The sequence below is a fragment of the Salarias fasciatus genome, chromosome 2 (assembly GCF_902148845.1).
Source record: "Salarias fasciatus chromosome 2, fSalaFa1.1, whole genome shotgun sequence".
NCBI classification, from domain to species: domain Eukaryota; kingdom Metazoa; phylum Chordata; class Actinopteri; order Blenniiformes; family Blenniidae; genus Salarias; species Salarias fasciatus.
In genome coordinates this window covers 8,426,557-8,498,645 of record NC_043746.1, presented here as the reverse complement: position 1 = coordinate 8,498,645, position 72,089 = coordinate 8,426,557, and the positions used below count along the sequence as shown (strand labels likewise).

Below are 72,089 nucleotides of genomic sequence, written 5' to 3'. Positions count from 1 at the left end.
AAACGCACCAGCAGCGACCGTGCTGCAGTGATGACATGACAGCAGTGGGAATAATGACCGTGCGGGGCTGCGCCGTGGATCGGCTCTCACGGCATCGCGAACATGCATTCATAACTGAGCGTGCTGCTGATGGCTTGTTAAACTATTCTGCATGTTTTCACATGGAATTGCGCCACATATGTAAAGCCTTAGTGTCTTATTCAACACAACCAGCATTGTTTACAATGTTTTCCCTTAATAGATTGAAGCCAGTGGAGACCTGCAGGTGTATTTAGAGGAGGGCTGGGGTGTCCTGGTCCTGGAGGGCCGCAGTCCTGCACGGTTTCAGTGCGTCCTCACGTCAACACACCTGATAGTAACGATTGGCTCGTTTTCAGGCTTCCTGCAGAGTTCCATCGAGATCCATTCATTAGATTCAGATGTGTTGGAGTCGGGGAATATTGAAAACATGCCAAGGACCAGAATTCCCGAACCCCTAATGCTGGTCGTCCAAGATCCAAATGCCCCCAGACTGTTCCTGCTGTAGCAATCGTTTCTGTTTATCCAAACAAAACAAGATCTCTCCTTTGTGCAGCTTGTTGTTCCTGGATATAACTGTGCTCAGTTTCACCTCAATTTGACATTTTTATGTTCCTATTTTAATTCCCGAGAGAAAGAGATTATCTGGTTTCATGCCCATCCCTTTGAAGATCTTCAAATTGTCGAGGTTTCTCTCACTGCTGTGATCCTCATTTGACTGAAATAATCTCTCGAGGCAGAAAACCTCACTGCGTTCTGCATGAGATCAGATTGCACCTCGGTGTTTTATCAGAATCTCTCTAAATGCGATCGCACAGGATGTTCTGCTCAACTTCCTGCTGATCTGAAGCTGAAGTTGATGAAATTGTGAATTTTCAGGCCATCATGAATGCTGACAACATGTTGAGCTGCTTCAATAATTAAGGCTAACGTGTACGGTATGTTAACCGAGAGGATATCTGCCTGCTCTTGTCTTCTTTTGTCCACATTCAGCTTCTTTATATTTACGGGGTTTTTGTCGCTTCTGCTTCTCCACACTGTCAGAATCACCTGATTCTTAGCAGAATCCCGAGAGAAGCTAAATACAGTACGTATGCTGTGATACACAGTCATGTCTCCAACCTGTTTCTAGTTTAGGTTTTCTGACATAATCTCCCTCCATCTAATTTTTTTCCCTTTACAATCACTCCCTCCTTCAGCCTTATGTTTTCCTTTCCCATCTTTTATATATTGTTGCCACCAAATTAAAAGTGAGCCCGTTGTAAAATGTTTTGCATCACCATTTGACATGTTTTTAAAATAAAATTGAGTTCATGAGATCATTTGAATTGGGGCTGTGGGAAAACAGAACGCGCTCGGGAGAAACGGAGGGCTGATATGTCCAAACGTGTCAGTTCGTGGAGGACTGAGGCTGAACTGGAGTCGATTAAATTCTATAAGGAATTCCACACTGCCAAATAAATTAGTGTGTATCAGTGGTTTCCAATGGGAGGATGAGTTCCCCCTTCACAGCACCGCGGTGCAACAAGAAATATAGCTCTAACACTTGTTTAAGCTCTCTGGCATCCCACAGGGGAGACCCCACCCTGTTGATTCAACTCTTGCTTCTAACGTCTCTCATGCGACATGAACATCTGGAAATGTCTTAAAGTCCTGCGTTAGGGAAATGTCTGACAAAAGCCTCCCCATTAATAGATCTCGTGTCATTGTCTGTTCTTAGTTTTGTATTTTTCATGTTTCCTGATGTGTGTTTTTTAACTTCCTTGATTGCCCCTGATCGTTGTCTGGTGTGTATCGTCATCTGCTCCCAGGAGTGTATTTCAGCCCTCAGCCTGTCCCCATGTCCTGTTGGTCCATCTGTCAGTGTCTGTCCCGTTACTCTGCTTCTCGTCTGAGATTTCTTGTGCATGTTTGTGCAAAATGATTAATCTCGCTTCAGTTTGAAGCTTGGATCAATTGACACATTTTTGACACACTTTAAGACACATCCACAAAATGTATCAGCTTAACAGAAAAGCTGTTCGACTGTTTTGTCGACTGCAGTACAACTTACATTTTGAGTTGTTGGTATCTTTGACTCCATCCATCAGCTTTTACTGAGAGCCACAGGAACATCTGCTCATTTTGACTTGTTACAGCAGACACTGATCGAGGGCGAAAGGTTCAGACGCTATTAATCTTAACATATTATTGACAGGCTGCTTCCTGCATTACTGTGAATCTCCATGCTGTGACATTTGCCGTGGAACCGGTGAAAAGGTTAACAGTGCGGGAAACAAATTGTACTGTATTCGAGGAGGCGAGGCCATTTGATCTGTTGTTTTTCTGAGCTCTAAAGACAATTAGGGATTTGGATTCACGGAACATCTCAGGAGAAGATCCGGATGACTCACATAAACACAGGAAAACAGTTAAATGCGAGTCTCTGTCACAGGCAAAATATGGTGGAAAAACTTCAGAAGAGACAAAGAAACTTTGTTCATCGTAACATTTATAGTTTTCTGCACACGGTGGATAAAAAGCTGTTATTGTGCACTTAAAAGAAGACATTTTGTTTATGGTTTAGCTTTTTTTTCCAATACTGTCTTCTCTGAATGTTTTCTCTGAAGCATGAAATTGTAGCAATATCTTTTCATATGTGATGCATACATGCAGGTTATTATCTTATATCTTATTAGATAATTAATTTCAGATGACCTGGTCAGTGTTCATGTATTTTGAACTTCTAGCCAGTTAAGGCCTGTGCAAGAAAATTGCTGCAAATAATCCATACAGTTTGGTTTGTGGGAAGTAAAGCAAAAACAAAACAACAACAACAAAAAAGATGAATAGTGAAAGGAATGATTTACTGGATGGGTTTCCTCATCAATCCTGAACTCAGTTTGTCTGACAGCATCATTAAATGTGCGTATCATCAACATTACCATATATCTGCAGAACATGTAATGTTTTCATGATTTCCGTCACTGGGATCTGTCTGCTGCGGTCTACATGTTGCCAGTTTATCTCAGCTGTTTAGCTGTTGCTCCTCATCATAAATCTGTTTTATTCCAGGAACAGACGTTGTGCCACATTGCAGCGCACCCCCCTCTCGGAGGGGCGCGCAGTTAAACGCTGCTGCTGCTGACTGCATGAGATCCCAGACTTCAATATTGACTGACAAACCAAGGAAGTGTGTGTGAACCAATGCTTGATTTACAATTAACTTCAGCTGAAGTTAATGAGCAAATCAGTCATTAACCCACACTCTGCTGACAACTCTGCAGCAACACAACTAATTTATGTGCACAATAATAAGGCTCCCTAATTGAGTGGGACAATAAATTCATGCATAAGTTACTTTCTCAGGTAACTAGTTAAGAATCAAAACAACCAAATGGAGTGAACACTTTTTTTTTTAAAATCTGCATCTATATTTGCATAATATTTATTTACCTACAGTTTGACTGAGAAGAAACTCCAACAAGAGAAGAGGGTGAAAGGGGTTGAAATTTCTACAGTTTCTATATTTCTAAATCATATCAAAGCTGAAATATATATCACACAAAATTAGGCAAATATTGTCACAACCAGGTCATGCAGATCTACATATTCAAAGAATCAACAAAATTTCGAGTTCGACCTGCTTTTCAAGGTTTATTGCGAATAGATAAACATGACACGTGCAGAGTACAGCTTTAGTTTAATTCAAACTGCATGTGCCGTTACACGTTATTCAAAAACAAGTGAAATTCTTGCCGATACAGAAGAAGCTGTGCGCAGGAACCGCAGCTTCAGGCTTTTCTTTAGACATGTTAAACATGAGCCTGACTGAATACCAGCGGCTGTGAAACCATTATGGTCCGTGACAGCTCAATTTGCTCTCAGGTTGAGGGACCAAAGAAAAGTACCGGCTGCTTACAGTGGTCCCATGAGGTGTTTCAGTTCACTCTCCACGCACACAGGCATTTTCAGCACTAATCCAACATATGGATGAAGTGCAGGTCACACAGCTTTAATGACCTATACTTGTCGACTGGACTCTTTAAAAGAACAATGCGGTGCGTCGGGCTAAATGTAGGCGTAGGTGCTTTTACGGTGACATTTTCACAAGGCGGGTACTCACAAAAGGCCCATAAAACCTTAGACAGACTCAAAGCAGCACGAAAATTCCTCAACTGCACACAGTTCAGATATACGCCTGAAGGGGACAATGGCTCTGAGACCCGTCACGTACTGTGTTTGGTTCATTTAGAATGTCAGAATTCAAACCTGAATTTGGATGAAAAGAAGCCTGATATCAGCCTCTTTATAAGGCCCTAGTGATTAACTGTTCAGACTTTTTTAAATGTGAAAACAGAATAAATATGAAGTTTCAATAAGATTAGACCAATTTTAAAATAAAAAATGTGTAGGACTGGTTAAATTGAAAATGACACAGAGGAAAATTAACAAACTGCATCACAAAAACAAGTTGTCAATTTACATTCAAGTTGTCAATCAATTGAGCCTTTATGTTGAAGTATAAAAATGTGTCAACTTGACACAGTTTCACATCATTTTGCCTTTCGGTGCATAAATAAACAAGGACTGTGTTAGTGAATGTGCAAACTTGTACGACAGAGCTTAAACTTACAGTTCTCTGTTTGCAAAGCCTTCCAGGTCACTCCTAAATATATACATGCCTGCCAAACAGTGTTTGCATGACCTATATGAACAAAGCAAAGTATGTCTAGAAGTAAAGCTCATCACGGTTTCAAATTCCACAGATTCGCAGCTGTCATCCCGTCATTTGCAGCGTAACAATTAGGTGCAAGATGGCATGCTCGGATAGTATGTTCTTCTGTGAGAAACATGCACCTGACGAACCTGCTTCAATGAGCCGCTCATCTCCCCAAAACTGCTGATAAGCTCCGCAGCAACCGCGCCTCAGTATCTGTTGTGAAGGTTTTCATACATAAACCAAACTTCCTGCCGGTTTTGCTTAACATTGTGCTGTTGCATAAGGTTGTGATAAACCACATTTGTTGTAGCCTAAACAGACAGCATTGTTTTCCAACCGTCGTCTTGGGAAACTGTGGCACTGCACGGTTCAGACGTCTTCCTGCTCTCACAAAAAAAACAAAAAACAAACAACAAATGGCTAAAGCTTGATATCAACCTATTCATCTCAGTAAAGTGCCATGCTGCTGGAGAGACGTCTAAAAGATGCAGAGCACCGGCCCCAGGTTTGAACAGCACTGCTCAACAGTAAATACAATCCGTTAATACGAACCGCCACCTGCCTGTTATGACTCATAAATCTCAAAGAATACTGGCTGCTCATTTGTACAACAGCTCTTACGGTCATTAGTGATTAAGATCAATGCATTAATCGATATCTGAGAAGGCCCAGCTCATGCAGGCAGCGCTTAATGAGGAGAAATGAGTTTAGTCATAGAAAAAAAGGGGATAAAAGGCCAAGGTATCTCATGCATGGTTAAGGTTTGTATTAAAGCTGTGCCTCATATTGATTATGCCAGCGTCGTGTAGCTGCAGGGGTTCAGTGTTCTCCGCAAGACGAGGCCTCATCCTGTGCACATCAAGGTCACATGGATGAAACACAGCGCTGAGGTCACAGCAGGGTTTTGTGTAATTTCAATCTTTGGTGAACCACTTGTCTTTGTGCAGAACTTCTCTCTTACTGAAATCTCAGAGAACAAAAACGTCATCTTGTTTTTCATAGGATGTTTGGAGAAGAAGCTCAGTTTAAGAATATACTTTCTAGAAACATACAGTCTGAATTACGCAAAACTCTGAGGGAGACGTTTAATTCCTCCGACAGAAGTGCTTCCTAATGAATTGACGTGTGAGAAAATCTCTCTGAAAGCCCTCCTACACCAGAACATCATCTTGTTAATGTCCAGAATACTGACCGACTCATAATCGATATGCACATATTACACAGCCGCTGACTTCGATGATGATGTTGATCAATGCGTTTCGACTGCTTTCTTCTTTGGTCAAGGTTTTAAAACCTGAGCAGTTTGGAGGTAAGAGCTGACATGACTCAGCATTGGGCTCCGATATTCCTGAGTTTAAGGCAGAGAAAGGCTCACTTGTTTCCATTTGTTGTATTTGATAACAAAAATGCCCAGAAGACTGGCTGCAGGAATGAGCCAGTGTCATCATGGCTTATTTTATCTGGGACAAATGCTTTGCAGCCTTGCTTTTGGGGTTAGCCAGTAACAAATGTGTCACTGAGCATAATGCACCACATTATTTCAAGAATATGTCTTAAATTATGCCAGTTGGACTGAATATTTCTGTTGCATTACTATGTCAAGAAAAAGAATTACGATATCCCAATATTTGACAATCCAAAAGACTATTTGTGAGTTAGTCTTGATAAAAATACTATACAACACATAGATGTAAATTCCCTGAAGTTAAATCATTTCAAGACATGATGGACCACGTGGTTAAAACAAAAAAACAGCTGGTAAAAACTAAGATTATTGATCACATCAGCTGTTCAGTCTCAGTTTGTGCAGATCGCTGTAAGAAGTCACAGCAGTCAAGTTGATGTCCAGCTTTTATCCTTTGCACACTGCAGTGACACGAGCCCCGTTTATGTCGTTTCTTCACGACTGTCAACTTTTCACCTGCCTGCCAATGACTTGAACACTGGGTGTTAGTATGTGGGACTGAAGTGGGCAGGGAATGAGCTGCTGACGTTTTAGAGGCTTAGTATAACATGCAGTTCCAGAACGCTCACTTTTCATGAATGGAATGATTGCACGGTGCAGTTTGTCCACTGGATCTGCGAAGTGCTTTGTATTTCCTGCCATTAAAGGAGGCTATCAAACTCTGGACGGCTCGCTCTCCACTGCCTGCATTGACACAGCTGTTACTGCTTGTTATAGGTGCAAAGTATGGGACTCAGACTTGGACTGACTGTGGGATTGTAACAGCTTGTTTGGGACTTTGGCCGCTCTCCTCCGCAGAGCTGACATTAGTAGCTTACTGTGATCCACGGGGGAGGGTTTACAACTGCCTGTGTCGTTGTGGGGAGAAGCATTGCCACGTGTGAATATTCTCTGACCGCATGCACGTCAGTGTTTGCTCTGTTGTGCGTCGCTTCCCTGCAAAATGAGGTTTCCAGTTACCCAGCCTGTAGAGCGTCGGCCTCTGTCAGGTGATGTAATGCTTGCGGCAGCCGCAGTGCATTGTGGGTCGAATCGCCATCTTGGATGGTCACTCATTGTCAACAAGTCAACAGTGAGCTTTGGCTTTGTTTGAAGCCCTTCCTGTGATAAAATCGGACACTTGTGTTGTGTGAAAAGCTGCCATACTAAGCAACATGAAAGAAATAGAAAATTTGACTACAGTGTACAATTTTTTCAGTTTCCCACATCACATGTGACTGACAAAGACCGATTGGCTGCTTTGGCTCTTCACAAAGTCTCTCCAAGGACTATTCTGTGTCCTCGGAATACTATATATGTGAAACCAACCCCTGATGGTAACCATTTAGTCACCAAGAAAAACAGTCGGCATAAGAATGAGTTGAACATCTTCTCCGTCATTTGAGATTCCTGCTTGGCCCTGAGGAAATAAATCTTCACTAAGGAACTTCTGTAATTTCTTCCCCAGAAATTTACAGAATCTTATAATGAAGCCACAAGTGGGTGATTACTGGGTCTGGTCAACAAACTAAAAATGTGCATACAATGTCCATTCCAGTGTGCGAGAAGCCATCCTCAAGAAACTCAACATTCCATCAACCAAGTCCTCGCTGCCCATGTCGGTGTTGTACTCAGGAATTGCCAGTTGCCTTCACTCCTAGACAAACTGTTTGACTTTCTTGGATTATTTTGTGCTTGTTTCATGAGGTTCGGTGCCATCGGCAGAGGATGCCCTAACAGCTGGCTTGTTGTCTAACAACTTTATGACAGCAAGTTCAGGAGTTCTTCATCTGATCTGACTTATTTTTTTTACTTCTTAACCCCGATGATCTCAGACTCTTTTGGAACCACGTTATTCATTCGGGTTCCAGTCCCTGTCAGTCCTTTTGTCATCAGCATGTTGAGGACGTTGTTTGTTCTCAAGGACCTGTCAAAGAACAGGCGGGTTTCTTTGGGAACAGACTTTGGCAAATGAAGAACAACTACTTATCCAATGCTTCTTTCTTCCTGTTACTCTGAAGTGTGTCTTGCTTTGGTAAACTACAAAGTCTAAGATCAGATCAGTTGGTGTAGCCAAGACAGAGTCCGTCAGTCCAGCTGGGTTTGGTTTGCCCGGTACATTCTGACACACTGGGCATCAATGTACAGCTGAAATAATCCACATGGGTCCAGTTTTGACTTTCATGGATTTCATCCACAGAGCTCTGTGAATCATCTTCCTCTGCTTCTTTCTCAAACATTGCATCCTGATTTTCTTCATCTCAGAACTCAAGATCTTAATTCCTATCAGCAATTGGTGGTAAAATTGTCTCTTCTTCTGAGAATGACTCCTCTCTTGTCATTCAAAAAAAAAAAAAAAAAAAAAACAGAGAATAAATATTGAGAACATTTTTCAAAACCTTAGGCACTATACTGGAATAAATTTTAAATAAATCAATGTTTTCAAGTGTTGTTAAGAGCCTGATATAAAATATGTCAACATTTCAAGCCAAAATTTGCTCAATAAAAAGTATTATGCACTTTTCCTCTTCGCATAAAGGGTGCTTGATGGACGCCATTTTCCTCAATGAGAAAGACAAAGATGACGAAGCCCAACGACTTCATATTTGATAACATTAAGCCCTAAATTTTCTCTGCAGATAGCAAAATGAGTTAATTCAGTCGTGTGCACTGGGTGAGAGATTTTTAAGTTTGTAGATCTCCTCAACAGAGGACAAATTTGAGCTACTGGTAGTCCGGAGACTTCAAGGAATTAAGAACAATTATCACATGCCAACACCTCTGTCATCTGAAACCTGAAATCCTTCTTCTTTTGTCTTTCGTTCTCCCCATCTTTCTTTGTATTCTTCACATGAAGCAAGTGAGACTCCACCCCAGCAAGTATTTCCAAGCGTCTTACGTCCATGTCTAATGTCAGAGACTATTGTTGAGGTAGGTCGATCTGACGACAGGAAAAATAATCGCAAAAGAATGTGGACATGATGGTACAGAGTGTGAGGAACAGGAACCAAATGACTCAGCTTGTTAGTCTTCATGTACGGTGGCAAATTAGTGAATTTTCCAACTGCCTAGTTTTCTGTAAAAAAAAAAAAAAACTAAAAAAGTTCTTGGACCTCTCAACCAAACTGTCCTTGGAGCTGCTGATCAGATTTGAACATTGTTTGAACATTTTTTTTTCCCCTACAGGAGAGTTTCAGCTCAGTTATTTGTCCTGATGCTTTCTGTGAACATCCATCATAAGACCTTTCAGCAGCACTGGGTTCCAGCATGTACGAGACTCAGGGTTAAGCTCTGACTGAGCCTTCATACAAGGCGGATTTTCTTTTCATTCTCTATTATTTGAAGCCATTCTGTAGATTTGCCTCCATGTTCAGGGTCATTTTCCTGCTGAGTCAGCTGACTTCAAAAGAGCTTCTGCTGGTCGGCAGCCGCTCCGACGTGATCCTGTTAGATAACTCAATAAATTGTGAATTCATTTCCCTCCATGATAAACCCTTAGGCATCGCGAACTGTGGTGAAACCTGCAATGGGCTCTGCTGTGCAGATGGTGCTTTGTTTTTACACAGCATGAAGAGCTGCTTCAGCTTCCCCAAAGATTTTTATCCTCATTGTCAACAATGAACTGAATCTGATCCTCACAAGAGAAAATCACTATATTATCTTTGTCTATAATGTTAACTGGTGGGTAATTGACATTGTTGAGATTACCTTTCTGCACCTTTTAGTCTTTGACAAAGAGACAGTTCTCTTCAAAGGTTTTCTGAGGGATTTTCAGTGTAAACTTAGCGTGATGAGTCAGACTGGATTTCTTAAGTCATAGTTTCTAGTTTCTCGAATCATATTTCACTGATTGTTTTTCTGACTTCTGACTCCAATCAGTTGTTGTTAGTCTTCACTTCCTACTTTTTAATAGCATTTTACGTGTTTTTCATGTTAGACAAAGATTTTAAAAGCTCTTAATTGTTTGTGTTGAGGCAGGTGGAGCACACTGCCTCAACACAAACCTAATTTTAAAGTTTTCCTGTACAATATCGCACAGGTTTCAGATTGTAAAACCAGGGAGAAAAAAATGCTACAAAGGCAAAACGTATTGTTGCGCCAACTGTGCAGACGTCAGAGTTTAGCCAGAAGTTGACTTTTATTAGGAACTCAAACGCATCATTTAACAGAGCGTCCCCAGGAAACCACACCATTCTCACCCCCGGTGACACACAAAACCCCACTAAGCAACACAATGAAAACGGAACAAAAACTTTTTATGACGAAACAACCACAACTGCAGAACAATAACACAATCACGCCAAAACCCAGAGACAAGCAAATAATCATATCATACATAACATATATCATATGATTATATAAGAATCAAATCATAAGTGGAAAGCATGTACACATGTGATCCGTTGCAGCTTGGCAGAATCACCCTGCAGTGATGTTCTGCTTTTGGAAGAAGCTGAGGAAGTGAAATGTTTGTCATTGTTTCAATACAGCCAGTCTGTGGGAACAATACTTTGCCTTTGGCCTCATAAATGTGTGTCATTCAGACACACATTATCTTCGAGGATGGCGTTGCCCTTGTGACTGTGTGCATAAATTTCACTTGGCTCAAGTGTTCTTGAGCAGCATTTTAATCTTCATCAGCTCTGTTGTTTGTAACCGCCATTTCACACTGAGTGGTTGAGCCAACACTTCTCACAATCTGCACCAGTAAGAACCAGTTTACGATCATTAAAATCGTTCTATAAATGGAGAACTGAGATCATTTTGCCTCATTACAATCACCTTTGATGGGACCGTGTTTCCAAATATAGGCCTCGTACAATCCGTGCTTTGCAGGTGAGGTAAGTGTGTCGGTGTAGGTTCTCTTTACCGAGACCTGCCAGTCAACTGACATGTTTATTTTTGGGAGAGCAGCACATACTCTAGAGCGGGGGTCTAGAAGCCACAGCTCTTTAACCCCTCTTTCGTGGCTGCCTTTAGCCATTGCAGAAATTATTGGTAAATAAGCATGTCTATTTGGTTTTTAATGTCACTCTTATTCCTTAATCCCTTCTTTTGATGTGACAAATATGACTCCAATTAAAATATGGTTCAATTGCATCAAGGTAATGGAGAGAGCGCTATAAGGCTAAATCAGATTTTTTTTTTAAAAAAAGCTGCTCAAATCATTAATCAATTATGAAATGTTTTCATCTTCGTACATCTTAGTTTTTAATGTTCATAGATCTTCATAAGTTTGTAATCTGTGCTGCATGAGTTAATAAAGGTTCACACATTTGATGGCTTCAGGCAAGTTTAATTGGTTAAAAACTGGAAAACAGCAAAAGCGTCTAGGGATATTCAGGCACCTCTACATGGTCACAGTGGATCATGAGGCCATTTGATTTGGCTCATTTTCATGCAGGATTCTTCTTTTGGCTGCCCGGCTGCTTCCTTCACCTCCAGAATTATGTAACTGTGTAACGCTGCTGTTTTCAAAAGTTTCCTTTCTAACCTTTTGAATACACTTTTAGTGATGCTCAACAACAGGAATGTCATGGATTGCACCCAAATGAAGAATAAACAAATAAATCTAACAAGACCATGAGAAAAGTTTGCTCTCTGGCACAGTTCTGTCCCAGCTCTGTCGCTGAATACACACTGGAGTAGTGTGATGGGAGTCAACACAGCAACAAGAATTTCTCCGTTATTGATTTGACTCGATTAGCTGATGCACAGCAGCTTGTGCGTGCCAGTGGTTACACTTCCAGAACTGAGCATGGATAACACAGCAATCATTATAATCTTTGTTTCAACAGAGATAAATGTGTCTAAAGTAAATCCAGGCTCATGTGGCTGATCACACCAAGTCAAACAAGTGCAGCTCACTGACCTCATTGCTGGGTCCTAATTTCTTATGCAATTTTGCTTCTTCCTCTGATAACTGCTGAACATTGTGTCTTGTGGCAGGAGACAAGAGGAAGTAGAAGTGAAGGCGAAGCATAAAAAATGAAGTGCACCGCCCCAGTGGCACTCTGAACACTTCCGTTCTCTGCCTGGGCAGGAAAAAGCTCACTTTATCCTTACTAGAGGAGATCAATAACAGATTCTACCTTATCAGATGCACACAAGACAAGAACGTATGAAATGGGTTCAGAGCAAACAGCAATTTATGCAAATTACTCCAAATTTATGTAAATTACTCCTCAATTTAAACTAATGAATTCATGAATTAGGTCACACTAGAATAGTGCGAATAATAGTGAATTTGACTTTTTGACCCTGTTCAGATAACAGAAACCAGAGTGCGGAAGGAAAACGTGTACTTCTTGGCATCTCCAGACTGAGTTTGCGTTCATTTCTTTGTTTGAAGAATTATTGAGACGGATAGGAACCACATATGGAACCAGTATATCTTCTCAAAAGCATCTCGCTGTGATAGTTTTGCTCCGACACTGAGAGCTTCGCTGATGTGACTTTTTCAAACACTTTCACAATCCGACACACGCTGTTCTGCTTTTCCCACACACAAGTGCACACACACGCACACATGCATGCACACACACACACACACACACACACACACACACGTTCTGTTTTTCAGATGTTAATAAGTCAGACTTGCACGATGGCAGAAGCATTGGTGTTGTTTTCTACTGTTGTAGTTTTCTACTTTACTACAACCTACAATGAATGCATATGATTATTTAATGTAAGTATAACAGATCATAATTTTCACTGATTATTTTTACATATTATCTTAAAATTGATCTGATTTCTGCTTCCGAAGCATCACATTTTCTTATTAAATGGTAATTAAAAGAACCTTTACTTCATAGATGAACAAAAGGAAAGTAAAAATCTTAATGGCCCCAGCTCACTTTCTGTTTACTTCTAATTCAGTGTCAAACTATTACAGCCTTTATGGTTAATGCTTTGTTAATTCTGTGAACGTTACACTGGTGACACTGTAGTCCAATTATAGGCAAGTCTGACCTTTTGGTGTTATTATAGGTGTGTGTTCATATGAGCTAAAAGTCAGTAAAGATCACATACATGGTGAATATGCACCACATGTGGTTTCAAGTGATTATGGCATGAATAAAGTGAAAAGTCAGGTTTTATATTATGATTATTTGATTAAACCCAACTGTTACAAAGGGGTTTTAAAAGATAAACTGTTATAAACCCATTTTTTTTATAAATCTCACCTCGCGTTAACATGAGAAATTGAAATTGTTTCTGATCTGGTGGGCTGACATGGTAGAATAAATGTGCACTTGCTACCGGTGCAGAGCTGAGCCTTCGATCAGAGAAAGTGTAGATTTGCTGTTATTTGCTGTTCTGTTTATCATGAGAGGAGTCTGAGAAGATTTTTCTCAAGAATGTTATATTTGCCTGGATTGTTCATGGCACACTTTCATTTAAGGCAACAACCTCATATTGCTCTCTAGGATCTCTACAAGATCTCATGTCAACATGTCTGATATTAGGAATAATGGATATAATGCTTACAATAACAATGTTTGATTACTTTATTATTAGTTTTTATAATGTTATTGATTTGTGTGATTTGGAATTTTGGCAGAAACTGTAACCGATCATCACTTGATGCTTTTTTCTTGTTTCCACTTTCATGTTGAGAGCATCACTTATGTTTTGAAGTGGTCAGTCACTAAGTGGGTAACCATGGGCCCTTTTTTTCCAGATCTCTATGAAGAAAAATGCATTGAACATCTATTCATAATTTACCTTTATTCAATAAGAGTGCAGTGTCCAAACAAGACAGGGTTAGTTGAAGCTAAGATAGCACAGATTTCCTTTTGGATGGATGTCAGCATGATGCTTGTCAGACTGATTTTCTGTTGGTCTTTCAATGAAAATGTGTTTTGATGCGGTGGTTTTATAAGTTTTAGTCTCCTGGTGTTTGGTTTGATGTCTCGACAGAAGAAGTCTTTCATGAGTTCCAACATTAATGTGGAAATAATCAGTGCTAAGTGAGAATGAACAGGAGTGTTTGTATGATGACCATCGGCAGTAGAAAGCCTTTTTAATCCATCCAGGAACCCGTAGAGCGAGTATGTCATATGTGAGGAACCGTTTTTTTATACAGTTTGTGTTTCCTCTATATACATTTTATTGCACTCTGGGTCAAACAGTCATTTTTGTTTTGGCTAGAGCAACGAAGAGGTCATTCAGTGGCTTTCTCTGCATCTCTGTGTTTACGTGTGTGTGTATGTGCGCGTGCACGTTGACTCCCGATGTGGTCGTCGGAGATTAATTGATGGCTCCTGTGATGGGAAGAGGACAAGCTGCTCTCTTGTTCTGTGAAGTAACACGACAAGGAAATGAAACAGCCGAGCCTTGTTTTGAAACAGGAAATATTTACATAAATTTAGCAGAGGAGTGGCTGCGCTGGAAAAAAAAAAGAAGGAAAAGAAAACAGCCTGTGTTTGATAAAGTTGGAAAACAAACATATGGATGGACGGAGGGGAAGAAACAGATTCTCCCTTCAGGTTGTCAACCTGTGATTCTGCGTGATGGCGAGCCGGTGTCACTGTGCCGTGAAGCCATTACTGTGATAATGAGCTCTAATGAGCCTCATCCTGCTGGCTTCTCCCATCCCTCTCCGACCGAGATTACAGATTACACCCAGAAAACAGCTCAGTTGCAGTTATCCCCATTGAATCTGCTGTATGGAGTTTAAGTGAGATGGGTTTTATTGCAGCACATTGGGGGGTGCTGACCTGTGAAGTCGGGGTCACGCTGTTTACTCGTGCATGCTTTACTCTCCCTCACGGCGGTTTGCTGCTGATCAGCGTCTCATCTGTTCAAGTCAGCGCTGCGGAGAGAATACCAAGATGTCATTCTCATTCTAATCAGCAGAACAAACACAGTGAGAAGCACAAACGGCGACAGCAGATGGTTCGCCACGCCGTCTCAGTGTGAGAATGCATCTTTATGAATGATCAAACATCTGGTCACTCAGCTGGTTTTACATTCTTGATGTGATCCTTTAAATGACATCTGTACCCAGCGGAAACAGTGCTCAGAAGAATAAAGCCGACTCGTCGACAGGCTGCACGGCTTTCACTGTGTATAGAAAAACCTGGGGGAGTCATGTTAGTTTCACACTTTGTTGCTGGCGTCGACCTCTGCTGACCCTCCATGCAGCACAGGGGACTGCCGGGTCGTGTGAATATCTCCTGTCAATAGCTGGATTTGAATATGTATCACGGACATCGATCGAGGGTCACACTGCAAAACTGAGCAGTAATGGAAGGGAAATTAATTTCCTGGAAAAGATGACGTTCCTGATTGATACAAGTGGAAATGTATTGATGATCTCAGTTGTTATCTGCAGCCCTCAACACTTCTTTTTAATAAAAGTCTCATTTACAGGATTAATGCCAAATAAACGGCTTGTGCTCTAATCATCTGCGCCCCACCGTCAAAAGATTACATGAAAATAAATTCTGGAGATGGGGGAATACATGAAGTTGAACTGGATTACAGTGAGTGGTGGTTATGGTTTATTTATTGGCTGACAGCTACAAGGAAATTACCAGCAAATATATAAATATATATTCTTATTGAATGTGTGACCTCCTCTCCTCATCCAAGGTTCAGGGTATGTTGGATCCAAATCAATTTCTGAGTTCCTCAAATATCATTCCTGTCATTATTGCATAACATACAACATCACATAAAATATATCACAACTACAAAAACCATCATCTATAAATTCGCCTGCATGCATACATACTGCGTACATACATAAATTACTCTACGAGAGCTTCACAAAACCGTTCTGGCATTGCACCACCCTCTAAATCCAGCAATAAAAATTAAAATGCAGACCAAGCTCTGCCAAATTCTTTGAGAAAAGATATTGCTTCAGTGAAAGTTTGAACCAAATCTGGCTCCCAGCTGCTCATGTACATCACCTGCAGTGCAGCAACCAACGCTTTTCCCTTTTAATGTCACCAACAAAGTCCTTTTTATTCCAGTTTATGTAAAGGCCAGACAGTAGAGTAACTCACAAGATTAGATGATACAACCTCAGAGGACTCAGTGCTGTTCCCTCTGTTGTAAGTGAAAGTTTTTTTTTTCTTTTTAAACCTAAATAAAAGTTTCTTGTTTGTCATATGCTGTACATCAATTATATAATTGTCCAGCTTGGTGACGGCTGGACGCTGCGTAATGATCTTTCATGCTGAACGAGGTTTGTGCTGAATAGCTTTCATTATCACAGACAGGCAGCTCTTCTTCTGAAATGTCAACCCTTTGAGTTGAGAACATTCAACTAGAAACACTGAGAAATGGCGAATCTCCAGCAAGCTCTCAGAGGAAATATAATATTTTATCCAGGAGGACATTTAAGAGTGTGCGCACAGTATGTCTGCATGTCCACCTTATATGCAATTCTTGGCAATCGTATGCGAGTATGTTTATCAGATTGTGTCAGTGCTCAGATAGAGTTTAAACAATTTATTCTCAAAGGCGAGCAGGGCCTCATTATACAGTGAGTGAGTCCTTGAAGGCAACCAGACATGAAACCCAGACAAGATCAGACAGAAAGACTTGACAGAAATGGACTGTGAAAGGCTGAAAGAGACAGAAATTATGGCTCATTAATGCTCAATATATGCAAGTAAACAGATATATCTGTGCTGTGCAGCGGAGTGAATGCCGCTGCTTTCATACTTCTATATTGTTTCGGATATACTGCAACAACTGAGGGCAACTTTGATGAGTTAGATTTGATCTAACGTGTCTTATTGTAGGTCTTCCCCATAAAACCCTGACTGATAAGTTTCACAAAGCACTGTTTATTTTATTAGCAGGCAAAACTGTTCCGCTGTCCTTTAAAAAACACCAGCAAGAAAGAAAAATGGCCACAAAATGATGCATGTCAACAGAGCTCCTCACATGTGACCCTCGTCACTCGCATGTTTATTAAACGCTGACCTGTAATGGATATTTAATCTGCGTATATTTTCTTGTATAATTCATTTCTCTGTCCAAATATTTGAGGCGTTCTGGGATTGATCCTCCAAGCAGCAGAGTTGCTGAGCCAGGGATGAACTGCACGGCCTTAAGAGCACATAAAATAAGTGAATCTTTATTTAGAACATGTGAGAAATGAAAACAATCAAGCAAAAAAAGAAAAAAGAGACAGCTGAAAGAACATCCTAATGAGTAAACAAACATAGAAGAGACAACAGTCTGTCCTTAATATGTGCCGGTCTGGTTATATGTGTTACAAAGGGAAGAAGTGAAAACTGATTTAATCCTACCCCTTTGCATCTTTGTCATCTTCCTCATTTTTTCAGCCAAACAATGTTTTCCTCAGTTTTTTTTCATCAGTTTCCTCCAGCAGCTATCACACATCCATCACTCGATGCAGCGCCACCAACAAACCAGCCTCCCGTCATCAGCAAACCCTGCAGCTCGCCAGAATCAACTCCATCTCTCTGTTTTTAGACTGAAATAAATCTGACAATTGTCTATTCTCCACACATAATTTGTTCCATAATTTTGCTCCACATATGGTGACACAAACACTTTTCAAGATGGTGCAGACTTTATGAGTTTTGAACTGAAACTTTCCTTTTAGATCATAACCTTTCTCTTTTCCACAGAACCATTTTTAAACATTAGTGAATTATTCTTTACTTTATAGATTATTTGAATGGTTTAAAATTCCAGAAAATGCAGGGATTCTAAAGTTTTTGATTGTAAGAATACTGGACTAGTGTTTTCATGAACCTGGTGTACAACTCCTATTTCCCCTTTTTGCAGAACAACAAAGTGAATTTGCGCAAGTGTTTCCCTCTGCTTCCACTCAGTGAGTTAAATAAGGTAACGTCAGTGAATTGATCCCACATGCAGCTTCACCTGGAAACCCTTCCATGAGATTAATGAAGCCTGCTGCATTTCTTTAGAAAGAGAAACACCAAACGCTGCTTGTTGAAGTCTGATCAGGAAGAGACGAGCACACACTCCCTGCATGATGTTTCAGTGTCGTCTCAGGTTGATTTGCAGGTGCTACTTCTCCCAAAACACTCTGCAGGCAAAGCCACGTGGTGAACTGCGTATTAGAAATGCTTTCAGAGTGTTTTCAAAGCTCCAGCAGTGGGAAGCAACTCAGTTTACCATTTTACATGGACTCTGATCACATCATAAACGGTGTTGGAATTTCAATCAGATACGAGTCCATAGATTTGTTTTTATAGTACAAGTGTGATCAGTTCACAAACAAAAGGACAACACCAGAGGAATTAGCACTCATGTTGGCATTTGAATAAAAATTCTTACTTGTTAACACCATGAAGAAATGAGGGGTCGGACGTTGGGAAGTCTTTGTGTCTGTACGGTGTTGGTACATTATGTTTCGAGCAGAGGGTCTCTGTAGGTTTTGCTTCTTGTGTGGAATGTATTTGCATGATTTTTCTGGTGCCTTTTCCAACTGTTGTTCAATCACAGTCGGTGCCTCCCTGCAGCAGTAAAACACCAGAGGAGAGAAATACTCCCTTGTCACACGGCTAACCTCTGCGACTGCAAAATATTGCCTGCATCCTGCAAGATTTACAGAGTGAAGCAAAAGTCACGCCATGAACATCAATCTAATGACATTCAAATAATTGGAGAACAGACTGTAACTATTTAGACTGGAAAAACAATATATATACAGTTGTATTTCTTCACAGTGTATAGAATTTAAACAGACTCATGTTTTGCATTCTATTTGATATATTACTAAACAATGCCTGAGGGTAAAGCAATATTTTATGGCAGTCCTTTGTTTCTTTACATTGAAAGAATTAAATCATCCGTTCTTTTACGCAACAGTTGAACATGTGATCAGTAAATTAACGGTGGATTGACGTGTGGTCCGTCCAGACGCTGCGACGCTGCCGACCCGCAGCAGCTGCGTTCATATGTACAAAGCCGCCGCTGCATTAATCTGATTAGAGGGTATCGGATGAGAGCAGCTGGGCAGCAGCAGTGGCTCGGTGTTTTAGCACCTCAAAGCAGGAAGAGTCTGGATTGAAACCTGCTGTGTGCTCCAGATTCCTCGCCCGGTTCAAAGACGTGCACGTCGGGTCACCTGGCTCCTCTTTAAATGGCTTTAAGGTGTGAATGGCTGCTTCTCAACCCGCCTCCTGTGCTCTGCGGGCTTCAGGGATAAGAAGGGACGATAGATTAACAGGTGGTAATTCTCAGACCAATCAATTCAAATTTCTATTTTCTCTTTTGCATACATGCAGCATTGAATGGATTATAGAAGAATATATTAAATGTCCACAAGCCAATGGTTCAAAGCAATGTAGAATACAGTTTGATCAATCACTCAATTACTCTCATTATGTGTTTCTTTCATTATAGAATTTCCCGTTTAATTCTATTACTGTCCACTTTGTAATGCATTCCGTGTGCTTTTTGACACATTAATCTTCATCTGAATGAAATGAGTGTGGTACCTGCCGTCTGTGGCCAATTTCACGCTTCACTGTAAAGCATTGAGAAAAACTTATATACCGTAACTGCAAAGAATTTACATTCAGATGCTTCTGGAAATGCATGCAATGTGTTATTTTTCATCACCACGCTGTGCAGGGAAAACCCTGTCTCTCCTCATGAGCCTGTGAATCCAGAACTGCAAAAATAGTTTACAGGCACATTCTCACTTTTTTTTTTTTTTTTTCATGCATTACTTCAATCCAGTCTCCATCTGGTCTTTGTGTTAGAGCAAAAATGTACTTCCACCATGCTGTAATTGTTTCCAGATAAGTAGAACACACCAATAAAAAAAAAAGAGGCCTACTGTGGATCACATTTTAAAAATGTTGGCAAAGACTAATCAGTTTGATAACTGAATGTCTTCATAGGGTTTTAGTTTTAAAGCCCAAAGAGTGGTTTGGTGCATAGCGTTCAAGGTTTCCAACTTTTCAGCTCCCAGAATGTTCTGAACTTCATTTTGGTTATCGCACGCTGCAAAATGGCCTCTCCCCGGCCCCAGATTCCCTTTAGCTTACGACTGTGATTACGACTTGGCATCAGATGGCCTTTAATTATCGCATGGTTAGAATGAATGTAAAAAAGTGAAATAGTGGTGTTCATCTGTGTAAAGTGTTCACATCGACAATAGAGACGTACAGCCCTTGTACTTGCCAGAAACATCAGCACATTTTAATGTTGTAATTTTGGTGCAGTTGCAGGGAAAAACTTATGCAAACTGGACTGCTGAACTCCAGCTTTGTCAAGGAAACAGCATGAAACTGACGATGGGCGAAAAGTCGTCCAAGATTACCTGATTATCTGATGCCTACTTGGAGAAATAACACAGAAACATATATAAACATATGTAGCATTACATTGTTAAAGTTTGTGGTGAACTTTATTAGATTAAATTTAGAATCATAGGTAGAATTTGGTCGTCAGGCTCAGAGTACAGCTGAGTGAGCGGGCCAGAATGAATTATGTCTCATAGAAACTAAAACAAAGCCAACAAACGTCCAAACCAATCTAAAAGGGAATAAAGCACCTGTGAAAAGTTGCAGCACCCAATATCACAATAGTTTTGGTTATTTTAAACATAAAAAAGTGAGTAATGTAACAAAGTTTTAAAACTACATTTCCGTCTTTAAGAGAGTGGTGCATATATGTCTCTTCAATGAAAGAACATTAAATGAAAGTAGAAACTTTGCTATTCAGTGCACCAATTGTTCATAAGCAAGCTGCACAAAAACTGCATTGCATTATGGGTAATTAAAAGAGTTTTTGCCACTGGCAGACAATGCTCTGTTGTATTTATAATTTCTCAGCTGAGCCCAGAGCCGATCCTGATGGTCCTGCCTGCTCGAGTCCCAGATGACACACTGAATCAGCTTCAGTCCAACGTCAACTGTCAAACAAGCTGTATATTACAGCCGGTCTCCGTTGTTCATATTACATCCACGACCTTGAAAAGCAGCTGCGGCCGAGATGTCTTGCAGTCCCATACAGTGGAACCTCTCCAGGACAACAACTCTGACATATATGGAAGATATTCAACATTTAACAATGCATGGACTCTTTAAAATAACTGGACTGGGAGAAGCTTCTGCTGTTCAGTACATCATAATGTCACAAAACTGTCTTTTTTTTTATCATTCTGCACATTTTTCTCACTTGAGCAGTCTCAGAGGGTTTTACACGATCCGTTACATTCACACATTCACACATGACCTCTGCCATGTCAGGTGCTAACACACCGGGAAGGGTCAGCGTTTTTCCCAAGGACATTTTTACACTTTGACAGAACTCATTATGCGAATTTAATTCGCTCTGTCACTGTGATCCAGTTTTGATAAACACAAGAAATAAAAGAATGGCACGGTAGGAATGGTTGATGATGGCGTCTCGGCTCATTAGCAAATAAGAAGATTTCAGACGTGTGGGTGTTTGCCGTAGTCCGACAGATGGACGGTATGTTCTAACAGAGTGATTAATTAGTGACAAATCTTTATGCTTGTGTCATTTCCTTCAAGTTTGAGCATTTTCCACATTGCCAAAGGGATGAAAAATGCTCGTTTTCGTTAATATTATCAACGACACATAAAGATATCACCCCAGCTGGTGTTTTTTTCATCCATTTTTGTGTCGCGGTACAGACGTCTTGAGCTCTCCCATCTCAGGGGCTTCAGCGGGGAGAAACCTCAGACACCGTGGCTATTTTTACAAGTTGGACATCTTCCAAATTTACAGTGAGAAACAAAGCCAGAGATATGGTAGTGTGTCACGTGGCTTTCTCTCTTGGCCGGGAACAGGTCAAAAGTTGACTGTTTTCTCCTGTTAATGAGGGCAACAAAGTTTGGTGGTGGCGAAGAATAGGCAGGGAGCCATTAGAGGATGGAGCTGCTTCCTTAAGCGGCGAGGGGAAATAAACTTGCCTGCAGCTTGTTATTTGCACAATTATTCAATGCAGATGCCAGAAAAGCAAAAGACTAATTCCTTGGGTCAGCCCGACTTTTTCCAGTTGTCTCTGTTTTATATATCTTGCAGGTTGTGATCAAGGGGTTTTAAAGGAGTGAAAATGTGCAAGTGGAAGCTCATATGAGAATTCCAATTTTTTCAATATCATGCAAAATGGAGAAATGAAGAAAAACAGAGGGAATGTGGAAGACAGCTGTAGTCCAAGGCCTTAAACGTGAGGGGAAAATAGCTTGCATCCCTATTTCACTTCTATGAATACTAACTCGCATCAACATTCACTTGGAAAGTCAATATTGTCTGCAGCCCCAACCTCATATGGGGCCAGCGCTTCCGCTCAATACGTCCAGGAAGCAGAATTGTTGCTCTTCATTTATTTATGTGTCTATTTACCGTCATGACTCAAATGCCACCAAAACCTGAGAGTATAGGGACCTTTTTACTGAAGCTGTGGGAGAACAGAGGATTAGGATTGCTTTAGTTCCTTTATAATAATGGTCAGGATCTCAGTGTATCATCGAGCAAAACCACTTTTGGGAATAACACGTTACACAGCAGCGTGTTCCTGTGGAGAAATTATTTTTTTGAAAGAATGCATAAATAACTCAGTTTTGTTTAGCTTTTATTTATTTATTTATTTTGTTTTGTTTTTTAACTTGATTGCATATTCATCAGTAACCTTTCACTTTTTATTCCTAAACACATTTCTGGTGTTTCCACTCATCCAAATTCTTACTGAAGCAGTAAAAAAATGATCAAGACAAATGTGATCAGTTATTTTGATAGTGAAATCCTTTAAAATAAAACTGAAAAGGAACTGATAGTGTTTCATATCAAGTGCATTTTCCCATGAGTGTTTTTCTCAGTAGAGAAAAATCATGTTTCTAACTCGTGGTAAACGTTTAATCTTGATCTGTGTCGCTCACTGCTAATGGTTAAGCTGCTGTATCCACAGTGACAATGTTGCAATAACAAACCAGTGTGTGAACATGTGCATGCATGTAGTATGTGCACATGATTCCCCACCACCACCATCAGCAAGGCTGTGAGGATATCAGTAGAATTTGGCTATTTTGCACTAGAATCCATTTGATCATCTGTATTACATGATGAAGTGAATAATGATATAATTGAAAACATTGCTGCTGTCACTCTGCTGTCACTCAGTTCCTAAGCTTTTTTTTTCTCAACATTTCAAACCTCCTGTTTATTGGATCAGTGCCTTATTACTCCTGAACGAGCTCAGAGCTCCTGACAGCAGCGTGGAAGGCGTGCCGCTGGAAGTAGAATCATGTCACCTATGGAGAAAACACACCAATAAACTTCAGTCATAAAGACACTTGTAGTCCATTACAGTCGGCAAAAAAATCCAAAACACAAAGCCCATTACGTCAAAGTTGCTTATAATTTACTTTTTGTCAGCAGCAAGTAGTTAATATTTTGCCTCTGTTGAAAGCTCTGCCTTTCAGGAACCTGTCCTACAGAACTAGAAACAGCAGGCTTGTTTGTTTCTGAAAAACCAGCTGTGTTTTTCATATTTGAGGACGTTGCTCGTAGAGCAGCTCAGAGCAGGTAAATCTGACTCCTTGCTTGTGCAGCCTTTCACAGAAATAGTTCTGAGGTCGAGTTATTCTCATGGTCGCTACCTGTCCCTCTCACTGTTACTCTTAAAGCCTCTCAGACAACATTTTAGCAATTGGACCATCATGAGGTCTGCACAAAACCTCTCTTCTTGGGACTCCAGTAATAATTCTCTTCAGCCTTGGGAGCTTAATTTGCTCTCCAGATCTTGCTGTAAGTCCAGTGGCAGGATTCCTGTCATGCGAGAGGACACTCTGCTAACCCAATAGGTCATTTGATATTTCCCAGCAGTCAGCCTTTAACCTACTGTTGCTCCGTGCACGCCCCGATCAATAAGAAAGAAAGGAAAAAAAAAAAAAAAGTGACTCCCATGAGACAGGCCGTTTCTCTGGCAAGCAGGGGAAGGATGACTCTGTCCTCTGTCAGCGTAAACTGTGCCTTGGCAGGGATCTTATTTTCACCAGCATCAGTCTCCCATGCAGGAAAGTATTTTTTAATGTATCTGTCCTGTTTGGGAAAAGTCCAAATGATTGAATGAAACTGAGCTGTCACACAGTCGCAGGATTTCCAACGGAGCAGTTCGTTCAGCACGCACACTAAAGCAGAGACGACGTCCTGTAAAATACAGACTGTTACATTGATCAGACCCCCATTGGGACATTTTTATTTATGTTTCGGATATGCGCAGCTTTTTCTGGAAGGCGCAGGCCAAACCTTGTTGAATAGTACATTAAAGTGTTTTTACAACCTCTTCCTCCATCTGAACTTTATCAGAGTGAAACCGGGTGAACAATGACTTGTATACGCAGTCAGTAGCTGCTTGCTCCATATAAGGTCTGAGACATTCAAAATATACTCAGTAGTTTTGTCTTGGTGTTTCTGTTTATCCGAACCAAACGTAACACGAGTTTGGACGCCTTCCGCACCGTGTGACTGCGTTTGCATGGAAGTGCAAACGGTGTTGAACTTCTGGTCTTTGATGGTTGCACACCCATTTGTTGTTGGGAGGAACTGGACCGCAGGCCCCCGGGGGCCTTTACCACACAACCAATTAGCGGTCTACGCTTTGGATTAATCCCAGGGGGAATGTCTTTGTTCCGCTGAATTAAGTCGGGACATGATTCTCAGAATCTGACAGAGATTGAAAGGATTACATGTGACAGAACCGTCTGAGAATCTTTTTTTTTTTTCTTTCATATGATCACAACGATGTAGAAAATCTTTTTTATTATTATTATTATTTTTAAATTACTCCCTGCTGACTAGTTCTCAACAAAATACAAATACGAAAACAAATTGAAATCAGATAAGCATCGCATCAACCCGCTCCCTTAATTTTTATTATTTGCAATGTGTCCCATGTAGTAGCAGTAAAGTCATTTGGCATTCAAGAGAACAAGCGAATAGGAGAATTTCGGTTCCCTCATTTCCTCCTATACTCATGAAATCTTTTCCCAGAGGACCAATGTCTCCAGGTATTGTTCCTCACAGATTACAGGGGAAAATGTCGTGGAAGGAGGTGGGAGAGGCTGCTCAGGTCGTCGGGTCAACATCACAAGTTTCTGTGAAGAAAGAAAAAGCCCAAGAGGAGTCGGGCCTTAGATTTATTATTACAGTGTTTGACTAAACAGAGCAATGTGTAAGAGCTGAGTGTTGACAGTATCTGAGACAGTAAAGAAAGGGTTATCCACATGTGAAACAGCAATGACTGGGATGGACAGGATACAGGAAGACAGATGTCACCGACTGAGGAAACTGGAAATGATTAATTGAACGTACAGATTTGCACTTTCCAAAACAGGACACTGGACAGAAAGTATACATTCGAATAACTCTTGTCTAATGCATCTGTTAAAAAAAACAGTAAATCAAGCTGAAAAGGAGCATGTGTCGCAGCTGGGCAATATTTCTAGACAACACTGACATGATTAATCATACGAACCATATGTTAGGATCAAAGTGCTATTTTTTAATTTGCCATTTCATGAAATACAAACACATGCAAAAGTTTCTTCAGATGCCAACAGACAGACAACAAAGACGGCATTCAAGGTCCGTGGAGTTGAATATACCCACAGTGTTACTGTAAGCTCTGTAAGATGCTGATAACTCGCTGATAACATACTGATTTATCAGCAGTGAAGCTGAAAATGCTGGGTTTGTCCTGTATGTTGTCTGTCAGATAAGACCACGAACATGAATACATTCAACTGAGGCATTCACTTTCTCAGGTTAGTTCATGACATTATTTTTATTTATTTTAATTTTTTTCCTGATTGACGCAAGATGGACGGTTACAGTGAGGGTTTAAAATAGAAAAGGACTGGGAGAGCCCTTAGTGCAATACTGCTGTTTCAGAGCAATATATTGTGGAATGCATAGCTTTTGAGCTTACCTGGATACAAGTGGCAATATCAGCAAAATAGGACAGGTCAAAAGGTGATCATGAATATTTATGTTCACAGAAACCTGCCAATAGATGTTGACACTGAACAATGCATAAAACAAGATGAAAGGTCACCTAAATCGATAGAAATCCTCATACCTGCAGCACATTTGATGGTAATCTCTACAGCAGCTGAAGACTGTAGCCACAGTCACGGAGAGACGGCCACTCTCCCTATCAGACAATATCATCACTAGAGGTCCAAAAGGTTCAGACACGTGAAAGCAAGGCATTTCATTCATTGAGGCAAATCTGCAACATCTGTATTGATACCGAGGACTGAGATTATATGGGTTTACCGGTTGAATTTGTTCCTGCGTCACTGGTCATATGGACTTTGTGAGAGCTCATTGTAGTAAACACGGATGAGGCGCAGCGCCTGTGGCGTCTGCATTCGTCGAAGGTCAGTGCTCTGGAAACCATCACCACTTCCCTCAGTGAGCTTAGCAGAGATCTGCACACACAAGCACTCCTGCAAGCGCCCACAGAGGACTGAAACCCACCTGCCTGAAGGGCCTGTTCAGAACCCATTGGCCATCATAATGGGTGTGTTACTCTGAAAGCCTTGGCGCTTTATTCCACTGAAACAGCCGTAACAAAGCGGCTACAGAATGACTACACATTGAGGCATGGATGAAAACGTGGTCATTCACTCAAGATCAAAGACTGATGTCTCTTCATTGATTATTTTTATGTAATAAAACAAAATGGACGTAACATGGGCAAGAAGAAAATTGTGTTAAATAGATGATTAACAACATATCTGCAACAAGTACATTTTGGCTTTTGTTGAATCGTGCAAATCATGAAATATGCAATAAGCATTTTCACAACAGGTTATCTCGATAATGACCTGTAGATGTGACTGTGAGTGTGTTACTGTTTAGAAAGTACCCTGAATGGGATCAACCCCCCATGGAGTTGGATGAAGCAGCATAACGCAAAGTATTCAGATGGGATAAATCCTCATGACAAGCAGGGCTGTGGCAAAATCTGCTACAGAAAAACAAACTTCCCACAATGGTTTATTTGTTCCTGTTTTTCTGCCTTTGTCATCTTTCAGTGGCTCGACCTTGGTTCTTCCCCAGAGCTTTCGCTCATTTGTCAGAGATTAGGAGGATCGTGTGCAATAAACACGTACCTTGATGAATGTAAAAGAATAAAATATGTAAGGCTACTTTCATGTATTCGGTCGTGCAGCTCGCAAGGTAAATTATGTCCTGAATCCTCAAAGATGCTTCTATTGTTTGATTCCGTTTGAGGATATTATTAAACTTTAATACATCGTCATGTCCTGATGTGCAGCAACTATTGAAACCTTGTGCATACAAATTTTAAAGTATATACAATGACTCAGGCACTCTTGCTTTTCGCGTCCACTCTGGACATTTTTATCATTTTTATGTAAAGCAAGTCAAACTTTATCACGCCTACCTCCTAGGTTCTGTCAGGACAAAGGAGGAGTGGTAAGAATCAAACCTCACGATGAATTATACAACACCGACGCTGGTTTTTAACTAGGCAGTTGTAATAAATTCAGAATAGAATCTTGCCAGTAAACAAACAAAGAAAATCTTTATTTGTTTTTAATGTGATCCAGAATCAGAATGTCTTTATTGTCATTGTATTGAAGTGCAATCCTTAAAGTGCATTATAAATAGAACAAATTGTAACTCAGCATGCAAAACTAAAACATCCAGACTAGGAGCTGTGAATTGTTCCTCCTCTCAGCCTGGGCTGAACTACTTGGAGGACTTTTTCAACTTCAGTTACAATGCAATAAAGTGCATAAAGTTAAAAAGCGAGCTGAATGAGAAGCCTCTCCTTGGGTTTGCAGCGGGAGTTTCTCGCAGCCCTGCAGCAGCGACTGCAGGGACAGTGTGTTCAAACTCCGGAGAGCTCTCAGCACCCTGCGCAGGCTGGCCGTCTGATTGGCTGAGCGCCGGCCGTGATGTCAGCGCTGCTGCTATAAGGGCTCTGACAAATAGCCTGGGAGACACATTAGAAGAAACAGCTCAGCTGAGGGGCTGAGTGAATGAGACACGCAGACGTCCAGGGAAACGCCAAGTAGACGAGAGGATATGTGAGACTCAACACTTTGTGGGGATTATCTCAACACTGACATTTTTTTTTTTTTTTTTAACTTTGTATGGGAGGCAGGAAACGGGAGGACTACCTGTTGGAGGTTTGTACTTTAATTCTTTGAAGTCTGGCAGGTTTTATGGTTTTTAATGCTGGTTTGGAATCTATCAGAATGCAATGAATTACTTTTGAGCTTGATGACAGGAATGATTTAGTTTTCCTGTATTTCACTGCATGTTTTAACAGCATTTTATTTCCAAAATACTTGAAGTATTGAAAGGAAAAAAAACACTGAAGACAGTTTTTACATTTAAGTTTTAATATTCCTTTTTGTGTGTGTGCCAACATGCGTTCCTTTCAGATGGGAAGTACAACCCCCCTTACGTACCTCAACGTGAGCGCGGAGATAATCAACTCGTCATCCCACCCACCTAAGAATGGGGACGGCTACAGCGAGGTGACGATGATCCTGCTGGGCATGATCATGTCCCTGCTGGTCCTCTGCATCGTGTTCGGCAACATCCTGGTCATCACGGCGATCGCTCGATTTCAGCGTCTCCAGAACGTCACCAACTGCTTCATCATATCCCTGGCCTGCGCCGACCTGGTCATGGGCCTCATCGTGGTTCCCTTCGGTGCCTGTTACATTATCTTCAAGACGTGGCACTTTGGCAGTTTCTGGTGCGAGTTTTGGACGGCGACCGATGTCCTCTGCGTGACGGCGAGTATCGAGACGCTCTGCGTCATCGCCATTGACCGCTATTTGGCCATCACCTCTCCGTTTCGCTACCAGTCCATGTTGACCAAGTGCAAAGCCCGCATTGTGGTGGTACTGGTGTGGGTGATCGCCGGCTTGATATCCTACCTGCCCATCCACATGAAGTGGTGGATATCCGACGACAAAAACGCTATAGAGTGCATCAACAACAGCAGCTGCTGCGAGTTTTACACCAACATGGCCTATGCCATCACCTCCTCCATCATCTCCTTCTACATCCCGCTGATTATCATGGTTTTCGTCTATAGCCGTGTTTTCCAGGAGGCCAAGCGCCAGCTGAAGAAGATCGATCAGAGCGTTGGACGTTTTCACAACAGCGAGAACAGCAACTTAAAATCTCTGGAAGCTAACAATGGGCGCGGCCAGAAAAAGGCAAAGTTTTGCTTGCGGGAGCACAAAGCTCTGAAGACTTTGGGTATCATCATGGGCATCTTCACGCTGTGCTGGCTGCCGTTCTTCCTGCTCAATGTGGTGGTGGCTATATGGAAGGTGGAGGGCATCGACCTCACCTTCAGGATACTCAACTGGATAGGTTACGCAAACTCCGCCTTCAACCCGCTCATTTACTGCCGAAGTCCTGAGTTCAGGTATGCCTTCAAGGAGATTCTCTGCAAGAAGAGGAGCCGTCTCAGCAACTCAGGACCGGTGAACGGATACGTGTACAGCAGGCACAGCTGGCAGAGCGAGCAGCAGGGGAGGAGTAAAGGCAGCACAGAAGACAGCGACGCCAACGACGGGTGTCCGGGAAAGGGGCCCGGGGTGTGTGCTGTTGAGGACAGAGCGGTGGACCCCAATGGGAACTGCCGGAAAGGCCTATCGACCGTCACCACCGCCCTGTAAACCTGGAGCTGGGAGACTCAGATGTGTTTACGCTGCTTTCATAAACTCTTTTTTTTTTCCAATTGACTGATGAAGGTAAGGCCAGTCAGAGTCACTGGCAGCAGTCTCTGGAGACTGCTTTAAAGAAACTTCAATATGCTCGTCTGGGGCAAGTATTTTTTCCTCCTCAAACCCAGTGGTTGAAACACTCCAGGCAATGTGCTTTTACTTTTGTTAGATTTGATCACAATGATTTTATATCTACCTCATTGTATTTTTTTTTTTCAACATCTGTATCTTACATGACTGTCTTTCATATTAACTGTTACCAGAGTTAAAACTCAGGCAGCATCTCTGCTGTTCATTTTAGTGGTCTGTGGATTATATGGTCATCTAGTGACCACTGGATTGTTGAGATGTTGTTTATCTCCTGATTCTTGGAGAAAGATCACACTTTTTTTTTTTATTAGTATAAAGACATTGTTGAATTTCAAAGTAAGTGTTGGAGGTTGTCAGTTCCATTTTAGCGTGCCAATTTGGCTTGAATAGCGAGTTATTTCCATCAGTGAAGGTGCAGGGAGGGGAGGAGTGGCGTATTTGTTTCGGTGCTTCATTTGAAGAAATGCATTCCAAATCAACCAAGATTACCGTCTGACATTTGCTCGTTTGTGTTTCCTTGGCTGTCTGGGGCTGACGATAAGCAACAGGTGTGACAAAACCTGCCTTTTCTCTTTTACTCTCTTGCACACTCATTGCTCAGCAGTGTGGTGGGGCCCCGCTCCCGGCTGCAACGCTTTGCAGAACTTCTGTTGCGAGCAGATAGCGGCAGAGATATGAACGTTCTCGGTAAACGTCATCTGTGGTGCGAGCTGAGAAATGCTTGGGGCCATCCTCACGTGAGGAAACTCGCACATCTGTATACAAATCAAATACCATTGACAGCCCTGGAGCTATTTTCTATCCTTCATATGCTAAAATGATTAATTGAGTATTGACCTGTAAAGCTGTGATATGCATAATTTCCATTGCATCAAATACTAGAGATTCTGGTACATTTACAGTCATTACACAAGTGTTATGAAGACTTTCAGTGCTTTCGATTTGTCCCTCTACCGGACAGTCGCCTCCTTTGTTGCACAAGCCTTGTTTGTTTATGAAATTCTGTGGCTGCTGTGTTTCAGCTTGTGCAGTGTTTACTGAAACCCGATCAGCAGCTTCCTTAGTTATGGCACCAGGGTACAAACCACACGTAATAATAATAAACACTGCATCAAAATAGCCAAGTGATAACAAAGTTCCAAAACCCAGACGTGGTGGTGGCAGTGGCTGCGCAGGTCAATAAACACAGATAAGGAAAAAAAAAAAAAAGTCCATAGTTCTGGATGGTGCACCTTTGTTGCCGCTCCCTGACATTTCCCAGAGTCTCATCTGAGTGCGTGGATGTCTGCGTTTCAGCAGGAATTAAAAAAAACTGTCCCCGCACTGTTTCACTCAGATGTGTAGAAAACACCCCCACCTCCTGAAAACAGAAGAGCTCCTGTTAATGGGAAAATCTGAAAATGGTGCCAAAACAGTAATTACCAAGTATAAATTTTCCAACTTGCAGGGTGGAGCACGCCCTTCTTTCAGGTCACAGCTTATTTCTTGTCCGATGCAAAGGTTAATTGAAGACGAGTGCTGAGCGTGTGGGACTCTGATTGGTGAAATCCTCCGGTCTTCCTGCACTCCGTGAGTGTAGCGAGCGCCAGAGGAACAGAATGTGTTGAGAGATATGACCTCTTGCTTGGCCCTGTCAGATTGGCAGGTTCGCTGTGATCAAAGTGGCAGCCTGCTAAATGTGGCTGCTGGAGACCGGAAAGGGGGTGAGGGGACCAGAGATCTGCAGCCAGTCTAAATCGGTGTGTGACCTGTGTTTTAGTGCATGTTGCACTGCCTTTACGTGGAAGGGGAGGTCGGCTGACACCGTCTCAACTGTGAACTTTGCTCCTTGAGAGGAGTCTCTACGCACTGCGCGACTCCGCCGGGTCGTCACAGACCATAGGAATAGACGTAAATATGTTGTCATCATACGTCACAGTTTGCCATGTGAAAAACAAGCTTTCCACTATGTTGTTCTTCTTGTGTTTTTCTTTCTTCCTTTTTTTTTTTTTTTAATAGATTTACAGCAAAGTAAATGCAGGGGTTCAATGTCATAATATTTTCCAGTATTTTCTTTTTGACTTTGCATCATTTTCACTGTACAGTACGCACAAAGCACAAAACAGATCAAGTTTTTGATATGTTGTATTTATTCGCTCACAGTTACCTGAAGCATTGGCACTTAATTTATAAGCCCGAGGGTTTGCAAAAGAAGAAACAATGTCTGTCTATAGAACCTGTTGTTTTTCAAAGCACTGTGCAATTGATCGTTTGCATGTCTACTTTGTTTGTGTGGTGTCGTGTCGGTGGACTTTTGTGCCATTTCCTCTTTCAAAGTGATCGGTTTTGTTTCAGCCCGTGTGGAGTCGGTTGTGAACCGCATATCCACACTGCTCCCTCCTGGCAGTGGCTTATCCTTGCACCTCAGCTGTCTCGAGGAGTTATTGAGGGTTACTGTTCCATCGATACGGCTGTATAATGAGGAATGCGGCTCACGCCTTCACCTCCCTTTGTGCTGGAGGACACAGCGCCGTTCCGTGCGGCGGGCCCTGAATGATTAGCCGACACACTATGACATTCCGCGCACAGCTGATGGATTGAAAGCATACACGGCGCTTACTGATGCATACAATGAACATTCAGTCCTCGCACCAAGTGCCGCCGCCAATTTTTACTCAATTTGTCCATCGCTGTGGTTTCACACACGCAGCTACAACAAACGCCTGTTTAAAAGTAGATTCTGGGTTACAAGTCTTAGAGCGGTGGGTTTTAAAGTGTTGGGTAGGAATCTCCCGTAGGCCATCAGAGAGCAACAGGTTGTTTTTTTTTTTTTCCATGTAAAATTAAACAAGTCCAAGTTTAATGGAGAAAACTTCCAATTACAAAATCACCTTCTGTAACTTGTGGATCAGGTTCTGTGAATGAGATCCTCCCACACTTTGAAAACCCAGTCTTAGAGGATTCCTAACAGTTTGGAGTGCATATAACGATTTGTGTTTAAAGGATACGATGTACGCTGTGGTGGACTCTTCTTAATACTGTTGCTCACTGATCCACCGGCGCTGAGCGGACCTTGCTTCACGGGAGCAGCTCTGACTTATGGTTTTAATACGGTCGTTTGCTCACTAAAGCAGCACTGGTATGGCACTTTTATGAAAAATTCGTAGAGATTTGAAAAAAAAAAAAAAAAGCTTTGACTTCACGGGCTAGAAACACTTCTGCCTCCTCGTCTGTGCCAAATCTGAGGAACAAGTGTGAGCTAATGTGAATTTTCTATGAAATTCAAACATTGCTTCTGCGGCTGTATGAAACTTAAGCCTGTCACATGTGAACTTTTCCTTTTTTTTTCCTGTGGCCTGAGTGAGAAAAAGAAAAAATCACTCAGTATGAATGTTTACTAAATGTTCACAAGCTAGTTTCGCACAACTTATTGAAAGTAATGAAACCTGTTGCGACATGTGGTGTCCTGTGGTATTTATTTAATAAATGAAAAAAAAAAGGTGTACTTGATGTAACGTTTATATTGGAATAAATTATGTACGTGTTGCATGTTTTCATTGACGTCTCCTTTGTGATAAAAGAAGTAAGAAGAGTTCAGCTGCTTGACACAGAGAAACTGGAGAACACTGCAAGCTGTCGTCAGATGATTGAATGGGATGATAGGGCGAGGAGGGAGGAGACGAGAAAATCCTGAAAATGTTTCAACTCGCCTTTTAAATGCTACACGTCAGACTAATGCTTTGTAGATTATACAGAGCCCCCGATTCTTCTCCAGACAGTGAAAAGAGGGAGGACAGCGGAGATATATAGAGACATAAAACTGTCTTGGTATGCGGCCAGTGTGAAGCTTTTTTCATGTGTCTATCCATCAGAACAGCGTGTTTATCTTAAGAATGAAGTTTAACAACTCTGATGGTCGTTACACCAGTTCAGATGTATGGATGAAGCAATACGACGACCATACAGGGTTTTTTTTTTTCACATTTAAAAGTGAAGAGCTGCTGCTGGACTATTGTTAGTGTGATTTACATGATGCACATATTATTTGTTCTATTCTGAGAGAAAGCATTGATGTTAGTTATGACCTCTGAAATTTGTGACTTAGTGTTGCCCCTTTAATGCCGTCTTACCTCCTCCAGTCCAAACCCAGAGAGAGCTTCATGCTACATTAGCTCGGGAGCCTGCAGGTTACAACCTCTGTCCACACAGGACTTATCACGGGGTATTTCCCTGCTGTACGGGTGGTCCGGGATTACATATGAGCATAGGCTAACCTTTGTAAATGTTTTTGGCGGCTATGAGGTGCGATAATCCAAGTAAAACACACTGTCCACTGCAAAAAAAAAAAAAAAGAAAGTTATTATGAAAACTCTATACTGAAAGTGAGATTTGTCCCATAAAAGCATGTGTTGATCTGATCGTAGGGTAATAATGCTGAGACAGTCACGAGAAGGTGAGACTGTTCTATCCAGCTCGGGATCACAGGGCAAAAGACACCATGGACAGGTTGATAGTCACAGTTGACAGTAAACATTCAGTTTGTAAGCTGTAGGAGGAAAGCAAAGTACCTGGAAAAAAAAAAACCTCCATGCAAAGAAAGAACATGCAAATGCCCTGAAGCCCAAACCCGAACTCAAACCGGGGACTTTCTGGCTCTACAGCGACACAACTCAAAATGCCTCCAGACCACATTTTGTGTTTGTCCAAGAGAGTTGTAATTTTTCAAATCAGAAATTAAATTTTATGCAATGTACCACTACAGCCTTGTTTATGCCTTTTATTTAAGATTAAAAGAGCCAAATTGTGGGAACCTATACTCATAATTCTATGCAAAATGGATTTTTTGCATTTCTTTTAGCATATTTCTACTCGAGCTTCCTCGAGCTGTTCTCCTCTCTGCCTCTGAGAAGCCACCGGATGTTTCAGATGCCTCAAAAACACCTGTCGCAGAAGGACGAGTCTTCAGGCTTCAGCGTTGTTTGAGTCGAGCGCGATGGAGAAGGAGGCATCTGAAACACGTCCGGCTGCGTTGTGGAACGGTATACTGTTTGAGACACAATGTTCCGGCATGTAAACACTGTGGTATAAGCAAACCTTCAGACTGAGTTACAGTTCAAAGAAAAATGAGTCTAATCTTACATTTTTCCTCATGGCTGATAAACTGCACTGAAGACACAGAAATGCAGAGAGGTTTCTCATAAACTTCTCCAGGGAGCAACTTGCTGTAAGCTCAGTGTTTTAACATAACGCACAGAGGAATCAAATACATATTAAATCGTTTTCAGTATAAATGATTGTTTTATTATGAGAAATCCGGTGTTGCAGCCTAATCTCTAACTAACAAGCAGTTAATTTCTTCGAAGGGGTCATAAAAATGACTTATGTGGAAGACAGTTCAGCAAAATGTGAAAATATCTCCTCATGAAAGTGGTGTAGCTGTGTGGTTTGAGTGAGCTGCTGCTCTGCCTCAGAGCCGTTTTTCATTCCTTTCCTGTTTTCACTGATAGTGGTGATTTGAATCTTTCACCACAGTGTGTGAATGACCACAGTTAAACCCACAAGCATGAATTACGCACAGTGGAAAAATAAAGCAGTCACATTCAAGAGGAAAATATAGCCGTTACTGTACTTTGTATTTGTGTTTCATTTGATTCATGACTTTCATATTAGCTGCAGGTCAACTCAGAAGACTCGAAATACTTGGATAATTTGTTCACCGCTGAATCTGAAGGAGGACTGGAGATGAATTTACTCTGAGTTTCAGAAATGGTAAGAACAAACTTCGTTGTGTGTAATTTTATCTAATAAACTGAATTAAAATCACAAATAGCTCATGACTGAGGATCACGACATCTAATCAACAAGAAGTTTTTATAAATTCCTCATGAGGGTTTTCAGCTGTGTGTGTTTTAACTTTTTGGGAATACTTTTTGAGTTTTGGTTTTTCTGCATATTATTTAAATTTTAGGCTAAACATACACCCATGTGCACCATGCAGTGTAAGATGTAATAGATTTTCCCAATTCTCACATTTTCTCCCCAGAAACTTCAATGTTTAGCGCTTCTCATATTTTCCCTGTTTTCCTTAAAGGAATACTCCGAAGATTTTGGACCCACGCCCTAAACGTTATCTGAACAGATTAAAAAGAAAACACGTCTCTTAAAATGTTTTATAACTATTCGGATTTACTTCACGTGCTAATACGCCCTCCCCTGGACCACTGGAAGAAGTATTTTGTCCACTTTCGTCAGTCCGGCTCTGTTTCCTCTTCACCTCCAGCAGCTGAGCTAAGCTAACTACGATGCTAACAGCTGGGAGGCAGCCGCTGGACGCAGAGAGACAATAAAGGTATGTATGATCTTGTCTCACTATAAAAATGATAGGGATAGGGCATGGGTCCAAAATCTTCGGAGTATTCCTTTAACTTATTGACGCACACTTAGCAGAGATGTAAATAAATGCATTAGTTGGAATACAGGTTTAAAATGTGACATTGCTTCTTCCCCATGTGTGACATGCAAAGAAACAAACAAGCACATATCTGCTAAGCTACTGTAGCTTCTTCAGTCCGGACCTTGTTTGTGTTGACCTGGAATAGAGGCTGATTTGTGTCAGGAGGCCATTGTTTCACACATGACTTTCATTGGATTTAGAAATGTGACACTGTTCAAGCTGTGCACTGACAAAAGAAACCACATGCAGCCGCTGGCCCGGCGATTACCCAATTAAACACAGCAAATCGACTTTGAACTCTGGTCCGTTCCAGATCTGCCCTGCTGGCTGTGTACCAAGACATTCCTGTCTGTGTTCTGGGGAAGAGTGTGGCTGCCGTGGCATCTTCAGCCTCAACAAACCCACTTTTACATCCTTATTCCCTAAATCCTTAAAGCTCATTTTTTTTGTCTATGTGATTTGAGATGGAGTCATTCCCAATGTCCCGTATCTTTAAGAGCTTAAGGTTCTGCACTGAGCTGAATCCGCCAAGATTCCTGCAGACATAAAACTCTGTGGTCTGCCACAATCACGCCGAGTCACAGTTAAGCTTTTTCCTGAAAGAAAAACTGCAGGAAATCATTTACTTCTTTTCACATATTGATACCTTTCATGTTGTTTCAAGCTCAGCATGAAGAAAAAAATATCATTTTTGGTGGACAGGAGGACTCTTTTTTTCATATTTATGTTGAATACAGCAGTTACATAACTGTGAGTGAAACATTGTCTCAGATCGATATGTACCCGGGCCATGGGGCCTGCTGTGACCGAGGCACCATCATGTCTGCTGCCCCATCACTCCCAAGAGCCTTACGGACGTGTCCGTGTGTGTGTGTGTACATGCACGTACATGCTCATCTGAGATCTTTCTCTCTCTCTTTTTTTTTTAAACCATCTGACAAACTAGCTTCACCTGACCTGAGGTTATTCAAGCAAGCGGTCTCTTTCCAAAGCCAAAGTAAATGCAATAAAACAAGTTTTTAAAACTTCGCGACTTCAAATTTGTTTGCTCCTCCTGCAAACCGAGTGGATCCATCCTGTCGGTGCACATATTCATGATCACTGAAGCAGATCAAAGCATCGTTCTGGATTCACTTAACCTCAATCTGTTCATAATTTAGATCTGTATCATCAGTTAGCGGTACAGTTATGTAATAAAGTCATGATATCCCATGGAAATTACATCCATTTCCACAAGATTTTAAAAAGACGGCTCGTCCTGGCTCTCATTCAGGATAAGCTCTTTGTTATTCTAAGGGGCTGCTTATTTTTGCCGTGGCAGCTGGCCTGTTTTGTTCATTTAAAAATATGACAATGACCACGAAGTGCCCGTTTTGTGATTTCTTCCTGAATGCATGCATGTCCTTCATTATTGGCACCGTTTCAGGAAGGAGCACATGTGTGGGTAAAAAGCCAGCATGGTCCATGGGATACTGTTCTTTTCTCATGAGCCCGTGTGGAGGGTCAAAATATAGTGTAGCAGAGTACGTTTGACAGCTTGTGTTCTCATCTTGAACCTTGAAGTTGATTCCTCCTGACAGCCATGTTTCCAGACTCCCATCTTAAAATAAAAAAAAAAAAGGATTTTCGCTGCAAATTTTAATGCGGTTGAAATAAGTAAATCCGTGTTCATGTGACATCCGCTATAAGTCACTTGGCAAATAATATCCCATCCATAGGGCATCCAAAGTGGCGTTATTGATCCCAGTGTAGGGTATTGGGGTCAGGGGTTAATAACATAATGAACGATGCCTCTGCAGCACATCAGGATGGATGTGAAGTGACAACAGGATATTATCTGTTGTTTCCTCCCACTGGAAAGAACCACAGAAGGAATCATCCCGGTCTGGATCGTCTTGATCCAACATGTTTACAGACCGCCGTCTAAAGCCACGGGCTCCATTGAAACCATGACCGGATTAACTCAAAGACTTTAAGGAATTGCTCTGATTTCTGTTGGAACATTGGCAAAATTAGTACGATTGTTTTAACTGCAGTGCATATTAGCACAATTCCCCTTCCTCTCTCATCATTTATTATTCCCTTTAACTGTCGCTTTTAGGTTTCATATTTGTTTGGCTATCCTCAATAAATAATAGATCACACACATATTTCTGGTTTGTACCTTGACTGTTTTATGTCTTCTATATTCCTTCATGTCTGTCGACTTTCATTGTATTTCAGCTGGAATGACAAAAGAGCGAGGATCGCACACAGAGGCTCGCAGCGCGGTGTAGTGCGCATGAATGAGCAGATCTCTCCCGAACAGAGTGCTTCCAGTTGTTTGTGGTTTTCATGATGAATAATGTGCTCTGGCTATAGATTAAAGGAGGTCCAGACAGTGTTTTTAACCGAGTGTACGGGTGGTCACACATAATAAGTTAACTGCTTGCGGTCAGCAGAGACTGGTGTTTAACCCAGTGAAATGCACAAGAAAAAAAAAACATTTATCACTGTGAAATAAACAGAGAATTTATCAGCATTTAAAGGGTCTATTTTTCGGAATTGGTAAGATTTGGGACAGGACAATGAACAGAAACTTATTTAAGACCGTGCATCCATTTTCAGACCCCTTCAGCAGCGATGTTAAACACACAGCCTGCGAGCCAAAACCAATGACCCTGCAAAGTGTAAAGATCAGTTTGATAAAACTAACTGCTGGTCCTATAGGGATCGCTCTGTTTTAGCAAGAGAAACAAGCCCGACACGAGACAGAGACATAATCCCAGAGATCAGCGAAGGAGTGAAGGTTAACTACCCTGTGTCTGTTGAAGAAACATCAGCACTTAAACCACACCGTGAGTGTGAATTTCTGAAACCGCGTACTGAAGGCTACAAATATAGAATATTTAATATGATTAAAGTTAAACTGACTTGGGATTTACGGTAAATAAAAGTCTGTGACAGTTTGAAATTCCAAAATGTACTTAAACATCATTACACTGAAAGAAAAGACAATATTTCAATGTGTTTTTTATTACAGGTTTATTAAGTTGTTTCTAAACTAGCTTTTATTTTGACTGGTTCTAAAAAAGAAAGAAGAAATAAAGTCTCGTTAGAGCCTGTAGAGGATTGCTGCTGTCCAACTGCAGAATATGTTCCATACCGTTATAAGCTTCCATTTATGGTTCCATGCAGGTTCAAAGTCGGCAGCCGCTGTAACAGCAACATCCATTAATTTTTGATTTCAAGCATGCTGTGTCTGAATGTATAGTTCTTTCTTCACTATGGAAACTGATTGCACAAGTTATTAAAAAAAACAATGGAGCAGTTTGAAGAGAGTCATTGAGGAGACTGTGTTTAATCAAGCGTTGGGTCGCAGGTCTGATGTTTATAGCACAAGAAAATGCAGATTTATTGGATGCATGGTTGCAGGTGCAGACGGATTGATGTGCAGGACTCTAATCTGCACTGAAATCAGACATGCACACCTTTTAACTGACTCAAGTGAACCTTGAAATCTAAAACATGAAGCAGCATAGAGAATTATTAACATGAACAAGATCAGCAGCCATGTGCAAATGAAAAACGAAGAGCCTCTGTCACTGCTGTTTGAGAAAATGTCCATAATTCACAATAACAGCATTTTACCCAACTCAAAGAACAACAAAGAAACACTTTATATTGTTGATTCTGAAAAACGTAGTTACAAAAGTTGCTTTGATGGAAAATTGTCAGTATTCCAAAAGACTGACTCTATTCTGTTTCACATGAATTCAGTACACGACAAAAGTCAAGCTATTACTTTAGGTTATATTCCTTTTTTTCTTGCTGTTGTTTGTGGCTGGCACATTGAGATAATATAAATGGGATTGCAGTGTGCAATAATACCAATTATAATGTGTCCCAACGCCGAATGCGTTTCCCCTTCTTTCTTCATAGTCAATCATCAGACAAAATAACGACTGTAATTGGTCTCACAGTAGTAATTTGACAGTGAGTCAGCTCTGTTCTATTGTATTTTTAATAGTAACCAATTGTATTTGTAAAACGCCCCTTTGACCTCCTCTGTGTCAAGCCGAAGTAGCGCCTTATGCAGCGCCGCTCTCCAGTCCTGGAGGTACAGAGAGGTGGGACTTCTGAGGAATGCATCTATCAGCAGCAGCCTCGCTGCTGTGCAGCCTTCTGAAACCCCGGTAGGATGGAAAACTAACATTAGCCACACACCTCCGTATTATGACATGTCAGAGGAAGGCTCCGCTGCAGTGTTTATTATACATGTGAGAACAGCGTGATGGAATTAAGGCGATCACTCACTGGTTAATGGGTGTAGATGGATCTCGTCCAGAAACAGTTCATCTTCTTAAGTAGCTGAAAAATTTGCAGGTTTTAAATCATATAAAATGGGAGGCGGGGGAGGGACTCGCATTTTTCTGGAGTCCGAACGCGAGTGTGCGGTCCCGGGCCTGACCCGCCGCAGCCCGACTCGTCAGGCCTTGTCACAGTCCATCTCTGTGTGATTGATCTTTATCCCTCTGACACTCCAGTAAACTCCCACAAGCATTTCCTGACATGCCGGTGTGAGAAAAAGATGCTTGTCAAGCGGGATGCCTAATATGGTGTTACAGATGCAGATATGCAATAACAGTGTGTGTTTATGGCATTGTGGGCTCATGGTTAATATCCGATGGCAAAGAAGAATCCAGCCACGGGGCCGGAGTCGATAGAGGAGAGCGGCTTGAGAAACTGAAGCTATGACTTGTATGTAAAGCACATCTCTGGCTAAAAGTCACTGTAGCATCAGCGAATCATATCACTGAGCCACGTCAGTAGTGAGTAAGTAGACTTTTGATTTGCATTGAACGATATGACTGCATGAATCCATTAAGGCCCTGAGTTTTGGTGGAGGATTTTTGTTGTTTCAAGATAAGATCTCCATGCACTCACGAAGTAACAGAATGGGACTGAAAACATGATTGACCAGCTTTATGCTGCTCCCAATGCTAAAACAAATAAAGAAGGAGAAAGAAAAGACTTATGTTCACACAAGGAACTTGAAAAACCTGAACAACATTAAACCATCAGAGAGATTTACAACTTCAGATCTGGGTCACGTCCACAGAGAGGAGACAGTCCCTGTCAACATAAACCCCTGAAGATGAGAATCACCGCAGCCAGAATGAAACCGGAGTAAAGGTTACGCAGCCCGCACTTTCATCACGAGCAGCTACAGTTATTCACCTCGACCTAACTGGGGTTACAAGGCACGACTGATCGCATGGAAAATTTAATTTGCTGTGAGATCATCTCAGCAGAGCAGCCAACTCCAGCTTTACTTGAAACTGTGGAAAGCACGCAGTCTCTAATCACCCATGATGGGACGAACTGGAATACACTAACCCAGAGTGTGTGTGTGTGTGTGTGCTTACGTGTGGTGGATGTGATCTAGCCATTATGTGAAACATCAATAACGGAGAGAGGTGTTTTGAAGAGGGACTCATTACATGTTTCTTTCTTCACACTCTGCAGGAAGTCGCGTTTGCAATGTTAATCGTGTTACTCGAGATAAGCTGTGACGTATCAGCTGTGTCGACCTTCTTACATGTGCTTTTTAAACAGTCGTGTCACCTTAAGCAGGGAACACACATAAAGATAATCAGGCGGTTTCGTCCCGATTTCCAGCAGTCACGACCAAGGACCGCAAACACCAGATTATTTTATAAGATTATCCTGCGGTCTGAGGTGCGCTAAGACTGAATTTGTCCCAATAATCGGCTCCAAGCATTGAAAAGTCTCTTTGACTTATATGTTTTGATGTTGTTTTTGTGTAGCTTCTTCTTCTGCGTTTTCGTTAGAGATTTCTGGTTTGGCGGACAAGATTCTTGAAGGGCAGTGAGACAGACTAGTAAAGTGTGTGCTGTGTCGGGATTGTCAGAGCACAACACACACAGCATGATCAAAACTGTTCAACACCTGACTTTTTTATCTTCATGAGTGGATGAGATTTAAAAAAAAAATTAGAAAATCCTTATTTAACTCAATTCAGAGAATTTTATCTGTATTGTCATTAACTCGGTGCAAATATTAGCTGCAATGGCGCTACCTAGCACCTCATTCACAGCTAGAATGAACCGCTGGGTGGGCCAGTTTTGGTCCACAAGCCATATATTTATCACCCCTGGTGTAAACAGTAGCTGTGTTCATTAAAACACGATTGGATGAACGTCTTCTAGTGTGGGAATTATCTCAAACTCCAGTTTTTGAGAGAAAAAAACTATTGTTGAATTGGACGTTCAGTTTCTGTGGACTTCTGGTCCCATGCTCAGGCCAATGTTGAGGGTTGTGTCAGTGCTGGCGTACGGCGCAAAACTTGTGCCAAAACAATCATGTGGATAACAAACGCGTCAGTTGACTTAACTCTTCAACAACAGTGAAGCAGATTTAAATCGAAGACGGAGAAAGGAGAAGATTCACGGATGTGGTAAAGGACGACATGGAGGTGGCTGACAGTCCGGGAGGCAGAGGATCCACTGCAGGGACCATGAGAGGAGCAGCCAGAAGACATCGGGTTCTGTTTTGCCTTGTTTTGATTTGTTTTCATGGAACATGGTGGCCTTTACCAAGAAAAGCCGCTTTAATCATTGCTATCAGTTATTTTTATTTATTTAGCTGCTCATCGTCTGCATTCAAAAACATGGACATCATAATGAGCCACAGATGTAGACAGTCACACAGCTCAGATTCTCTGGATGCATTAATGAGACACAGTCTATGGAAAAGAGATGGTTTCTGCTTCAGAAAAGTTAAGAAATCTTCAGAATATCAATAACAATGCTGCTTTTTGCACATAGCAAACACTAATGAGTGGCATCTCTACTGTTTTAAATGGAGAAAAAATGGTCTTTCCAAAAACAGCCCCAGACTTGACCTTATAGTCTGCAGTGTTTCTTAAAACCTATATATTCTTTTGTTGTCTCTCTGCAGCTGGATTACTTCGATTTGGGAACATGCAGACGTTTCTGTACCACCAGTTCTCCTTCTCCAGCTCCAGTTGTCTGCAGGATTTTTAGTTATATTGACAGTTATGTTGTATTTTTACCTCAATCTACATCTTATTGATTTTTCCTCCTTGTCTGTCTACTTGTGATCAATACAACCCTGAAACTGACTGCTATTACATAGTCCATCCTCCTCATAATGGTTTATCATGGGTTCCAGCATTGCATTTATTACAGAGAAAGCAAAGCTCATGTGAGAACACTGTGAAGGGGGTGGAAATGCACGTCAGTCAGCTGCAGCTCTCTTCCAGGCAGCTTATGTCATTGTTGACAATCAGACAGACTTGAAGGCCAACAGTGACACGAAATGAAAATTCCCACACTGGTTCTTTTTGAGTCGCATTCCGATAACTGAGACGCCATCTTCACATTCCCACAAATGTGGGTCTGTTCACCTGTTTTCTCTGTATATTATACTATCTATTACTTTTTATTTCTGAATCCAAACACCTCAAACATGCATCAGTGATATTCGTTGCACCTTTCAGAAAATCCCTCCAGTTGTCTCTGGAACCAAGCAAATTAGGCACATATTTCTGACTCTAAAACTGCGGTAGCCTCCAGGCTGAGGATCCGTTACTCTTCTGTTGATTTTCCCTTCCAAGAAACACCAATCGGTTCACCTTCTACAGGGTTTATCCAATCCAGGCGTGTGATAGCCATAAGACTTGACTTGATTTACAGGGGTCACTTAAGCTAAAGTATATGTACAGATTTAACTGTTGGAAATTTAAATAGACATTTTTGAAAATATTTGTTGATCATACTTGCTTTTATGGCAGCTGTAGAGGCTTCTAAGAAGTGTGTAAACCTCTCCTTTATACAGAAAGTGTCATCTCAAACTGTTACAATTTTCTTCAAGCACAAAAGGATTTCTCTAAGAGCATTTTTTGTAAAATACTGATCATAAAGAAACAGTTATTTTCACCTAAAGTACATGCTCCAAACATTTTAAAGCTCCAATTTGTTGAAGTACTAGAGTAGGACTTCTCACGCCATGATTGGTGGAGTTTTTCGGGTCACACGTGATTATCCAAATTTGTGTTTTGTCTGCTCTTTTTGTTAGCGAGCCTCTGTAGCTCAAGTACAGGACGTTAATCGAGCTTGCTGTAAACTTGTTAAGAATAAATCCCTTTAGATCATTTGAGAATAACTTTGGGAGCAGCTACTTAAAAAGGAAGAACAATCCACTGCTTGTTTTGGCACGACTGGAGCCGGCGCTGGAGAGGAGCTCGTGCCTGTGTGTGCTCACAGCGAGCCTCATGGCACTAGTCAGCGCTCACATTGCATATGCAAACAGTCTTTTCTTTGACTTTTTCAACAACCAATAGCTGACATTTTTCTCTTTGTTTACCCTTGCTAGAACCCCTTATTTTTTCCCACTGTGCCAGAATGTGTGTTAGTCAGACACACAACTTCACCGCTCATCCCTTGTTAAAATGATCCTGTTGATTGATTTATTTTCGGTGGGTCTATTTAGGTGTGGCATCAGAGATGTTCTCTTAACTTGAGAGGAAATGTTTCTGCTCCCGCCTCCATCTGGACCCATAAACCAATTGACACACATAGTGCAGATTAAAGAACTAACTCGCTTATACATATGGTTATCTGAAAACCTCTTTCACCCACCATCCACAAATGTCTATAATATCTTACACTAGAACGTGTCACCTGTTCCTGAGGAGACTCAGTCACATGCATCATCAGCACAACGGTCGTTCAAAAGATTTCCATCATATTGATTCAACATATGAATCAACTCATGGCAAAGCATGAACCTTATGTCACTCTTTGCCAAATAAATCAGGAAATATTTCAGTTGATGCTCATTTATTGAACATGCAGGATTTTCAAAAAGAAACCTCCTTTTGATCTTAATCATTCTGCTGTATTCCAGCGCTGAGGAGGGCACTCGTGGTCCTGGACCCGGAGGGCCACATTCCTGCATGTTTTCACTGGATTTCAGTCTGAACACACCTGAATGTAATGAATATGTCCTCATGAAGCTCTGCAGAAAGACAGATAACAAGATGCTCATTACTGTCAGGTGTATTGAAGCAGTGCACATCAACACTGCAGCAATCCGACCACGCCTGCCACCCCTCTTCACATGCTTCCACATCCTCGCTTTGTGTCTGTCTCAGCTGTTTTGCTTTTCGAAGTTCATTTTTGACTCTGTTTTAAAGATTTAAAAGCGATCACAGACTACTTTTCCTCATCCTCTTACAGCAAATCACTGGTTTCTCTAATTGCTCCATTCTTTTCCACTGTGATCACTGATTCTCCTGACCTGGAATCCCACTTACGCATGTCCTCATCTACACTGGAAGACATCCTGAATGAAACGCTTCCATCTCGGACTCAACAATCTAGAAAAACTATCACTACTGCGACTGCACTGATACAATTTTTGTTTCTTTTTCTTTCATGTAGTAAAGCTGGACATCCTCCCGAGGCTCCGTCTCACTGTACATCTGTCCCAACAGCTTCCACACCACTTCTCTTTAACACAGCAAATCACAGAAATCTAATCCACACTGACCTCTTGTGGCCATTTTAAGACATGAACCAAGGATTGTGTTTTCAATATTTCCTTTTCAATCTTCTTGTAACCAGTGTTGGTGAAGCCTGTCGCTTCTCCAAGCACACAATTCCTGCAGCCTGTAGAAATACTGAATATTTCGATACTGCAGAAATACTGATATCCTCATTGCATATATGGTTTGCTCTACAGACAGGCAGACACGACCACGAGTTAAAAACTCAGGGAAACGTGTGTGTTGGGGAAATCTTTATGGCCTACAGTAAATACTTGCATATAGCAGACATTAGATGTCAACTGCTGTCAGTCTTTCAGTTTGTGCAGCTCTGCTGCCATCTGCTGTAAAGCTTGTTGTGTCAGTGCTGTGGTCAGTGTGTGTGTGTGTGTGTGTGTGTGTGTGTGTGTGTGTGTGTGTGTGTGTGTGTGTGTGTGTGTGTGTGTGTGTGTGTGTGTGTGTGTGTGTGTTGCACTTGATTCCCCTGAAGGAGTAAACAGGGTGTTCAGGGTGAAACTGGGTCGCTGTTGAGTCACAGAACCTGATACTCAGTACTGAGCTCGCTGCGGTACGCACGCCAGCCGGTGTACAGGAAAACACACACACGAAAACACTTCTTCTGATTGATAATGACATTTATTACGACTCACTGATGGACTGTAGCCAATACCGCAAACTAATCACAGCCTCCTGATGTGATCTGTCTGAAGAGCCTGAGATCTCAGCATGCTGGAAACTACGAACAGATTCTAACCCTGGAGTTAAATTCATCCTGTTATTCCACTGTGTTTCTTTATTAATGTCTGTTTTATTGTTGAAATGAGAATATTTGTCTGCATTTGGTGCTCCTGGGTTACCTTAGGGAATGCAAGCATGTGATTGGTTCACAGAAAAGAGGGATTTTTAGCAGAGCTCACGTGTGCTGCAGTGCAGAAAGTCTTAGATTTCAAAAGAAATGTGTAAATGACTTTGTGTATTACTATGATGGTGAAGCTGAGTGTTGGAGTTACATTTAAAGCACACTATTTCTGCGTGGGTGAGGAGAAAATATGAGTTGATGAGTGATTGAATTGTGTTTGTTGTACTGAAGAGTTGAATATGAAGATATGAGCAATTATTTTGATATAAAGTTCATCAACGTTCGAGTTCAAATCACCTTGTGGCTCCATTTATTCATTGTGTTTCTTTTTCTGTTAAACCCTCCTACACATCTGGAGTGTTCGATATAATTCTGTTACCCTAGTGGGCTGCAAAATGAATGAATAAATGGGTTAATTTCCAGCAAAGATTAAAGTAATGTTTTAAAATAAAAATCGAAATGTTGAAAAAGGAGTAAATGCAAGTGAAACCTTTATGTTCCAACACCTTTTAAGCCCACTTTATTTTAAGTAAAATTATTTGTACACATATCTTTATAGCTAACATATCAATACTTGTTTTGACACCAATTGTAAATTATTCACAGTGAATAATTGTTCAACTAATCTGCCAACCCCTTCCAACAATCCTCACCCCTTCAGATGTATAAACACAGAAGAGCGTGGTTTAAAATAAGTTATAGATAGATTTAAGTGTAGTTATCGTGTTATTGTCTGCATATTAATTGAGTGTTTATTTGATTTAACACTGACTGAGTGAAATGTTGCTCCACAGACACAATATATGTTTCCTATATTTTAAAGAAGCACAAAGAGAAAATCAACACTCGGCAAACAAAATAGTATCATTTTTAATGTTTGAGTCATATCTGCCAGAGATACAAAACTGTAGAAAACATATGACGAGCACAGTGCATAGTCACAGAATATATTACACAAAGGCACATGCTTTGAGTGGACTCAGTCTGTCGTATTTACAATATTGACATCATGTTTCGTACATTAGGCGCCACGTGGCTGGAACGTTGAAAGCACAGGGCTCTGTCCTGGGACCTACACTCTTCACATCATACATGCTTCCTGTTGCGAAAATCATCAGGAAACACTCCGTTACCTGCCATTGTTATGCAGATGATACACAGATCTACACCGATAAACCTGTCAGACCAGAAGCTTCTCTTAAAAACTTAAAAAACTGGATGAGTCATAATGTTTCGCTCCTGAATTCAGATCGAACAGAAGTGATTACATCTGGACCAAAAAACCTGAGAGAAAAATGATCTAATCCAATAGTGACCCTGGATGGTGTTACTTTAACCTCCAGTAACACTCTGAGGAACCTGGCAGTGACCTTTGACCAGGATATATCCTTTAACTCTCGCATTAAACAGGTCTGCAGGACCTTCTTCTTTATATAAATAAAGCTGAATTGAATTGAATTAATCTGGATAAGATGTGTAGCCGAGATGAAGGAAATTACGGTGAGATTCATAAAGTGCTACTGAGAGATGAGTCTGTGTTATCAGTGTCAGCGCGACGCCGGCTCAGTATCACATACTTGATCTGCTCTGTCTCTTTCTCATGGCTGTCTTGTTGACCCTCAGAGTCTTGCCTCTTTGATGATCCTTGAGTCATTAGCAGGTATTTGAGTTTGCAGGCTGCCGGTATCAAAGTCAGAGTCTTTGTCATCTGTGGGATTCTGGTACGTTTGTGATGTTTCGGTGGAGCAGCTGGAGTCTGAGATGTGCTCCTTTGCCGTATCAAAGGACTCCGTTAAAACACTCTCGCTGTATGACTGACTGGCAATCGTTTCTGATTCGGAGCCAGGAGCGTCCACAAAAGGACCGTCTGTATCAGGGAGATAGTGATTGTGATCTCCTTTCAGATCAGTGATTGAACATCTACGCTGTGAGTCCAGATAGGATGCACTTGTTCTGGAAGCTGAATCATCTTCACACTTCACGTCTTTAGATATTGCATCAGAAATGCCGTTTTTCTTCATCAAACTTTCTGAAAGTCCCGCGTCAGCATCCAGCTTCCTCTTCCCCTTTTGGCTCGGCCCTTCGTCTGCATCATCCGCGTTTTTCTCTCCGGCCAGAACTCTCTTCAGACTCTGAGCCCCGTCTATGTAAACTTGGCAGAGCTGAGAATCGGGCATGTGGTTTCCATGGATCTCCGCCAGCTTCATGTACACCACATAGAGCGCCTCGGGGTGAGTTCGGTCCTCCAGTGCTGCTGCCAGAGCCAACTGGAAGTAACCCACTGCATCGTGAGCATCCTGCAGAGGGAGCGAGGGTCAGGGCTGGTCACCAACATCTAATTACATCAACATTTTCATTTCCATCAATAATAACTGTTAAAAATACTCCTGGCTTTTGATTTTTTTTTTTTCTAATAAACAATTAGTTAAACAATATGGGATCTGATGTTGACCTAAAGCAGTATGCTTGAGCTTAAAATAAAGGAAGAATAAGGTAAACAAGAAGAAAAAAACATGTAAATGAAGTTCTTTGTCATGCTGTTTGAAAAAAAATGTTTTTATATTTTGTTACATAATAGGACTTTCTCTTTGAATCTGTATCTAAAGTGATAAGATTTATTCAATTTGTTAAATTAATGTGACTGTTTTTCAGTATCCCCAAAACAAAGCAAAGAAAAACGAGCTTGTCCATGCGACAAACTTCTCTGCTTCTTGTGGTATAATGTATTTCTTTAGGAAAAGCAAGGCGACGTCATTTATAAAGTGCATTACCTCGACAGGCCCTTTCAAACCAGCAGCACAGAGGGAGTTTTGATTTGAACACCGCCGCCCTGCCTCCTGTACCTTCAGCTTGTGCAGGGTGATGTTTCCCAATCTGCAGTACAGCTTGGTGTAGTATTGCGCTTCTGCCGGCTGCTGCAGGACGGCCGGACACAGTGAGAGCGACTTCAGGTAGTAGTTTTCTGCCAGCTCGTACTGCTCCAGGCTGTAGTGCACCGTGGCCAGCCGGTGGTAGGCGGTTCTCTCGTTCACACCGACACCTGTGGGAAAATAAACGCTGCCTATGGACGCAGGAACACGACGACGACTCCGCTTTGACGTCGTTTTAAATGCCTACCTGTTTTGCCGGCGATCTGAACAGCCAGGGTTGCGTACTGCAGAGCCTCCTCCTGCTCGCCTTGGTTCATCAGCAGCTCCGTCAGTTTACTCAACAGGCGGTACTCCGAGTGGATGTCCTTGATGCTCCTAGCAAACGGCAGACTACCATCCTGAAAAGAAGGAGCCCTTTATTAAGATCAGTTGAGGATTAAAATAAACAACTAATTTAATTTAAATCAATTTAATTTTATTTATTTATCCCAAAGCTGGCTTGAAAGCAACAAAATATTTGAACTGAGTTGACTTAACATTTGCTCACCCTGTAGAAAGGCAGAGAAGCCATCCTGTTGTGGTGGCTCTTAAAGTAGACGTCTCCCGCCTCCTCATAGATGCTCATCGCAAAGTGAGAGTCCTTCATCCTCAGGGCTGTTTTCACCGCTGCCTGTCAACCACATAATAGAAAAAAATAGAATAACTACATTTCGTGAATAACAGACATGAGAATATAGGAAACTTCATTAAAGTGTTAGATAATGAGCGCACCTTCCCTTGAACCGTATAACTGCAAGACATTATCATGTATTTTAATTAAAGTTATATTTGAATTTAGAGGCAACAAAAGGTTCTAGGTTGTGTTTGAATAGAAATAAACTCCACCAATATTAAATATTTTGAAAATAGGTGCTCAGTTAATGAGGTTATGACACAGATACATGACATACATTATAAGCAGCGCCAGTTTTATGACAGATCAAAGGGCAGGACAATGAAAAGAAAAGAAAGGTGTGACTCGGAAAAAGGTATTTTCCATCATGCAACTGCTCCACATTTTGAATCCATCCTCCGTCCTCACCTGCAGGTACATGTCGGCCAGCTCTTCCTCCTGGATGAGGTGATAGATGCGTCCCACCTGCAGCCACGTTTCCGACTCTTCCTCCCGTTTGCCCAGGTCGATGGAGATCCTCAGGCTCTGCTTGGTGTAGTCGAGAGACTTCCGAGACGATCTGCCCAGTTCATTAGAATAGTTATTACACAAAGTAGAGTAAACAGAGGAAGAGGGTTGCTGTGAAAGTCACCTCTCGGTGTTGAGAGAGAGGTAGAGGCTGCTGAGGATTTCCAGATATTCCCCCTCCAGCCTTTTGTCTTTCAGTGCTCTGGACACAGACACACAGTGCTCGTAGTAGACGATGCTCTGGCCGTACAGCAGCATGTCAGTGTACAGACGACTCAGCACCTTGGCCACCACCATCTGACCTGTCAAGAGATGAATTAAACATTGTGAACACACCGCAAAATCACTGACCTGTTTTCGAGAGTCACTGAATGAGCGTAGATTCGATTTACACTCTCAAGGTCAGCTGGAATACGCTCAGTCCATTTGACTGTAGCTTGGATCAAACAGGAGTGTGAATCAGATGGATGGATGGACTGATAGATGAATGAGTGGATGTCATTATTTATGAATTACATAAAAATGCATAAACATTAAGGTAAGACAGCTATGAGGGTAAGTGACATGAATGAATGTCAAATCAGTTAAAAAAATATATTGTTTTCCCTACAAAAGTTGCCCAGCAGAGGTCACTTCAGTCCATAAATCCTCACAACAAACTTCAATACCTCTGTGTAGGATCAGGGTTCAGTCCCAGCTGCCTTCAGATAAGGCAGGGTTACACAGAGGGACAGACAACCACAAACACACTCACATTCACACCTTAAAAAAATATTTAGAAGGCCTCAGAAACTGGCTTTAAACTGTGCTCACAATAACATAACATGTTATTACGGCAGGTTGTGTGTGCCACAAGGTGTGTTTTGTGTGTTTACTGGTGCATAATAGTTTAAATAAAGCTGAAAGAGGCTTCCTAATCAGCCAGACTTCTTTCTGACTTGTGGTTTGACTATAAAAATGCTAAATGTTTGAACTTACTGTGCAGGTTTTTGGCATGCAGTGCAATTAGTAGCCCCATTTCGTAACAAGCCCTGCTGTCTTGATTCCTCCCTCTGTCTCTGAAGCTTCGCCCGAGCCAGAGGCAGGTCTGCACGTGCTCCTCATCAGCCGGACTCTCGCACAGCTCCCCAAACAGGTAGAGGGATCTGATGAAGACAACAAAGGTCCCATGAATACAAGGGCTTCTTGGTGTTTCATCAGATTTTCCTTGCAGGAAGTGTTGTATGAGATGACAGAAATCTGACCTGAACAGGAAGCGTTCTGCGACCCAGGATGCACCTACATCTAGCGCCAGACAGCCCAGGTTGGCCAGTGCCAGGGCTTGATTCCTCTGGTTTCCGCTTTCTCTGGAGATCACCAGAGCGGAGTGAAAATGCCGGCCTGCTTCTTGTACATGACCCTGATGCCTCAGACAAAGAGCCAGGAGGTTATGAATGACCCCTCGCTGAGTGGGACTGTCTGTTCCCTGCAGAGAGAGGCACACATTATACCCAACAGTTATTTCAGGAAAAAAAAAAAAAAAAAAAGAGAAGAAGAAGAAGTGGTGGCTGAAGCTGCAGATTTTTCTTTCCTGACTGTTGTACCTGTAGCGATGTGAGCAGTGGCTGTAGGACACTCTGGGCCTTCTCAGCATGCCCTGATAACACCAGCAGCCACCCAAGAAGAACAGACGCCTCAAAGCCCTCCTCTTCATTTATGTGGCCTCCGGTCTCAACGGCCTGCTGAGCGCAGCGCACCGCTTCATCGAGGGCGCCGTACTGCTGGTAAACTGTGGCTAAGCCCAGGCACAAATCCCTCTGGGTCTTTATGTCCTCCCCCTGCTCGGCGATTACCAGGGTCTGCTGCAAATAAACCACGATCTGAGCAGGTAGCAAGGACGTCCCTTCCTTCCAGCACGGATTTAGTCGCACAGAGTTCTTGATAAATAAGTCAATCCTCTGGAAGGCGTTTTGCAGGGAGTGGTCCCGTCTGGAGTCCAGGCTCAGAGAGGCCAGAGCTAAGAAAGGCATGTATTTACGATGATACAGCCAACTCAAAAGCCAGTTGAGGTCCAAGGGCGCTATCGGCCGGCACTCGGCAGCGGAAAGAGTCCTGGACAGAAACTGGAGTCGCTCCACAAAAGGGAGAGCATCGTCAGTCTTCCTGAGGAGCAGGAAGAGGCTGGAGGTCAGGTAGCAGACGCGAGCCTCCAGGTGTTTGTCCACCATCACCACCGCTCTCCTCAGGAGCAGCTGCAGCAGCTCCGCCTCGTCCGCCGACGTGAAGACGTGAGCGGGGAGACAGAGGAGCAGGGCGCTGGCCTTCTCCAGGGTCTGGCTCAGTTTGTCCGTCATGCGCTGCTTCAGGTAGATGGCGGTGAGGTTGGTGTAGAGAGCGACGAGGAGCGGCGTGTCGGAGAAACTGTCCACGCACACACTCAGAGCTTCCTCGTAGTACACGCGTGCCTGAGGAGAGATTCAAATGTAAATATGACTAATAATTGACTGAGTTCTTACCCGTGCTGCACACCAGCAGCAAAAACTACTTTGCAAGATTGTCACACACACCATGAGAAGCAACTTCAACAATTTAGCACATGGACAGGACGAGCCACGGCCCCCCCTATTATAGATCGATCCACTAAATCATAAACAGAGCACAGGTGCTAAATATGAATCACCCACCTGGGACAGTTTTAGCTTCCTGGCACACAGCCTTCCCAGGACGAAGCACGCCCGCCGGTGAGCCCAGTGCATGCCCAGTCTCTTGGCGCACTCCCTGACACTCTCCAGGTGTCCTGACAGCTCGTCCTCAGTCTTCCCCCCGAAGGTCGTCCACAGAAAGGAATACCGCAAATCGTATAAGGGCTGGAAATCCTCCTGAAGAGAACAACAAGCAGCAGTTTTTCAGGTCAGCAGAAATTAACTGGAGCATGGACGTCTCCTGAAAACATTTTGTCTTGTGCCAACAGAGTAAGTTGATTTCTGGTGTGATGTGTTGATGTGGTTTATCTAAAGGCATGCCTGTTTGCTGTTGTTATAAATTATAAGGATTTAGAGGTTTATCTTATTATGGGTGAACTGACCTTTCTTTTTAGGTAATTATCTTTAAATCTCGAAAAACCGTAAAAACCAGACTGGAAAATCTGCACAATGAACTGCAGAAATGTGATTATCTGTACTCTCTGATTACACTGCACACACAGTCATCTCCTCTGACACACAATCCAATGGAACAAAACAGTAAACAACATCAACAGATATCTAAAAGACAAAGAGGCTGATTGGGCCTTCGGCACGGCAGTAATCAGAATGTCTACTGATGCTCCAAATCAAGTGAGAAAACGTCTTGTGAAGCAGCCAGAATCAGAATTAAAACACTTTGTGCATCACTGCAAGTTGATTTTCTCATAATTGGTCCAAACAAACAGAGAAGTGAAGAACAATCCAAAGAAACAATATGGATTGATGGACCAATGCAGGTGAGAAAAGACAACTGAAATGTGGTCTGGACTTCGTTTGACATTAACGGTCAGTCATGAATATTAACTGGTCAGTCATTGTAAGTATGACTGGGAAGGGCTTGCAGTAAACTTGAAGAAGTTAGAAGTTAGAACTGCGATGGTAGCAGTAATGGCTTGCCTGGTTTAAAGCGGGGCTAATGGGCCTTTCTTTGTGGAGACTGCATCTTCTCAATGTGAGTCAAATGTTATGCAAATCATGCATTTCCCTGATTCTAAAGAACTAGTCCACAATGAGTTTCTCCCATGAGGAACTGCAACTTCTCCACTTGTTTCCTGTTTGGCCAGCTATTCTGAAAAACTATGAAAGTCCTTCATTCTGGATCCCCTCACTACGTCTTCTGAAGGTCAACAGTTAATGTCTCATCACAGTCAACAACATTTTCCTCAATAGGAAAGAGAAATATTTTAGTTTTTAGTCATTTAGTGAATGTTTGCACAGGTAATGTAATAACTGAATTACTACTATGAATCATTTAAATGTAATACACACAGATTGGTGTAGGGCTGAAGACCAGACAGAAGGAAAGAAAAACTGAAGAGCAAATGAGTGATTGGTCTTGCAATAAATAAAGACTTAATAAAGTGGAACTCTTCTGACCTGGAAATGATCTTGGTTGAGCAGGATCAGAGTCGGGTCGCTGAGCTCGGACTCCTCCGCGTCCCAGCTGTTTTCCTCTAAGAAGAGAGGTGGATCTTCGTGGAACTCGTCCAGCTCTCTGAATGTGTCATCCAGGGCGAAGGACAGCCGCTCCCCCTCTTGAGGCAGCAGATTGTGAGACTGATAGATGGACACACGAGGAGAGGAATGAGAGAAAGACGTGCGAGGGGAGGACTGGTAGGGCGGCGTCCCTGCACTTCTTTCTGACGTGGCGCTCTGACGGGCTTTGTGATCTGTGAAGCACACATATATGATCATATCAGCACAGAGGAGAGACGTTTTGGAAATAAGCTCATCGACAGAAGCATCTCAGACGTTACCATGTTTCGGTCGATTCCTGATGTACATGAAGTCCGTCTCATCCAGCCTGTCTGGAAACACAGGACGTAAATCAATGTAAGCATCAGTTTTCCAGTTAGAGGTTGAGATGGAAAGTATTTTGCCAGAATGAATTACAAACAGTGTTGCTATTTAGAAAACAAGCAGGTTGAGATTTCCCTCAGACTGATGAAAATGTGCGTCTTTACCCAGCCTGTAGACGCAGCTGATGTCGGATGAGAAGAGTCTTTCCAGCAGGCTGCTGTCGCTCAGCTCGGAGCTACACGGGTTAACCCGAGCCAGACTGGCCTTCTCCTCCTCAGTCAGAAAAACCAACTGTTCGTCTCTGTGCGAGGGGAAACAAAGGCGGCATTATTAAAGCAGCCATCTCCTCCGCCTCGCCGCCCAGCCCGCCCTGTGTCCAGCGCAGATACACCACATCAGCTTCAGGAGTTCAGTCCAAGTCATAAATCAGTGTTAAATAAAGGGAATTTAGTCTATATGAGATACTTTAAAGTCAAAGAAAACAAGTGACCTCAAACCACCGCACACATTGGGTAATCCAGTGACAGGAGATTCTTACAGAGGTTTGGTATTTAGAGGCTGGACGTGGGCCTTGTGTACGAAGCCAGTGTGTCCCGTGGAAGAGTGCTTTCCTATGAAAACAGCCAGACTCCGGAGCAGCAGACACTGAATCTCCACAATGTCACCTTGGCTCAGCTGCAGCTCGTCTCTCCCCACCGGACTGTAGTCAACGACTGCTACGCAAGAGCCAGTCACTGAAAAGACATCAGCATGGCAGAATGAAGGAACAAAGCAAGAGACCCAAGGAAAACACACTGATCAACAAATAAATAAATAATGTAGATTCCCTGTATTGTTTATGCTAACTGCTAAACGCAAACAACCATCCTGAAGTTACAACAAATGAAAACCTCGGTTAGTGGTCGTCCAGGTATTGAGGCAGCAGTGCAACCTGAAGTCATGATGATCCCTCCACCATACACCATCGTGGGGAGAAGTTGCTATCAAGTGTTCGTTTTATATCATCCATTGTGTTGGATGTTCTTCCTCAATTCTTCTTCCTCAGTTTTGTCAGTCAACAGTTGTGGTTGTGGCAAACAACTCTTTACTGTAACCTTCTCTAAATCCCATAAGTCAGCGCAGCATACCTCCATGAACTGTGTTTTAATTTCCTCCTTTGCCGGTTTTATGTCAATCTGCTCATTTTAGCCTGGTTGTTCTCCCTACTGTGGAGTAAAGTTCAGAGTTACATTATTAATCCCAAACAGGGAAATTCCAGTGTTGCAACAGCATCAGTAAAAAACAAACAAAATAATATTAAAAAAACATATATTTAAGCAGAAATTATTGAGTGAGCTGCTATCTCACCAGTTTGGCCTGTTACAGTCTGGCCCTGCTTCCTTGTTGGATATTTGTTTATCCAACCTTCTGACTTTTTGGGCTTTAAGCAGGAGGTGTCAGAAAAGTTAGCACAGGGATAGCTGGCTTGTGGCGGCCGAGCGTTCATAGCGACCCTTAGATGTCAGCTCTTCCTATCACTGTGAAGCAGAATTCACCAAGTGTTGGATTGTTCAGCCACTGGCAGGGAACATGAGCTGGCATTAAAGTAGACCGTCGTAAGACAGGTTAGTTTTACTCTACTGATGATGTTTTGTTGCTATAGTAATCCAAGATATTTGCCTGTTTATCTGATCTGGACTTTGCTTTTGTTGGAACATTTTGAAAGTTGATCTTCTGTTGCCTGGATTATCCTCATTAAACATCACTTCCAGTTAAAAACAAAAGAAAAAATGTCTGCACCTTGGGTCTTTTTTAAAAGTACTCCTAACATGAACACCATGTGTGTTTGGTGTATGATAGAATCATAAAAACAAATGTTAACTTGTTTCACTTACTCTCTGCACTGTTTTACTATTTTGAAGCTATGGCAACATTGTTTACACTCCCGAGGAACGTTTCCAACTTGTGAATACCAAAGGTCATTGAGATAACTTTGAAATCTCTTTCAGTATCAGAAGAATCAAATGTTTACACGTCTTTCTCTGGATTCTCAACCTGAACAGTTCATTTCTATTTTCCAGCTGCACTGTAAGTGTTTAATGGAAGCGTCCAATAAAGACATGAAAAGTTTTATTTCTTTGTGTGTTCTTAAGTGGAACTCACTGTGTTTGTGTATTTGATCCCCTGCAATATGAAAAACTCATGCATGAAACGTGCAGTACACCGTGCATGACAACACATTGCATTATAGAACAAGGAGCTTTACCAATATAATGCTCGAACGGTTCCTTTTCTGTAGGCGAACATCCAGCGTAGCCTGGATACTTCCTCAGGAACCACCTGACCAAACAGGAAGCGTTATTTAACAATACGTTGTCAGCTACCATGGGTGTCGGAGAACGTGTCGCTCGTCCTGCAGCTCACGGCTCAATCAGGGAACTGAGAGCTGGAGACGACCGTCTGAGGAACATGCAGTGACTCACTGGTAGAAGGGGTAGGGCAGCGGCTGCATGGCGTTGACGGGCACCAGGCCGTGCTTTCCGGTGGAGATCATGGAGCCCTCCCACATGTCGTCCTGCCCCGTGTCTTTCACCATCAGCAGGTCGTTCTTTCGGAACCCCAGCTGCTCTTCGTCGTCCTCATCCTGGTCACGTGTGAACAGCGCCTTCGCGAAGAAGGATCCTGCAAGCATTTTATCCAAAAATGTTTAAATATTTACAAGCAACATAAATCCAGGCACAAACCATATTTTCACCCTGGTCTCTATTAGAATGGAAGTTTATGCACTTGATCAGCAAAACGCGCTGCAGCTGCCACACCCCTGGTCGGTCTCTGGACATTTTATGTTCTTACCCATTAAGTTAATGTGATTCTCATCACTGTTTGCCAGCACTGCAGTCCTACTATACATTTCTATGAAGCTTTTTGCCTAAGGGAAATGTTCCGGAGGAAGTAAAGATGCCTGTGTGGAGCACACAGGAGGGAATCAATACAGTCATGGAGGGAAGTAGGTGCAATAATTTCCCTTTACAGAGCAGGGATACTTTACTTCATATAAGATGTGAAGGAATTCTGGCGTCTTGTTCGAACATTTTCACAAAAACAAATAAAAGATTTGGATTGACTCATGGTCTTGGCTTCGTTCCTTTTTTAAAGAAGCTTAAATATGAAATAACTTTTTTATTTTTTTACATTTTTGTTTCAAGTTATATGTGGCATAAATCCTTTTAGTGTTAATTGGGGTCAGTTTGAAAAGGATTAAAAAAGCATCGGGTTCAAATGGCAACTGTAGTCAGTTCACGTACAATTAATATGAACTGAACTTCATATATTTTTGTTAAATTGATTTTCAAAACACAAAAACGTCTTTATGTATTTTCTTTATGGCCCTAAACATACAGTTGCTTCCTTCCTTTCCGACTAGAAATACTAAAGTAACCAAAACTCACCGGTTTCTCTCACACACATCACATACTTTAGTTTCACGTTGTGTCAGGATCATAAATAGATTCCTGTGACTTACCTTCTTGGATTAAGAGCTCCAGGTAGAGGGTAGCCAGCTGTTCCTCGTTCACAGTTACACTGATCTCCAAGTCACTGAGCAGCTCTGGATCGAGCCAGATCGACTGATCACACAAGAAGTTCTCCAAACAACGAGCCACGTAGCCTGGAAGTAGAACACGGATGATAAAACAACACTGATCGGCAGTCTGAAAGAGCTTCTCATACATCAAATACCACAACTGAAAGGACGTTTTAGCGTCAAAACAAAAAATTAAAGTAATTTTATGAATGACTGCTTATAAACAGTAACACGTGCAAAAAGCTCTCAGAAGGCCTACCTAATGCTAAGTAAGTGGAAAACTTCCAGATTTCCTCCACAGTCTTGAAAGTGAGAACAAAGCTGTCCTTCTCAGCGTGGACACAAACCAGACGTGCAGACAAGTCCTGTGAAAACGGAGTCCGGAGTTACGGCGATGTAACGCTCAGACGTCGATAGAGACACTGAGAGTTCACCAAGTTTCAGAGTGCAGTGAATGTCTTCACGTTTCCGGCCCGACTGTCGCTCACCTTGAAGAGCTGAATGACATCCTGGCTGTTGCTCTCCACCACTCGGAGCTGGGTGCGCAGGGCCTCCTGGAGGGCCCGGTCAGGACTCACGTTGGAGCGCCGTCGGCCAGTGAACGACAGCACGATTTCTGTGAAAAAGACGAGAACACTGCAAACATCAATCCTCGACTCTGTCAAAATAGGTTGATTTAATATTGTTTCCATCCCCTTGTAAGAACGGGAAATCAAAAGGGGGGGAAAAAAAAATCTGGGACTGAAATAAAATGTGTTTTTTTTTTTTTTTCAAATCTACAAGCAAGTGAGACAAAATTTTCAAGACTTTATTAAAGAAGCTCTGGGAGAGCTCATATTTCAGGGAGATGCTTTGTGCGCACAGCGAGAGTCCCTGGAGGAATAACAAAGCTATTAGGCTCCTTACTGGACTCTCAGTGTGGCCCTTTAAATGCATTACAGAGGAAAAACCTGGGGGAATGTGATGGATGGAGCTAAACCGCTGAGTGAGTAAAACATTAGCAGACAGGGGACTGTGCTTCATCAACATGCAGAGATGTAATATACGTGGAAAACGCCTCTGTGAACTGAATCCGAGCGGTTCGGCTGAGAGAAAAGCTAGTTTTCCGGTCGGCAGGCACAAGTCAAGCAGTGAAAAGCACCTGAAGAGAATTTCTCCCCCAGAGACACGGTGCTGCCTTTGAGGAACGCCTCTTTCTTCTTCCAGTAGCTGTCTGGCTCCACCCCGCCCTCGCCTGACTCCACCAGCGGACCATCCTCCTCCTCACCTGCACACCACACAGGAAGCTCATTCAGGGGGAGAAAATCCAGCCGACTGTTGGTTCATGGTGGAAAACAGCACGCTGTATTCAGAATGCTTCAGTGATGAAGACAGGTGTGCAGCATGTGGAAACTATTTTATCAAAGCGGTCGACATAGGGCGCAATCGCAAAGTCCCAGAGTGGCGACGGGAATTAAAAGGAAATGTTACCAGATGACACAAGATAGCAATCACTGCTCGCTTTTCAGAAAACAATCCCTGTGTTTGATCTTGAGACAGGTTGAGCTGAAAAAGTAGAGCAGCTTTGTGATTTGTGTAAATGCACTACCTCTACCTGTAAAGTTCTGGTTGTATTAAAGCCTATCCTGCAGGCAACTGGATTGGCTCAACGTTCTGAAAGTTTTCCACCTTTCATCTAAAAAGAGGATGTTAGAGCTCTCAGCAGTGTGACTTTGGGGACGATGCTCACCTTTTATAAACGTTAACAGAAACAGGAGCTTTATCCTGCTGCTGGAAGATACAATACGATACGCACACAGTAACAGCCAGCGGTATTATTTTTTTCTTTCGTTAACGCAGACGGGCTTCCTCTGGTTTGTTCCATTGTACAGAAAGGATATCCCTGAACACTTCCTCAGTTTGTGACCGCTTTGCACGGCTTCTTCTGACGTGAGTTTAGAGCACAAGTTAATCCAATGCTTGAGTTTTAGTTCTCAGAGACACCAACAACATGTGGCGATTCTTTCAACTTTAGCAGCCGTACCTTGAGTCATGACGCCATTTCCTGAGAAATGTTCACTGGTTCCCCCGAGAGTGTACGGAGGTTCCCTCCAAAGAGCGTCCAGCTCTGCAGGAGAAATGTCTGCCAATGCAAAGAAAGAAAGTGAAAATAAAACGTTACAACGGCTCTGAACTTGGAGAGAAGCAGTTCTCCATTTCTTCTGTGGTTTTAACCCATTAAGATCATAAAAAATGTCAGCAATTCTTCTTGGGAGGACTGGAATTTGATCACCAGTTTTCAGTTGAAAGCATTAAAATAACCAGAAATTGCCTTAGAAAAAGTGAGATCACATTGGAACAAGTTGCGGGAAAACTCATACAAATTTGTAAATTGTCACTTAATGGGTTATTGATTATTAATCAAATACTGATATTAATACGGTTTCAAATATCAAACGGCGCATCTTAAAAGAATAGTTCAACTCAGTGGCTCCCAAACGTCTCACACCATATAACAGACATGAAGCTATAGCCAGCAGAAACTTAACCTGAAAACGGGATTCAATAAAACCAATTTATTAACATCTGTAAATCTCTCTTACGTATTCTGCAGCAAGGAATCTAATAAGGAAAACCAACAGAAGTTTTTTTTATGAGTTGGGTAGAAAGGCCCAAACCTGAGAGCTATAGCTTCACAGGAAACAGTTACCAGGTAACCTAATCCAGGAAATAATTTCTATATTTTATGATGATTGCTCTAAAAATAAACAGAAGTAACCAGTCACGTATCAAAGGAGCTTTCTGTACATAAGCTGGAGGTTTTTCAGGCTCCAGGCGACTCAGGCTCACTGTCTCCTGACTGTAGCTTCGCTGCCCAGATATGTGAGCGAGAAAACCTCCAACAGTCGACTATTCTTTTAAAGAAAACATGTTCTGGGACACGCAGGGTGTTAACGCCGAGGAAACCGATGCAACAGTTTCTGCTGGAAACACCGGAGTTAGGCTGTTGGTTAGTGAGGGGGATCTTGGAGGGGATACGATGACGTTGAGCGCGCACGCACACACACACACAGACCTGGCAGAAACACACAGCTGCACTGAGAAAGCCTTTCGGCTCAGTCACAGCTGGCCCGGTCTTCACTCCTCAGTGCACTTTTTCATGTCAGTACAGAAACACCACTGGACACAAGTTTTATTTGAAAAAAAAAACAAAAAAAAAACTTTGATGGGAATGGCCCCTCTTTTCATTTCCAACATAGTTTGTCAGTAGAAAAAAAAAAAAATACAACACGACATTGTTATGATGAGGTGAAGCATTCACAACGAGACAAGGGGGCACAATACAGCAACACAATATGCAACATGACATGATGCCGAAGAGGACAACAGCCTATTCTGTTCGTCCCACAACACAGAGCTCAGTTAGCACCGGCGGCGCTGCTGGAGTCATGCGGCTACAGTGCAGGAACACATCATGCCCTCTTTACCTTCTTGGCTAACTGTGTTACCCATGTGGCATCTAGCACTACGCTCCTGTCTATCTGAACGAGGCAGCCCGTCTCATGACGGCCTGGGACCGACCTGTGAAGGAGGAGAGGCAGACTTTGATGAGCGGTCCACAGCAGGCGGAGTGGAGGAGCGGTCTGCAGCAACAAGACGCCATCTGGCCCAGGAGCCGGCAGCTCCCAGAGATCAATGCCATCCCATCAGTTTCCCCACAGCCTCCTGAGCAGCAGTTCACTCTCTTCCTCCCCGCTGGACCAGCCCCCTTTCCCTTCCTATTTCTGTATTCCCTTTCCGGCGTTGCTCCCTGTGTCCTTCTGCCACTTATTGTTTACGGTCCCGTCCCGCCGCAAGTCTTATCTCTTCTTTTGCTCTATCTGTCTTGGTCTGCGTCTCGTTGCAATATTTCTGTCTCTTGCTGTCTCCATCTCCCCCCTCCCACCAGACTCTCTCTCTCTCTCTCTCTCTCTCTCTCTCTCTCTCTCTCTCTCCTCAGTAGCTCGCCGGTCTGTGAATGCACAAAGCACTCTCTGCAATTGGTATGAGTCTGTGTGGGGTGGGGGGCCTCAGCCAGACTGTCCCCTACGCTGAATGTGTGTGTGCATGCGTGTGCGTTCAGGTCGGCGACAAATATGCCCAGAATGTGTGTCACATAGACAATATGTGTGTGTGTGTGTCTTCTGTTTGCGTTACCGGGATAATGTGCTGCTGATCCACTGTAAGGCAATGCCACTCAGGGACAAGCTACAAGGTCAGAGCGGAGGCAGGGCGGGAGCTGGCTGGTGGCACTGATCGGGGATCAGTTTATCTCCAGCAGAGAATTTAACACAACTCTGCCCACCCCCATCAGATGAGTAACGGATAAGGCACAAGCAGAAGGAGACACAGTGAGATCACCGTGAAGACGTGGACCGATGCCGGTAACGGTGATTGATTGGTGAGGGGAAAACATAAAAGCTATGACTGCTCTCAGGTTGAAAGCGTTGCCTGTAAAAAGGTGCAAATCGTTGACGTCACACAACCTTTAACAACCTGATTGAATCATGCAGTTAAGATATCACATTGTCCAGTATGTATCAGCTGGAGTCACCACTGGATAGCAGTTCTGATCAAAACTGTGTTTGATTGAACAGAAAACAGAGAAAATACTGATAAACTGCAACTGCAAGGAACCCTTGTCCTTGTTCAGACTCTGATCAGGAAGAGACTATTATATTTGAGGAAATCATTGTCTGGATGAATTCACACACATGAGCGAAGTGTCATGTGGTGACATTTATTCAAACGACGTCTGCAGTACGGATAGTTTTATCCCAACGAGCTGGATGTGACCAGGAACGAGTGTTTAAATTCAGTCAGTAATCAGGATCACATAAACCATCCCTTGTTTATACTGAAATTTCATTCCGAACAGACCCGATCACATCAGTCTTCCTTTAAACTGCATTTTCATTTCCATCATTCGTCTCTATGTAAACACAGCCAAGACTCTGCCTCTGCAGCGTCTGAACATGTGTTTGGGAGCTACTCATGCCTGCGAGTGCCTATTAGGCTTTTATGGGCTCTCATAATAATGCATCAAACATTAAAAAGCTTTTTTTTCTTTCTTTTTTTTTTTTGCACGAGTAGCACAAGCATTTTGCATTTTGCTTATCTTCAAATTGACAAATAAGACATACGATCATCTCTAAGTGCATTATGGGTAAAATGGGTAATCAGTAGCCTATTTGTCTATCATTTATGAAATAAGTATGTTACTAAAGACTTGTAACATCAGAAGACTATTAGGGTTTTCTGTTGTTTGTTTTTTCATCGTAACAAGCTTTAACAAGCCTGAAACTGTTTCCAATCTAAATGAGCCCAGACAGTTTCAGTATTTTCCTCTTTTATTTGAGTTTCTCAGCATTTTCTCAAACTTTTCTGTTCCTTTGGCTCCACAGTGTTAAACTATAAAACTGCTCCAGCACAGCGGCTCCTTTTGTTGTCACTTGAAGGTAATAGAAACAAACCCACACTGGAATCACAACAGCTTAATACTAAGACAGTATTTTTCATAATATTTTGGGGCCTCACAAAGCTTTGTGGGAAATGTGTGGGTGCTAACGCTGAGTTAGCTGTGACAGCCAATTATTGTGTACCAAGCACGCAGTGTTTTAGTGGATTTGTCCATGAGAACAGACGCTGACTGCAACCAAAACACAGGAGAAGGATGTGAACCACAATAGTCCATTTATGGATCTACTTGAGGGACTTGCTTTGTATTTGGCAAAACAATGACTTATGTGGTACGACAGTTAAGCATCCATTTCAACTGCTAATGAATTAGCTGCAATGCAGTCTTGTGAAATGGATGTAGAGATGGAAAATACAGTAACAAAATGTAGAAATGTATTAAGTTCCGCCGGAAAGCAGCCCTTGCATTTGCAGATTAGAAGTAATGCTACCAAGGTTGCCAGGTCTGAGGGAAAAACTGGCTGATCTGTGCAGAATGCCAGTCAATTTGCTTAATATGATTAATTAAAAAGTAAATTTTTCGTGATTTTTTTTTTTTTAACTCCTTGTGCAGGATGTGAAAAGTGATCTTTTATTTAAAACCAGGCTCATATTACAAAGCTGATTTAATAATCAAAAAAAATTGACAGGAAGTGTAATGTGCTGTTTGAAAAAAAACAAAACATAACCAAGAGCATTTTTCTGTGATTATGTGACACTTGTTCCTGGAAATTGAAACTTTTAGCTCCAGGTCTGAGTCAGGCTGCAAAAGCACTGAACACTGTGTTTACCCCTCACTGGACCCGACAGTACATCTAAATGTCAATAAAATGTCATATCAGCTCAGTATTGTTGAAAGTTATCCTGCTGCTGTGTGATCAGCGTGATAATGTAGACAAACTTTACTCAACTTCTGTCAGCGGTTCTTGCATCGCAGTCACTGATAATAGAGAACACGGAGTTTGTTCCTCTTCATGTTCTCTGATTGCTGAACAGCTTTAGCACGTAGGAGACTTTGACACACGTCTCTGTGGCCACCGTTTCCATCTTGTTTGTGTGGTGGCTGAACGCTCATGATTGAGTCCATGCATGTGTATCTTGTGAGGCAGAACGCCGTAAACAGGCCGGAGGCGTGTCGGGACATATCCTGACACTCTTCAGCTGCCTACTGCTCGCTGCTCATAGTGCAACAGATGTCTAATCTAATAAACATTCGCATCTCGAGGCTCATATGTGCAGTCACATGCACAGCCCTTTGTTAACATCAAACACTGAACAAAGGGTCAACAGTTATTACCACTGACGACCGCTATAAAGCACACACACGCTGCTCCTGACACAATGCATTCCCCTGTTTATTAAACCTATACATGCCAAAATGTCCCCTGTAATCACCTGTGGGTCTAACTATTGTTTCCTGGCAGCTGTGAAAATGAAACCCTTCCTATTAGGAATGACTACACATTACGCCTCAGCTTCAATGAAGTCTGTGATCAACAGTCGATTATAGAGCCGTTTCACCTGTAATCACAGGCGTTGTAGTCTAATGACCACATTGCAAAAGTGACCTTTATAGTCTCGACACAGTTTGAAACCACAGCAGAGGCTCACACTGCAATTGTGACACTCAGCAGTCCATGACAATAACATTCAGCCTAATGAGAAACATACGGTGTCAGCACTGGCTGACCGAGAAACTGCGTGACAGGCATGGGGTCGCTTCTCAGCTTGTGTGTGTTTTGTATAATATGGCCTCGTAGATTTCTGAATATGTGGAGGGAGCATTAAGCAGGGGGTAACATGAGCCAGAGGCTGGGGGCTCTAAGTTTAGACTAGCCCCCCGTTAGCTCACTCACATGCCTGTGTGTCTGAGATCGAGCTCCCTGCAGGGAGATTCCCACACTGTTGCACAGCCGCATCTGTAACTCTGAAATCAACATCGTGGAAGAGGAGCTGCAGTCTCGTCACATTCACTTTTATCTCTGTCACTCAGCAGAACATTCAGACATTCAGACTGCAGACATGTAAACAAATCAAAAGGATTTTCCTTCACAGACTATTTACAGGTTTACTGAGTGGATTCGCAGTGATTTTATGGTTGTGTGCCTGAGTAAACAGTACAGAAGTGTTTGCTAAACAGAAGACCATTTATGACCCAGTTTGCATTTAAAAGCTTCCTAAAGTAGAAAAAAAAAAAGGCCAGCCGTACCTCTGTGCTGCCTCCAGCTCTCCCCTTCCGATTCATTCCCCATGAGCGTGGCAGGACGGCCGCGGACTCTGGCACGGATCTCCCTGCATGTGCTGCTTCACCATTCAGCTGGTGAGCCGCCGACTGTGACAGCTGCTAAAACCGCCGTCATTCTCCGCTGTCAAGACCTCAGGAGTGGAAAAAGAGAGATCTAGTGTGCACGTCAGCTGGTGTGTGAAGCGTGTGAGTGTAAGTGTGTGTGCCTGAAGCTACCCAAGACAGCATGTCACTGACAGAGGAAGGTTTGCTGTAACTCCTCCCATCATCTCTCTGGTTCAGTGGGACAGCCTCCTTTCCTCTCTCTCTCTCTCTTTTGGACTCACACACACACACCTCCTCCTCTCTCTCTTCAAAATACGCAAATATATCAGATTATTAAGAGGCCTGAAAGGAACTTTAAGGTTACATTTTAATCAGCTTAACAAAAGCCACACAGTCTTTTCAGTCATGAGATACTATTTCTGACCAGCTTTATGAAAACTACAAAATCCACCCTGTGTGTTTCCTCATTATTGTAACAACAGCGGCGTCAGCTTGGCTTGACGCACCTGCGGTGATGACAACTGTTGTTAGACACAAACAATCACCACAACTGCGGCGGACATACCTGAGAAATCGCCCGTCCTCATTCCTGAGATGCAACGCCTTTTACACAGCCCTGCCGGCTGAGCCACTACAAATCTGTCTGCATTCCGCAAAATGCTCTGTGATCCCAGGAAATGTGAAGTATTCCTCCCTGCGCGCTGCACGGAAATGCACAGAAAGAGCCATAACAGCAGCAACCTTGTGTCATCAGTTTCTGGGTCACTTCCACATGTGTGTGAAGGTTCAGTAATCTTCCAGCCCCTCTGGCCAGCAGTCTTTTCTTTCTAAAATGTCTTTTTTTTTTCACCCCCTGCTTGGTTAAATATAAGCTCTGGAGCTCATTTAGTATCCACAGCCCCCGGTGCACCATGACAAAGTCACCCTGAACACAGAATATCGGCCCTCAGCAGCACATGATCAAGCAATTTGCTCTGCCGGGCTGCAGGACACACACCATTTACTCTGCTCTGTTTGCAAAAGTGTGTGTCTGACACTGAGAGGGAATGTGGGTGTGTGTTGAACAGCAACAAATTAGAAATGGACAGGAATGGTCAGATTGCACAGCAGAACCACAGGGTTGGATGGCGTATTTGTGTGTGTGTGTGTGTGTGTGTGTGTCTGTGTGTGTGTGAGTGTACATTCCCCTGGGCGGACAAAGGGCAAGGATTGGTAGCTTGAGTGAAGAATGTAGCACACAGCTGATCAGTGCGACTGATAGCGGACGCATGGCCTCAGCATGGTTGACAAACAAAAGACGCATTAGCTCTATTAGAAAACAACACGACTGAGTGGAAACAATGCAGTCACAGGCCAGGATGCGCTGGAATCAGGATCATGTCTCAGTCATGTGTTCGGCAGCTCGTGCTGACGGCGGCAGACTTTCTCAGCCTGGCACACCAGAGTCACAAAACACATGAAGGGATGTTTGCCTCCGCTGTGGATCGGGGAGCAGCGGCGCCTCTGCGGACGGTGACAACACGGCGCTGACCTGACGGCCTCCTGCGCACAGGAAGGCCAGCTTCCTGTTTTCTGCCCCATCAGTTTGGAGGACAAACGCACAATCGCGAGACTGACACCAGAGCACAATCAGCGCCCGGCGCATGCCCAGCCCTCAAAGCTTTCACCTACATACTGCTGCACACACACACACACACACACACACCTCCAGATGATGACTAATTTGAGTAAATCATTATCCATGAAGGCAGTAATCAGACGTGATTTGCGGCTGAGCGGCGCACGTGAAACCTCGGGGGAATCTAGGACGCTTTGAGCGTTCATCACTCATTAATCCAGCAGGCTTATTGTTTTAGGTCAGAGTTTGTTTTTCAAGTGAGCGATGATCGACACCCAGTTCTTACAGCATGCGGCTTTCTCTTGCACAAAGTAGTAGTTTATGCTTGAATGTATGATTTTGTAATGTTTTCTTCTTCTTCTTCTTTAAGATATTTTTGGTTTTGTGGTTAAAGTTAAACTTTTCCATGTTAGTTAAATTACTTCAACATATTTAGTCAATCTGCAACTGCGGCATCTACCTCCTGAAGCCCCTGGTACCACTTCATCTTTTTCTGATGAGTTTACCATGTAGCCAAGTATGTTTCTTCTTTTTTTTAATCATTCTCATTTCATCTCAAATTTATCACAATCAGACTAAGAGCCAGACTCTTCGAGGGAGTAAAATAGATATTAAATCAAAGCAGAACATCTTGTCCGACTATGAAGCAAAGAGTTAACACAGTGTGTGTGTGTGGGAGAGGGAGATAGAGATAAACAGATAGAGAGAAGGGGTGGCGCCTCTCACATCCCCTCATTGTCCAGCTCTACAACCAGTGTTTCCTCCGGACACAGAAACAGGGCATTTCATTACGTTATTATAAACAGAGCACACACACTCACGCACACAGCGAATTTCTTATCCATTTTAGATAAAAGTGCATCAATACATGCAAAGTACTGATCCAGGTAATCAGCCTTGTACATTAAATTGCTTCACATCTGGAGTAAATCCAGGAGCTGTTGATCACTAAGTATGTTTTTATAGCAAAATGCCAGTAAATGCTTTCTCTGTAAATAATATTTAAATCCATCAACAGTTGACTATAGTTTTCTCTGTCGTGTGTGTGAGTTTCCCAGCCCGATAGTCCTTACTCCCCTGTCCTCCTGCTGTGTGTTTCACCGTTAGATGGAGATATTTCCTCACTGATGTACTGAAGGTAAACACAACACTGAGGCATGAAACCATGAGCGAGCCCACGCATGCATCTGAGCTGTATTGAGTGGCTTAACCTCCCTGGACAGTTAGTTAAGGCACATTCATCCTGTTTTCTCCAGCAGTGGATTAACAAATAATCCAATTAACTAATTTGCTTACGTCGATTTTCCAGAAGAGGGCGGTGTCACAACAGTTTTAGTAACAAGCCCAGCCCGGCGCTGCAAAAAACCTCCAACAAGTCCTCCAATAAAGGCCTGCTTCACTCATCACATCAGTTTGTGTCATTTTACAGTTTAAATACCTTGAATAAGAGATTGGTGTTAATTGACTCTCTTCTGTCAAGTTTTAAATTCTGAAGTAAATTACAAATGCGGATGATTTCAGTCTTTACCTCACCTGGAGTGAAGGATGTGTGGAGCCTGGAGCAGATGGTCGGGGTGTGATGGAGGCTCCATCGGGCTCCATCAGGCTCCAGAGTCCCCGGAGCCTCCACAGCAGCCCGGAGTGACGTCGCCCACCGAGCACGAGCCGTGAAGCCCCCCAGAAAAACACACAGCCACACAGGAAACGAGGCGCTGGACTTTCACAATAAAATGTGAGAGAAAGGAAAAACCTTACTGTGTTCAGTACATATCTGAACATATTTTTTATTTTGATACAATCTTCGAGCATTTTGACTTCATGGGGTGTTGTGACTCAGGCTAAGCTAAATTAGGATTTGGTTAATTTGACATATGACGTCTGTTTAATTTATTAGGAGTCAATCCACACAAACAGAGAATGTTCATCATTGTGATTTAAAAGAAACTGAATGAAAATATGGACTATGAAACTTTGTAAATGGTCCCAGGCTGACTGGTTAAAGTTATTTTTTCAGGTTTTTTTCACCTTCTGGTTGCACATGGGATGAAAATTCACACGCCAAAAGAAAACAGTCTGCCATATTATGGAGAAAAAAAAATGAAAGAACCATGGTGCAGAAAAAAAGGCTGAGCATCAACCACCTCGGCTTAGTGAGTTTGACAAAACAAATATTTTAAACAGAATAAATCACAGATTTTACTGTTGTCGACAGATAGATTGTGTGGGAATGTTGCATAAAGATCTATCTCACTTTGAAGTCATGCTGCTGAATTGAACATGGAAACAAGCTAAAATTCAGTGCTGCAGCATTTCTTCAATGTGATACTTCTTGAATGTAACAAGTTAATAATTCTATAATGCAGGCTTTTTGAATACAACATGCTATTCTATTTAGAATTTAATCCTCATTCTTAACTCTGCACTCTATGTAATCTAATTCTTTAATGTATTCTATTTTCTCTCTTTTGATCTAACGGAGGGCCTCTGGGCTTTGGAGGCCATCCCAGTTCACTCTATGGGTGAACGCAGGATACACAGACGGTCAACACACACTCACACCAAGAAGCAATCCAGGGTCCCCAATTAACAAAGCTTTTGTACACACGGGAAGAACATACAAACACCAAACAACCTTTTCTCTATAAGGCAAGATTGCAAACCGCTCCACCTTTATCAGAATTTTTTTTTTTTAATTTCCTTGCATGTTGAGCAAACATCTGTAATCAGAAATGTGCGCTCGTGCATTCTGAACACCTGAACTCCGGCCTGCGCCAATCAGTTAAAAATGAGGAGAATGCATTTTTTTTTTTTCCTGCTTTATTCTGAAAACACACCCCGGAAAGTGTCGCGGGAGCGATGCTGGTGAGCGCGTCAGGGGCGCACGCTGAAAGCGCACGGTGGCGCGGCGGGGAAGCGCGTCAGAGGCGCACGCTGAAGGCGCACGGTGGCGCGGCGGGGGAGCGCGGTGGAGCTGGAATCAGCCGGGAGCGATCATGTGAAGGTGGAATCCGAGTGAGCCGCGCCGTATTGTCACTGGCCTCTCCCACCCTGAAAGCTGCCCCAGTCTGGATCCTAAATCTAATTACGGGAATTATCCACGCTGCCGTGTATTTACACACGTTGATGTGCCTGTGTCCACCTCCTCGGTAATTGGCTGGAAGCGGTGTTGCTGAGAGCGAGCAGGGAGCATCATTTTGCGTTTGTTGGATGTTCATTTTTTTAATCACTGAAATTTGGGAGAAGTAAAGTGGCCCGTGAAGATCCCCCCTCGCGCTTGATGGGATTATTTTTTGACGAAGCCGCTTTGTTTTGGATGAGAACACATTGGGCATCATGAGTTCCAGTGGTAAGTCCTTTCTTGCGCGCTTTATCGCTCCACAAGCGCAAGGACAATACAGAGTGAGTAGATGAGAGCAGACAGAACTAAGTATGTATTTATATTTAGAAAATCGATAAAATGTTTGAAATAACACCAGGAAATAATATTTTGAATTTCATAATGCAAGGATATATATTTTTTCCTCATATCCAGATAAATAAAACATGACTGATGTGAGAACCCCTGCTACCCCAGTCCCTTACAATAGACTCTTGGAGCAGGTTCACAGAGTATAGTAGAGCTAAATATATCAGGAGGTCAAAGTGCCAATTGCCCTGAGTTCACGTGGAGGAGCATTTTTAACATTCTTCTTCCACACACAACAGCTGTGGAACCTCAT

At 42.4% G+C, this 72,089-nt stretch overlaps 3 protein-coding genes across 4 annotated transcripts in view; 2 read left to right on the top strand and 1 right to left on the bottom strand.

Annotated features, from left to right (window-relative positions):
* The first annotated feature begins 28,164 nt into the window (after positions 1 to 28,164).
* LOC115403384 (beta-2 adrenergic receptor-like) lies at positions 28,165 to 33,172 on the top strand. Its single transcript, XM_030112252.1, has 2 exons — positions 28,165 to 28,333; positions 28,592 to 33,172. The coding sequence occupies exons 1-2, from the start codon at positions 28,298 to 28,300 to the stop codon at positions 29,846 to 29,848; spliced, it is 1,293 nt and encodes a 430-aa protein (XP_029968112.1). The 5' UTR covers positions 28,165 to 28,297; the 3' UTR covers positions 29,849 to 33,172.
* Positions 33,173 to 47,725: 14,553 nt separating this feature from the next.
* LOC115402574 (SH3 domain and tetratricopeptide repeat-containing protein 2-like) lies at positions 47,726 to 66,924 on the bottom strand. Of its 2 annotated transcripts, none has more exons than XM_030111118.1 (22): positions 66,672 to 66,924; positions 61,011 to 61,109; positions 60,129 to 60,254; positions 59,476 to 59,603; positions 59,247 to 59,352; positions 58,928 to 59,071; positions 57,888 to 58,086; positions 57,671 to 57,744; positions 55,964 to 56,159; positions 55,590 to 55,726; positions 55,383 to 55,433; positions 55,003 to 55,295; positions 53,566 to 53,760; positions 52,486 to 53,346; positions 52,147 to 52,367; positions 51,881 to 52,047; positions 51,027 to 51,204; positions 50,804 to 50,954; positions 50,270 to 50,392; positions 49,970 to 50,120; positions 49,624 to 49,892; positions 47,726 to 49,149 (listed from the first exon to the last, which is right to left on the bottom strand). In XM_030111118.1, exons 1-22 carry the CDS (start codon positions 66,712 to 66,714, stop codon positions 48,472 to 48,474), a joined length of 4,590 nt encoding a protein of 1,529 aa, XP_029966978.1. In that variant the 5' UTR covers positions 66,715 to 66,924; the 3' UTR covers positions 47,726 to 48,471. The 2 variants fall into 2 exon arrangements, with proteins under 2 accessions (XP_029966978.1, XP_029966979.1); XM_030111119.1 differs by having other exon boundaries at positions 49,696 to 49,892.
* A 4,374-nt stretch (positions 66,925 to 71,298) lies between these two features.
* Positions 71,299 to 72,089, top strand: part of LOC115404623 (actin-binding LIM protein 3-like) — a 35,924-nt gene continuing 35,133 nt past the window's right edge. Inside the window, 1 exon segment of the mRNA XM_030114029.1 lies at positions 71,299 to 71,716. Within this exon segment, the coding sequence (XP_029969889.1) occupies positions 71,704 to 71,716 (13 nt within the window). The 5' untranslated portion in view covers positions 71,299 to 71,703.

Excerpts from the sequence above, each read along its gene's own strand:
- LOC115403384 (XM_030112252.1), top strand. The coding sequence starts at position 28,298 with ATGGGAGGCAGGAAACGGGAGGACTACCTGTTGGAG. Across the intron at positions 28,334-28,591 it reads GGGAGGACTACCTGTTGGAG|ATGGGAAGTACAACCCCCCT; the intron begins GTTTGTACTTTA and ends CGTTCCTTTCAG.
- LOC115402574 (XM_030111118.1), bottom strand. The coding sequence starts at position 66,714 with ATGGGGAATGAATCGGAAGGGGAGAGCTGGAGGCAGCACAGAG. Across the intron at positions 55,727-55,963 it reads CCTCTAAATACCAAACCTCT|AGACGAACAGTTGGTTTTTC; the intron begins GTAAGAATCTCC and ends CCCCTCGCACAG. Across the intron at positions 52,048-52,146 it reads GCAGAACGCTTCCTGTTCAG|ATCCCTCTACCTGTTTGGGG; the intron begins GTCAGATTTCTG and ends TGTCTTCATCAG.